The 57,714-nt window shown below is 44.6% G+C and overlaps 4 protein-coding genes across 5 annotated transcripts; 1 reads left to right on the top strand and 3 right to left on the bottom strand.

Moving 5' to 3' along the window:
• The first annotated feature begins 17,719 nt into the window (after positions 1-17,719).
• On the top strand, positions 17,720-26,641 carry LOC306745907 (uncharacterized protein). 2 transcript variants are annotated; one of them, XM_079228771.1, is made up of 6 exons: positions 17,720-17,858; positions 20,234-20,673; positions 24,255-24,372; positions 24,827-24,926; positions 25,056-25,281; positions 25,759-26,641. In XM_079228771.1, the coding sequence occupies exons 2-6, from the start codon at positions 20,490-20,492 to the stop codon at positions 25,893-25,895; spliced, it is 765 nt and encodes a 254-aa protein (XP_079084897.1). In that variant the 5' UTR covers positions 17,720-17,858; positions 20,234-20,489; the 3' UTR covers positions 25,896-26,641. The 2 variants fall into 2 exon arrangements, with proteins under 2 accessions (XP_079084897.1, XP_079084896.1); XM_079228770.1 differs by having other exon boundaries at positions 24,252-24,372.
• Positions 26,642-32,965: 6,324 nt separating this feature from the next.
• cxxc5b (CXXC finger protein 5b) lies at positions 32,966-35,582 on the bottom strand. Its single transcript, XM_079229029.1, has 2 exons — positions 35,450-35,582; positions 32,966-34,576 (listed from the first exon to the last, which is right to left on the bottom strand). The coding sequence occupies exon 2, from the start codon at positions 34,373-34,375 to the stop codon at positions 33,491-33,493; it is 885 nt and encodes a 294-aa protein (XP_079085155.1). The 5' UTR covers positions 34,376-34,576; positions 35,450-35,582; the 3' UTR covers positions 32,966-33,490.
• Positions 35,583-37,413: 1,831 nt separating this feature from the next.
• Positions 37,414-39,872, bottom strand: LOC306745529 (CDGSH iron-sulfur domain-containing protein 1). The gene is made up of 3 exons (XM_079228334.1): positions 39,761-39,872; positions 38,663-38,865; positions 37,414-38,306 (listed from the first exon to the last, which is right to left on the bottom strand). Exons 1-3 carry the CDS (start codon positions 39,822-39,824, stop codon positions 38,217-38,219), a joined length of 357 nt encoding a protein of 118 aa, XP_079084460.1. The 5' UTR covers positions 39,825-39,872; the 3' UTR covers positions 37,414-38,216.
• Positions 39,873-40,907: 1,035 nt separating this feature from the next.
• ube2d2 (ubiquitin-conjugating enzyme E2D 2) lies at positions 40,908-50,026 on the bottom strand. The gene is made up of 7 exons (XM_079229192.1): positions 49,807-50,026; positions 48,031-48,094; positions 45,491-45,522; positions 45,181-45,258; positions 44,916-45,021; positions 44,381-44,474; positions 40,908-42,342 (listed from the first exon to the last, which is right to left on the bottom strand). The coding sequence occupies exons 1-7, from the start codon at positions 49,828-49,830 to the stop codon at positions 42,297-42,299; spliced, it is 444 nt and encodes a 147-aa protein (XP_079085318.1). The 5' UTR covers positions 49,831-50,026; the 3' UTR covers positions 40,908-42,296.
• Positions 50,027-57,714: the final 7,688 nt, after the last annotated feature.

The raw sequence follows: 57,714 nt of genomic DNA, 5'->3' as shown, positions 1-57,714 counted from the left end.
CGACTCTGCAGAGAGCGACTAATGTTTGAATTAAGAAGGCTGATATATTATTATTTTTTCTGAAAAATTAGATTTTCTGTGGAAAAAAAAGATTAGAGTTCTTATTTTTTTATAGATATAATCTGATGAAGTGCATGGAGAATGGGATTTGTGCTAAAAACAATTAACTGATTAATCAACTGAAAGAAAATGGATTGCCATTTGGATAATAGATAGAAGTATGTGTCATCATTTGAATCACGTAATCTTCAAGGATGAACTTTCAATCTGTGAACATCTTGTGAGCCAACATGGACCAAAAGACGTTACGCTGCTCACGACTGAGAACAGTTTTTCTTCTGGTGGACCGAGATCATGGGATGGAAAGCTCCCGGACATTTATGACTGTGGTGCATTGTTTGGCCAAACTGCTGTTTCCAACGTCAAGAACAAACTTCCAATCTCAATCAATCAGAATATGTTCCTTTTGATTTTACACACACACTAACGCTATCATCAAAATAGTATTATGAACGTAAAGCCATTGATTTCCCAATTCCTAATTCAGAATTATAAGGTATATTGTTACATATTTCCACTGTCTTCACTTGCTTTTATGTTACGTAACTTTATGAAATAATGTTAAAACGCCAGGACAATTCTACCTCTTGAAATACATTTAAAAAAACTGTAATTCTGCAATAATCCAGATACAAATGACGCACATTTTGTCAGGCACAGCCCTGCACTGGCGGAGAAGCCGTTTTGATTGTGAGACTGTTGCAGAGTGCATCCTGTGTGCCTGATGCAGACGGTCCGTAGCCACATCAGATCTCTGCTCTGCTGAATCATCCCGAGCAGGGAGGACTCACGGCACAACTGCAGCGCCGTGTTTACGTGGATTCAAAGCTCTTCTGAAGGCATGCAAATGCAGGTGCCGGGCCTATAGTTATAGGCAGAAATGATCACACTGAACCCCGCAAAAACACACGACTCTGTGCGGTTTCTCTAGGGAAATTTATCGCATTGCCGCATTGTTATTTTGATCCCCAAAAAACAGCGGGATCATGATGGAGAGGAAAGATCTGCGGCAGCCGAGGATGTGAGCCAAATTTGGATGTATGATATTGCAAGTGCTTTGGCTCAGCCCCTGAGATGAGGACGCCACACTGAATGTTTCATCACAGCTGCAAAGAGATGATGCAAATTATGCAGAACCGAGGAAGTCAGGGTTGCTCTCTTGTTTCAAACTTGTCTCCCAATTACAGCAGATCTTTCCTTTTTCAGGACGTAACATTCTCGGCCCAAAATGCTATGGCGGCACTGAGCGCTCAGTCTCGATGCCCGCGGCAAAATGTTATTGTTGGAGCAATGAGAGGCACGAATAAGACAGCAGACGCTGCCGCTGTCGTCCTCCTTGTCACATGACAGCTTGAATAAGTCAAAACTGTCTTCAGTCCTGCTGAGAAGCGCAAGAAGTACGAAAAATACAGTATAACATCAGCAAATGTTTTTGTGTTTTCTCAGTGTGTTTTCTGCGATGGCGTCTGCTAATCCTTCACTCTGACTCCCGTTGGAAGGGTGATGATCTCAAAGGACACTCTGACTGATCCCCCAACAAATGATTTCTACATACACGATCCTCTTTCTTTTACTTTTCTTTTTGCATGAAGCAAAGGGAATGGTTTGCATTATACTGGGCAGTTTGTCTCTATCTGCAGAACCATCAATCACGTGGCACTCACCAGTATGGACCGCATATGATTTATAAACTTCATTATGACACACCTAGAAAGGTACATCACATAGGCTGATGAACAATCTGAGAGACTGTCATAACGTATTTCATGGATATGAGTATGTGCCTACTTCAATTGAACAACTGAATATTTGGAAAATTTCCATCCATGACTATTGGAGCTGATAGTCATACTCGTACTAGGCATATGCAGGCAAGCACAATTTGCATCCGTTTATGCAATTACACAAAGATGCATTTGCACATATTAGTGTGCACAGTCAAACACAAACAACACAGTGACACATCTCCATAAATGGAAAGAGTGAACAGTTATGAAACCAGACACGCAAAGTGGGAATTCTCTCCTTCTCCGTGAGTCTCCAGTGTCCTGTTTTTCTCCCACTCGCTCCTCTTCATCTGCTCGACATTATGTTTTTCTGCTATCTCACAGTCTAACTCTCCGCTCTCTCTTTTCTCCGTCTCCGCCTCTCATTTCGCAGTAATTGAGGCAAATGGGTCTGAGCCAGCAGGAATAAAAATTTAAAAAAAGACGACGACCGTGGTGTTGGAAGTGAGCAGCATGAAACACAGCTGCTGAGGAGGAAGTGAAGATGTGCTCAGACACTCCAAACAGGAGGATTGAGACAAACACAGCCAAGAAGAGGGGGCTCTGAGACTATGTGTGTCTCAGTCTTTGTGTCTCTATGTATACAATGGCTATCAGGAGAGACTTATTGCATTCCACTTCTGTCAGCAGAACACTGGGCCTCTTAAACCTTATCAATTTCCTATAATTGTGATCAGACCGTCTGCCAATCACGGGAACGGCACACAGACACACATCATGACAACACGCCCGTCCAGGCATATAAACCACCAATCCAGTGAGGACGACGCTGGATAAAAGGCAAAGTCGCCATTAAATAGCTCTCCTCTTGTCTCCTGAGCCTTTTATATCTCAGTATCTCTCTGCCTGTCTTCCTGTCTCACTCAGACATACGCACACATTCTTTGAGACACACACACACACACCACAATGCATACATATGGACACGCACCGTGGCAATACTTATTGATTTGAACTGAGACACAGAGCCGCAGTCCACTGGGACTCTGGGGCGATAAGCATGGCTGCTCTGTATACAGCAGAAAGATGCCACAGACAAGCGACTGAGGTAATCAGGCTGGGACATGGAAGCCCACCCAGCTGGGCCCTTGCGTCCTGAAGCTCAACATGATCCAACTTCAAATTGGGGCTTGAACCCCTAAAGCCTATACAATGAATGTTGCTACGCCATGGGTGTTAAAGGACTCTAAATACATTTGAGAGACGGATCGGCATGGCAATCAAAACAGCAGAGGTCAAGAAATCCTGACCACTTGACCCTGGTAAGTTTCAAAATGCTCACTCCTACATTTCCCATAATGCAACCAAGAGTGTAAGTGTTCCCCCAGACAACCATTTTGAGCAGGAATCGGAAAAGAATTTGAGAGTTAAGAATTTCTGACAATATCTCCATCACTCATGGTGTATAGAGGTGCAGAAGTCAACAAACTGTTCGCAAAATAGATACAAAGTCACCATTGCAGTTAAAATATATAATAATATATATATATAATATTAACATAAAACAATCGACTCAGCAGACTGAAAAAGAGCTAAACGGTGATTGAACAGGCAACCGATTGACCACTTTTAACTTGTCTGACCTCGTTACGTTTATAGTGCTGTGCCCGCATTCATTTGAAACAACAGCGAAAAAGAATAGTGCAGTTCTTTTGTTTGTGCTGTGTGCTCCAGGGTTTCTCCCTGAAAAGCACCACTCACGGTACTGACGAGTGGTGTGAAGGACTCAGTATTGGTGCTTCACATGCAGTCATTGACATGGAGTTGATTATCTCCAACTCGGAAATGTAAATAATGTCCACAAATTGAAAAAGTGGCCCACACAGAGATAGAAAACCAGTGCAGTGATGCATATAGTATATATATTGCACTATTTAAGCATTTGTTAGAAGAAAACAGCAGGGAAAGACAAGAATTCATCCAAAGATCTGAAACACAATGAACAAAAAGGTTCCAAACCCAACAAAAGAAATCTTAATAGACACCTTAACCACCAGGACAACCCTCTCACTACTTTTCATAAAGAGCTAATCAGCAATCAAAATTAATTTACAGAGCTATCACTGAATACTGATGGGTGCTAATCACATCTGAATACTAAGGACTTCCCTCCTCCTCTTTTCATTTTGTCTCTCAGAGAGACATGCTCAGATAAAAACACTGCGGTCTCATGCAATAAACGACCTACTGACCCTGTTCATGACATGCAGTGAGGCACTGCAGCCAACACACACACACACACACACACACACACACACACACACACACATGGTGCAAAGTTAGAGTCACCTTTTAAAAATGTTGTTGTGATGCAAGCGCAGATGCAGGCAGAGAGGAAGAAAAATCATTTCCTGGCTGTTAGCCTGGGACAGGAAAGCAGGAAAATACAGAGTTGGAAGTCGTCCAGGGTGTCTGCCTGCCTGCAACTCACGCCATTAGGACCACAGAGCCTCCAACTAGCTGCCCCATCAGCCTACTGGAGCGTAACAGTGAGCCAGCTCCCAAATCACCCTAATATGTCACTTCTGTGCTGTCAAGGTCAACCATCCCCTCACATTGTGTCACTCTAAACGCTTACATCTCAATACATGCTCACAGTAATGTGGTGATTTATCTTGTTTTTCCCTAGACATTTCCATTTTAACATGCAAATTCACTCTTTATTACACACACACACACACACACACACACACACACACACACACACACACACACACACACACACACACACACACACACACGCACACACACACACACACACAAAGCATGTCCATTCTGGCATCTGAATGATTTGTAAAATTGCCTGCTCCCTTTCTCATATTGGAATTTATGTTTTAATATAAAATAAGCATTAACGTTTTTTCACGTATTTGCAATGCAAAAAATGTGTTTACTAAACGCAGTTGGGAATATGTGTATCTCTAAATGGTGCGCCCTAAAGGGTTTTCAGTGCTGTTGTTTCTGATCCACCATTGTGTCAATAAAGTACATAAAGGAGTAAAACAAAGAGGAGAACAATGACAGAGAGAGTCGAGAGAAGAAGAGAGAAACAGTTTGGTGTGGAGCTGCTGCTGCTGTGTCTGGATGTCTGACACTTTGCGTTCAGATGAATGAATGAATATTATTAATCCCCAAGGGGAAATTTGTTGTCGGAGTAGCAGCGATTTACAGACTAAAAACAACATATTGAAAACAACAACAGGGATGAGCGATATATACACAAATAAAATAAAAATAGCTGGGATGAAAGATATGTACAGTGCAGAGAGTATTATTTAGGAAATGAAATGAAACTTAAACAATAGAGAACTGCAAAAATGCAAAGTAGGTATAGTGTATATAAAGTGTGTGAAGTGAAGTGTAAATAAACAAACAATAGAGAAATGCAAAAATGCAAAGTATGATTACATTGGAGAAAGCTGAGCTGCACTTTTGCCTGCAGCCCACGGTTGTAGAGGGGGAATGAATTGCAATGGCCCAAGACTAGACATGTAGATGTCTATAATTAAGATAATAGTGACTTTGCTTTGGGGATGAGAAATAAGCTGCCATCAAGCACCTGTTTTAAAGAAGCCACCCACATCCCGAGGCAAAGATACGTCTATAGTCTTGAACTAAAAATCACTGTATATGTTTCTATAATATTCTGTGACTGTGGAAGTCCATATTGGGCTCACAGTGATTTCATGGTTTATGATTTTATCTCATCTGTTATAACTCACACGTGGGGGCTTACATTGACCTTTAAAATGTGCACAGAATAATAGAATACCCTAAAAAATGTATAGTGAGGTTATATGTGCCTGGTTCTTTTCTCAAAGAGTCTCCCAATACACTTAAAAAGACATAAACAAACACCGGATAGACAAGGCTTATTGTCTCTCTCTCTCTCTCTCTCTCTCTCTCTCTCTCTCTCTCTCTCTCTCTCTCTCTCTCTCTCTCTCTCTCTCCTTCCCTGCGCATGAGTGTGAAAGAGAGAGTTAGAGACAGCACAGCGCGAGACAGCCATGTTCTCCCAGCCTCCTCGAGCCAGTAACCATGACAACAGGATGGCTGGGAGACACGGCTCAAGCTGAATTGAGGCCGGAGCCTTTCTGTTCCTCCAGAATGGAGCTGGTCGCGTTTCAAGACCGACTTGTCCTCCGAGAAGCGGAAGGGAAACGGTTTCTTTTTCTCTTCCCGGGGTTCAGAAGCACACACACACACACACACACACACACACACACACACACACACACACACACACACACACACACACACACACACACACACACACACACACACACACACACACACACCTCCATAGAAGCCCACGGCCCGCGCGCTGCCTGTGTCTTTCAGCCCGCATTTAGCTCCACGCGCACCGCTGTCCGGCGCGAGGAGGCTAAAGGCATGTTGGTCACATTAAGCAAGAAAAACAAGGACACGGAAAAAAAAAAAAAACTCCACGCAGCCTCCTTTGAGAAATGCTCGTCTCATAAACTAAATCGCAGGATAATGTGAGCATGTCTGCGTTATATCAGCGCTAACACGGGACTAGCTTAAAAAACGATACCACTTAAACACGTCCTGTGACGGACGCTTTCTTCACTCACCGGGAAAGTGCGTTCAGTCAGACGCAGAAAAGGAGACTTTTCTCGGTGGTCCTCTCTCTCCCTCTGTCTCTCTACATCCACACCGGGGAATAACACTGACAGACTCTCTCTCTCTCCCTCCCTCCCTCTCTCTCTCTCTCCTTCCCAACTGCCCTCCTCTCACCGGTATGCGCGTGCCGACCGTTGTTCGCGGCCGTTGCCGAAGCTGGTAGAGGTGTCTCGCGCCTCCGCGCAGGCTGCTGGTGGTTACGGGGCTCGCGGGAGGTCCGGCCGGCAGAGAGGGAGATTACTGCGCGGACTGACGAACGGATGGATGAATGGAGGCGTCCTCCCCGTCTCCTCCTCCTCCTCCTCCTCCTCTTCGCGGAGCCTCGGCGTGTTTGAATGGCAGCTGGGTTGTGTGTCCGCTCGCGAGCACCATCACTCTCCCGTGGTTACCGCGCGGTGTGAACGGGACGTGTCTCGTGGGCCTGTTGATATCAGACACTGGAGCCTGCAGTGAAGATTAGCACTGACAGTTGTGTTGACACAAGTCCTTCTCCTCTCTGGGTGATATAACTGCAGAGACCTACATACCATTACAAACAGGAGCTGATGCAGAGGGAGCAGGGGTGTAAAGTAGTTCCCAGACCGAGGTCCAGGGATGGCCAACGGGACCCTGGAGGGTTCCAGTATGTTCTCAAGAGAATGGCTTAGTCGACTTGGCATCTATTTATTTCATCAGACGGATTGGGAAAACATGTCAATTGGGGGAAAAGTTTGGGAATTGACCAGAAAAACAGTCCATGCTGATGATTTACAGACCGTCAAATAGTCCCGTCCAAGGTCTAAAGTCCTGCAGCTGTCATATCCAGGATGCAACATCGGTCATGCTGTAGTTTGATTCAGATAGGAATGTGATGCCTGCGAGGGAAAACATGACCCATGAAACGGTCAATATAGATTGTTAGATATGCTACTCAATAAACAAACTGATTATTGCCAAACAAATGAGGTCAATTCAACGTAAAATTGCAGAGGCTTAGTTAGTGCTTAAGTTATTTTCTGTGAGAAACATAATCCCAGACAGATGATGGAGAAGTCACATTTACTTACTTACGATATAGTGCCAAGTAAAATCAGTTTCATGTGATTTAGTATGCTGTAAAGCTGTTTCATTGTGATAACAATATAGCGCCTCTAACCTTTGACCTGCTGGGTACTGTTAGCCTGTGAAGGATGGTGGTCTAGGAACTAAAGGTTACTGTTCATTTGATTGTAATTACTGTTAGCCGGGATAGCATTAGAAATATATTTCAACAATGTCATGGTCTTAGTAAACAAATATTCCCATCCATCCCTTCAGTGCGGTCGTGGGATGGCATGGAGCCTAACCAGCACGCAAACTATTTTAACATCTGAAAGGCCATGACAGTTTGACCACACGCACTTATATTAACAGCAGCCTATTGTTTTTTCCCGCTGATCTTTGTCAATTCCTCTTTTTCCAAAAAGATGCCAGTCATTCTGGAGTTAACTGTCAATACTCTTTTCTTTGTGGTGGGACTATAATTACAGCCCACGCCAACGGAAAACGCCACGAATTCAACCACTGGAAAGATGATAATCAGTTATAGGCTGGAGAACAAAGACGGGAAGCTTTTGGTTTTAACGGACATTTTCTGAAAAACCTTGAGTGTGCATTCTTTTAATATACGTCAAGCTGTCTAAACCCCTTCAGGTATTCGATAGACAGAAAGACAGAGATAAACAAGACACGGTTTGAGATGTCTGATTGTGCTGTCAAACAGCAAACGCTGCCTGCTCTGAACCTGGAATGATGTTGCTATGTTGTTATTTTTTGCAGGATGGCAGAGGATCAAACACAAAATTGTAAAATTCTTGGCCCTGATGACGGACGAGCAGTTCTCGTTATCTGCCAACATACACTATATAAATTTGCCTGTGTCCACTCTGCCCTTGACAAAGCATAGAGGACATTTCCTTCCAGCACACCAGCACCCATTCCTCACTCCCTTTCAACCTGCTCTCTCACTCTCACTCATCTCAGCACGTGTAAAACCAGCACAGTTCAATCAAGCCAAGAGCCAAAGTGCAAACCATCTGTATTGTCTTTAAAATATACAGTATAGTGCTTTGAGGTTACCCTCTTTACTTGTGCACTTCAAGGTCATAAACAGAAGCACAGCAGCCGTATACAACCACACACACACGGCTCTGCATCGTCTACTGCCAAGTTTTTTTTAATGACGTTTTCTTCGGGGATCTGGGATGCAGCCTTTATAATGCAGAGCAGTGCCGCGCTTCAACGGGACACCTGCATGGATTGAGAACTTCAGCCTCCAATCCAGTTGATCTCCAGTGATCAATAGCGCATTAGAAGGAGACAGAAGAAGAGGGGAGTGGCTGAGAAGAGACGAGGAGAGGAGAGGAAGAGAGAGAAGGGAGGATAAGAAGAAGAAGAGAGAGATGCTGAAAGCAAGAGAGAGGATGTGGCCGGAACAAAAGAGTCTGGTGTGCGTTTGAAGACAAGGGGAAGAGAAGGTTAGAGAGGCGAGGCCCGAAGTGAGACAGGTAGAGGGGGGTGATGCAGGGAGCAGCGGGTTTGAAGATGACAAAGAGAGTTCAGAGGATGCACAGATGACCGGAGAGTTTGGGGGAAACCCTCTGCAGACGCAACGTCAATCCTAATTACTAATTCATTAACCTGCCCATCTCCCTTCCCCCGCTGTAACACACACACACACACACACACACACATACACACACACACACACACATACACCCACTGCTCCGTACCTCCTCCCTGTCCCAGGAGAGGCGGAGGGATGGATGGATGCAGAAATGAGGAGGTGGGTCTGCAGCTAAGTGACATCTGCAGGCCCGGGATGGCTGCAATGTGTTGGGGACACTGGAAATCCCTGGTGTGACAATGGGATGGGGGGGAGAAAAAAGCTAACAGCTTGCGTTTTGGTTTGCTGGGGTGGGTGGTCTCCTGTGATGGTGCACATGGTGCGTTAATGTGGCAGTGTCAGAGTGTGTATATGTGTGTGTGTGTGTGTGCCATCGTGCATGCATTTACCTGTGTGTGTGTGTGTGTGTGTGTGTGTGTGTGTGTGTGTGTGTGTGTGTGTGTGTGTGTGTGTGTGTGTGTGCAATCTCAAGATGAGCTTCCATGAGGAGTGTTTATGTGTGTTAGCATTTTAAATGAAAGCAGGTAGGGGAAGATAAATCAATATGCTGATGTTGGTGTGCTACGAAGTAATAGCATTGTGAGTGTAATCAAAGCGAGGGGGAGGGGCTAGACAACCCGATGGTGTGTGTCTTTGGCCTCTGCTGCGAGACTCCTACCTCTTTGTTTGTGTGTGTGTGTGTGTGTGTGTGTGTGTGTGTGTGGGCGACAGAAGTGCACACATAGATGTTTGCATCCACACAAACATCCTGCAGAATTCCTCTGCACATGCTCACACAGACAATTCAATATGAAGATAGAGATACAAATGTGCACAAACAAGGACACGCAGTCACGCACCCCAGTGTGCAGACATACACACACACACGTGAACACACACAGAAGGATGCTGACTGAGGTGGAATTAAATAGAGAAATCCTCCAAACGAGCATCGATCCACAGAGTTTACAGCGTTGGCTCCGTCTGCAACGGCAGGCCAAACAACAGGGAGCTCGGTGAGACAGCTGGTGCGTGCACACACACACACACACACACACACACACACACACACACACACACACACACACACATACAGGCAGAAAGCATTGCAGGCACAACTACAACACACACACACTGCTGCATGTGTGTGCACATGGAGTCTTTGATTTTGATCAGAGGACTTCACAGCAAAATGTGCTATAGAGTGAAAAGCATGCGTATGTCTCTGATATTTGATATTTCATTAATATGTGTGTGTGTGTGTGTGTATGTGTGTGTGTGTGTGTGTGTGCGTGTGTGTGTGTGTGTGCGTGAAGATGAGCACAAATGGCACACGTTGCTTCAGAATCTTTACAAGCTGGTTTCACTAATCCAATCAAACCTCCCATGACAACATTCAAGGAGTTGCCTCCTATAAGTTTTGCAGCAGCAATAAAAGATGTTTACCATTTCAATATTTAAAGACAACAAACAAGAGTCACAGAAAACTTGTTTTTTTTGCTAATATATGTATTAAGAGCAATATTTAGCAAAGATATTCAGAGGGAGTGAAGAAAAAACAAGTTGATTTCAACCTAAAGCCTCTATTTGTACCCCTACAATGAATCATGACTATTTTGTATTGAAGGATTCCCCGTGTAGTGACAAGTGTTATATCGCCTTTCAGCTGATTGTTTTGGTTTACTGGCCCGCAGTTTCACTGTTTTGGTTCACAGTGGGAAAAGCTCTAAAAACTCGCTTTACCCAATCGGCCCAGCAGCAAACGGTAGAATTACACAGTTAGCAACTAGCTCGTGGTGCTAGCATTTAGCATAGTGGAGCATTGGCTAAAGATACAGATATTTCTCCAGAAACAGGAAACTAGAAAAATGCATACTGCTGAATGTGTAAATGGGCAACTGTTTGCTAACACGTTGAACATATTACATGTGCTTACGTGTTGTCTCCAGTCTTCTTCAGAATGGCCTATCGCTCTCATCATTTTACGTATTTAAGTATGTAGCTATGAAGCTCTAGAGCCCGGAGGTGATGAGATTAGCCTCAGGAAACAGTTAGCCTGGCTCTGTTCATAATTCAACACTAGGTGCAACTATTTATTTGATATTACAATAAGCTAAGCTAACCACCTCCTGCTGTTAGCTCAGGGCTTAAGACACAGACATGACAGCGATGTCAATCTTCTCATAAAACTCCCAGAAGCAAAATATCAAATGTCAAAGATTGCTAAATGATTGCCTTTTTTACTATGATAGTCATATATTTTCTTGTTTATTAACATGGCAGGAATGATATATTTAGTTCTGAAGCATTTCAGTTATTTGTTTATTTAAATAACAGTCCTTTTATGAATGTCAATTATAGTGGACACCAGGACAAATAAAGGATAAAGAATGCTGTACCAGATAGTTGAGGGAAGAATCAGATTTGGAGCTTTCAGATGATGAGAGAGATGAGGATGAGTTTGAGCCTTGTGAGGAAGAAGAAGAGGAAGAAGATACAGGAGGCTCAGATGAGCAGACAGACTCAGAGACAGACAGGGATGAGCAGGAACGACCTCGTCCTCTGTGGGCCAGGAGCGGCACGTAGGCCGATGTTTTATCCCAATGATGCACTACGACCTGACTGCATTTAATCCAAATAGATTTGTTTGAGGTTTAATTATTATTCCTGTTATTACCTTTCATTTAATGTTGTATTTTCCATCATAATAGATTCACACCTGTGCTACCTGGACTTCCATACTGTCAAGATAACTATACAACGGTCAGACTGGAGTCCAATTCAATACTTCTTCAAGTACATTGACAACAAAGTATTTGAAGATTTAGCAGTATTCATTTAAAGATGAATAATTATTTTGTTTTATAATCAAGTTGAATGTATTATTGGTTTAATAGACATAATTTGTTAGTTTTTTTTATCTCTATATTTGGCTGTCTTTTCACATGAAAATTGTCCTGTGGTCTGCTACAGTGGACAAACTGTAAAATAAAAAATAAAAATAATTTTCAAAAAGTCTAAATTGTCAGATGTTTGTTTTTTACGAGGTAGGAAATCACAAAAATATGAATTTGGAAGACACTATTTCCCCTCAGTTCCCAGGAGGCTATGGATGTCACTAGTCACTATAGTGCCTTCAAATATAGACTGTCGAGGGAGATAATTGCTGCCCAAAAAAAAACAAAAGCATGTTTATTCTGTTAATTTATTACATTTGGATAAGGCGGAAGACATTGTAGCACCGGGGCATCATCGGTGACATAATGGCCTTGTTCTCCAACATTTATCTTTCTCTGGTCTCACCTGAAAGGAACACATTCAGTAAGACATCTTTTCTTACCTTCAGTATGGACATCATTGTTTAGCTGCTCGGCTTCGCGTTGGACTCCAGTGGTTCCCTTGACTACCTCATCAGCATTCATTACTACTGAAGAGGAGGGGAACACGACATGTCAGCACATGCGTGTGCATGTGTGTGCGTGTATATGTGTGTCTGTGTGTGTGGGTGTCTGCGTGTCTGTGTGTGTGTGTGTGAAGAAAACGTGTCAGTATGAGTGTGGCTCTCATCTGGGTCATTACATCCAGAGGCATGAAAAAGCGGGTTACAATGACACACATCCCTCTACATGACTGTGTGTGTGTGTGTGTGTGTGTGTGTGTGTGTGTGTGTGTGTGTGTGTGAGAGAGAGAAAGAGAGAGAGAGAGAGAAAGAGGGAGAGAGAGAGAGAGGGAGAGAGAGAGAGAGTGAGTGAGAGAAAGACAGCCAGGAAGAAAAAACAAGGAACACACTGGCAGCCTTGCCAACATGGTGACAGAATGTGCCATGTGTGTTTGAAACACTGTGTGTGTGTGTGTGTGTGTGTGTGTGTGTGTGTGTGTGTGTGTGTGTGTGTGTGTGTGGTGTGTGTGTTTGCCAACTATAAGTCTGCTGGCCAGCCGGGTCAACAGACAGGCCCGTCACCATAGCAACAGTGCCACATTCATCCCCTCTGTGCCAAGTTGTAAATATGGAAATTGTATAAAAACATGGACGTCTGTCTGACTGTTGAAAAGTTTCAGCACGGCAGCAGGTAGACACACAGGAGTCTCTTGTTCCATAGGTGGTCCATCTGATGCCCTCCGATGACCTATCGCACGCCATTTGAAGGATTATATGCAGCACGTGTTTTATCTGGTAGACAAGAAATATAAGGCCCCAAATACTTCTGCAAACTCAAAACTGGCTCAGTTTTAATTCAATTCAATTCAGTTTATTTTATATAGCCCAACATCACAAATACAAGTTTGCCTCGGAGGGCTTTACAATCTGTACACAGAACATCCCTGTCCCAGGACCTCACATCGGATCAGGAAAAAATAAAGATAGTAAAAACCTTTTCACAGGGAAAAAAAGGTTTTACAAGAGAGAAAAAACGACCGATTGTCTCTCACTCTCTGGTACTCGGCCCTCTGCGTGGCCCCAGAGTGCTCACCGTGTTACGTTGCGGAGACGACACTCCAAAAACAAGTCTGTCAAGTAACGCAACAGAGGCCTCTTCTGCGTACACAGTGTCGCAGTGACGTGTGCGTCGTGTATTTAAGTGTGCTTTTTAAATGTGACAGGTCTGACGGCGTTGTCTGCATTCCTCTTTGAGTCTGGGGGGGCAATTATCCCAGCTAACAAGCTAGCTTTGGGCTAGTTGTGCATACCAGCTTCGAAACAGAACATTCCTACTGATAGGAATGGCCTTTACAATTTATGTCAACGCTTTTGCGTCACTTGTTTTCTTTAAATCGTGCATCGGGAACACGCATCACAGACCAAACATGGCCTGTGTATCGAAGCTGCAACAATCCAGGTTTTTATTTGAACAATAGATCACATTACGGTTTATTTACAAAATGTTATCTGAATATAATTCAGAAACATTACATCACTACAACGCATGCTTGTATTGCATGCCTGAGGATAGCAGCCAACGTGGTGCAATGATGTTGAAGTCAGCCGAAAACTCTTTCAAACTCATTATGTAAATCATAAAAAAATAGTCAACATATGGTGGTAGCACGTTACATCAACCACCCAAGGGTGCATGCTCCCGCACAGCTTGTACTACCAGCGAAATTACTTTTGGGACCAAAGCAAAGCTTTGCAGTCTGTTTAACCGCATGCATCTCTCATGTGAATCCATGCTAATGCACATCCTCTTCACAGAGCCGGCTCCATATTAGCGGGGTCCATGCATTAAACATGGAGCTGTTAAGGGGGGACGTGTTGGAATTCCAATACTTTTGACATGCTAAACCTGCCTCGTCGTGTTTTCGATTTAGGCCCCCGAAAGCATGATGGGAAGTGCCAGCTTGTGGTTGAAAAATAAAACTGGCTTCCTCCTCCAAGCGTAATTCTAATCTTTGGGTAAATACACAATATAAAGGCACTTATAAAAAAAAAAAGATTATGCAGAGAACAGAGACTAATCGGACGCCTTTGATTTCTGTCTTATGATGCATGTTCAATAGTCGAGGTCAAAGGTCATTGGACATGTTGACTGTGTCTTTTTGGTGACCTGAAGAGCTGGGCCAAATTAACCTGCTAGGAACTAAAACGTTAACACAAGTAAAGGTAACAAAACAAGGGAGCTTTTGAAGGAATGTCACCCTGAACTGAAAATTCACAACTTCAATAATATTAATGAAATCACCATACGTAGTTTCATTTCAACCATCTTTCAAACTAAATTTGTTGGAGTTGACTTTAGAACAATAATATTAATATTATTGTTCTAAAGTATTAATTATATAATCATATTATTATTATTAATAATAATAGTAGACTTTTGGACTTAAAGAGCACTAATTGTTTTATATAACATGTGTTATTTAGAAAACTATTCACAAGACAAAAGTGCGAAAAGATGTTTACTTAAGATTGAATATTCTGATTTCAGACATGGTAATGAATACGTTAAAATTGTTTTACTGATTTATTTATGAGGACAAACATCCTCTCATTCGGCGATGAGTAATCAGGTTTTATTCATTGCTCTTCTGCCACAGAACCCGGGACCCTCGTTGACTTGCAATCTCCTCTTCCTCCAGCAGAGGGCGCTGTGCTTGTACATTACCACGTATGAATGTTACCACATGTCTCATCCGCTGCACGTGCATGCAGATAGAGTGACAAGGCCTTCATGGCTGCTGGGACTTTCCCAAGGTGTGTAGCGCTGTGGAAATATAAAGGTAAGACAGGAATTTGCCCTATTTAAAAAAGATTTCCTGGTACTTATCATCACCATGTAATTACGACTAATAGCAGGAATAATATGGTGTGGTTCAAAGTCTAATTAGAAAACATCCCTTTGTTCACAAACATGACACATGACCGACATAATTAAGCTAGGTACCAATGTGCAAAAACATACAGAAAGCTGACAATCTGATCTTAAGGAAAGTCTCATGCTGAAATATGATTCATGTGTTTATGTTTCACCCACATCCCTGTTGTTTCCCCTTGCGGATCTGCCCTTGACTCCAGAAGGAAATAGGATGTCCTTTTATCTTTTAGAGAGCCGCATGTCATCCGAAATATATTAAGGTAAGAAAATTGGAGGAAGTGAAAACTAACAGAGATGTCTTCACTTTGACCGACTTGTTGTGATTAGTTATGTTCTGAGCACAAGAGTTGTGCTTGGTGCACCTGGGGTTACATTCAGGTTCAGATTTTTGGGAACTTCCAGGATGTAAGCAGTGGAAACGTACTAAATACGTGTCCTCACAAGAGTAGCAGAACAGTGTGTATTCGTGTGTCTGAGTGAGAGACCTCGAGCCTTCTGCCCTGATACCAGAGACAAACTGAGGACAAGCAGACGGGTGTCTGCTTTCACTGAAACACCGGTTTTGGTGGAAATCCGGCGGGGCTGGTTCCATTTTGCATAATAAGGTCAATCTCACTGAACTGATGGCATCTTGTTGATTTCACTGCAACTGAAACAAACCAGAAGTCTTTCATGATGTTTCTTCTTTTTTTTATTTAAAAAGCTTTTCTTAATCATTCAATTGTTAGTTATCATTTCACAGCAGAAGTTATGCTTTTAAGACAATTTATTATTTTCATACTCACTCTTACACATTTCAAAATGTAGTTTTGCTCAACTCGCTCAGGGGTTTTCCTGCAACAGACGGGCCTATACTGTAGCCTGGCCCATGTTAGCTGACGTTATTGCTCAGTGACATTCCTGAATCAGTTTGTTGACTTCATAACTTGATAATGTTCCATTTCTCTGGTCTGGTATTTCCCCAAAAATGACTGTAAAATATAAATATGATAGATAGATGTACACTTTATTCATCCCCAAGGGGACATTTGTTTGTCACAGCAAGCAAGTTAAATAGAAGAAATATCAGGAATGAAAAATACTCAATATATACAACAAAACAGCAGAGCATATACATTTAGGAAATTAAAGAATAAATAAAGTGAAAAATTGCAAAGTATATGCAGTGTATATGAAGTGTATATAAGTATGTACAGTGACTAACAAACAACAGAAGCGATGCAATGGCTGTTGATGTTGATGTTGAACCAATTGACCAGAGTTGACTTATTATAAAGTCTAATGCAGAGGGTTCTCCTCGCATAAAATGTTTGGCTGAACATGAAGAATGCTAACTCTGTCTAAAGGCAAGCAATCAATCCGAAAAATAAGTAATATCTATGTTTTTGTAAAATGACAACGTTCTTTCTCGGAAATCATTATCAAATCCTTCATAGAAACACAAAACAAGCCTTTCCTCTATTTGTGTCACGTGTCTGTCCGTACACAGGAAACTCAGCGTAAGCCAATTGGAGAGGGAGCGCCTAATACTTACCGTAAAGGTAAACTATCACGTCACACCCAGACAGCCCTGACCGGTCGGTGACAAAGAGCCACGTTGAGTCATCTCCATATGAATTGAATACACTTCGCCATCACTCACAGGCATGTGACTGACATTAACACCATTCAGCTGATGGCCTCGTCTGATTTGGCAACCACAAAAACAATGAGCTGCTGGCATGATATGTGTGTCAACAACCTGTGGACGAAAACAGAAAAGTCAACAAACACATGGAATGAAATCCAGATTCCTTCCTGCATGTGGTGTTGTGATTAATTGTTTCATACGAAGAAGGCAGGACTTCCTGGAGTCTGAAACAAAATAAAGAAGGGGGGTAAACACACAGCTGTGCGGCGACTCAGTTAAATCAAGTTAAAACAGAAAGAGACTGAGAATAAATAATTTCCTGTGCCACTACATGTGGAAAGGTTATGCGCCTGTCAGGGGAAATTAAACGTCCTTGAACACAGCTAAAAGTCACGAGGGGGGCAAATAAGAAACATGAAGCTATCTCGCTTTTAATAGCAATTAATACAACGTATTAGGGGGAAACTTCTTTTTTCTGTTGTTACATGGTAATAGTTAACCAGCTGTTATGTTTATTTCCTCACAGCATCACAGCAGGAATGTAGAGGAGATAAGGAAAGAAAATGAAGGAAGGAGGAGATAAATGTGATGTCAGTCCGGCCCACTCCTTTTCAGTACAAAATGCAGCAGAGCACAGCTCAGCCTGCATACCACTGCTGCTGACGACTCTGATCCCACACACACACACACACACACACACATACACACTTTGCTCACGTCACACACTCATCATACTGCTCTCACAGAGGCGCCGGAGCTCAGAGCAGCGCTGGAAGATGCAACCGGCTGGCAGCAACTGAGTGAGTCCACTTTCCTCTCCTCCACTACTCGACCCCTCTCTCTCTCTCTCTCTCTCTCTTTCTCTGTCCCTCTCTCTCTTCCTCTCCTGTCTGTGTTGTGATTGCCATTCCACGGCCCGTCTGAGCTCATTTATCTCCGCACGTCTCTCCTCTTGTCGCTGTGAAAACGGCCAGTGTTTCCTCAGACTGAGAGACTTTTCAAACTTTTCTCTCAGTATGCCGCTCACACTCCTCGCTCTCTCCTCTCCCTTCTTCTTCTTTTTCTTTCTTTTCTTTCCCCCCTTTGCTCTGCATGTGAGTGGAGGCAGAGGCGAACCCGGGCCCAGAGCCAGACCTGCGTGCCTTTTTATATGTTTTGAACAACAAAATGTGGATGTTGATCCGCTGTATCCTCGTCTTGTGATTGTGGTGTTCCTGTGTGGGATGTTGCTGTCTGCGAATAGTTTGGCACAATGTGTCTGCAGTGCTGCCAGGCCATTGTTCAAACGTATACACAGTTAGTAACAGGAGCTGTTGTGCAGGTGCACTGCTCATTTTTATTTTTTTTAAACGGACAAATTTGTTTGCCTCTGTGGGCCGTTATCAGAATCAGAAATCAGAATCAGAAACCGTTCATTTGCCAGGAATGTTTACACAAAAAAGGATTTTTTTCTAGGCGGAAGGTGCATACATTAGACATGAGACCACCAACAATCAACAATCAACGACAACATCTTCAAGTCAGGTCCAGTTTCTTCGCATTGCTTTTAATCACACGGCCTTTAGGCCTCACAGCTCCATACATTGTGGGGGGATGAATGAAAACACAGACACAGACAATGAAGGAGCGCATCACAAAAGCCTCACTGGGGGGGGGGGTGCAGAAAGGTACAGTTGAAAGAGACTTGATAAGTGCTGGACAGAGTTAATGAATGGATGGATGCCGGTTCCAGGACTAATCGGGGGAGTTAAGCCGCCTGTGTATTGTGACGACCCTCCTCTCCATGGCCTGCGCTGGATGGGAGGGCATCAGCTGCGTTGGGCCGCAGCATGTTGTGTTGCACGTTGTGATCCGGGCTGACAGCATGCTTAAAAATAAGTGGATTTGAAAGTGCAGCAGGCTCAGAGTTTGGCTAAAGTTCCATTGGTTGGGTAAGAAGATTAGAAGAAGGAAACAAAAAAAAGAATATTGGTTTTACCACAGAATGAGTTAGGTGTTTGCGGCTTAGGGGAATGCCAGGGTTCAACTCCTGCCACACCTCAAAGCTGAAGCGGGTGATACTTCTCTCTTGTCGGCCTCTATTGATAACCCGTAACACTGGACCGCCCTCCGGTGCAGATTGGTGAACTGGTATCACAGACAGATCCTATTGGCTCTATCTCAGTGACTCACTGTGTCACATCTTTCAAACATGTGTACAGGGTGGAGGCTGCTTTACGCTGTGTGTTTACACACAGTTTAGGGTGAAGGTTGTTCAGGGGATTTATTTTTCTCTTGAGGACTGAACAGAGTGGTGTGTGTGAGAGAGAGAGAGAGAGAGAGAGAGAGAGAGAGAGAGAGAGGTTAGTGGCTGTCTTGTATTACTGTAACATCTCTTTAATTCACTTTAACATCTCTTATTTCATTTTATTATCAGTAGATTGTATTACCTATTAGAGTGTTAGATATCTTGTATTATCTCGACTAATATCTTTATCTGTATCATTACATTAGCACATTGTTTGTCCTGCATTGTTTGAGTTTAGTCACATTGAAATGTATGTACAGTATCTATATATATAGATATATATATCTATATATATAGATATATATGTCTATATATATATATCTATATCTATCTATCTATATATATATATATATATATATATATATATATATATATATATAGCTTTTTTAGCTCTCTATCCGTGTCTGTTACCCCCAGATAGCATGCAAGTCATTAACGCCCAATGTGTGCTTGTTTGTGTGTGTGTGTGTGTGTGTGTGTGTGTGTGTGTGTGTGTGTGTGTGTGTGTGGGCACACTGAACCTGCCCCTGTTTGCTTTTCAGTATTTGAAAGCACAGAGGTATTCTCTCTGCCTACTGTATGCAGAGTGAACACTGCACTCACACACACACACACACACACACACACACACACACACACACACACACACACACACACACACACACACACACACACACACTACATTTGGTATTGGGGCTTATTTGCTTCAGGACTTTTGTGATGTGCCAGCCAGAACAGGATTGAATGGAGGGTAACTAAACAATACTGTAGATATAATCTCTCTCTCCCTCCCTCCCTCTCTCTCTCCCTCTCTCTCTCTCTCTCTCTCCCTCTCTTTCTCTCTCTCTCTCTCTCTCTCTCTCTCTCTCTGTGGGAACAATACAACAGCAACCTCCAGAGCTCAGTCAATCCGGACACACTGTGCCTTCACCTCCTCCAGCGCAGAGGAAGAGGACTTGACAAAAGGACACCAGTGACCTCCAGCAGTTAGACCGCACCCGATCCCACATCCTTCAGAGAAAGGGGAACCTGACTCTGGGACAGGAAAAAGGAGCGATCGTACCCCACCGCTGAAACTCGACCCGCCGGACAGAGAGACAGAGGGGTGACCGCCGTCTTTGACAGCTGGGGACGAGGAGGCGAGATGTTGGCTAAAATCCTTGAGGACATGTGGGTGGAGCCCGAGGTGCTGGAGGCCCTCAGTGAGGAGCAGAAGAGGATCCTCTTCTTGAAGATGAGAGAGGAGCAGGTACGCCGCTGGAAAGAGCGCGAGGAGAAGGAGAAGGAGGAGAGGGAAGGAAGCGACACCAGCGACAGGCCAAAGAAAGGTACAGTGACACACTGAAGTACACAGAGAACACACACATCTCATTCCACTACACTACAGTGTGATTCCTACAGAGCAGAAGAGGAAACCTCTGACTGAAGTAGCAGGAAGGATCAGGGTTTCTGGGAAATGTGGTGTTCAGTTTTGACGAGCAGTAACAAAACTCTGACAGGAGATTAAAGCTGATGGCTTCTCTTACTTGTTCTCATTTCTTGACGGTAAAACAGGCGTCACAACTAATTTAGCAGCGATGAACTGACAAAATTACAGTGTCATAACGATTATCTGTACCGTGAATCAGACATTTGGTCAACATGCAAATATTTACCTTCGCAGCAAATATTGGGAAACATGACTCTGATTTTTTTGCTGAGATTTAGATTGTAAGAATCTCCAGTGGGCTAGCTTAGCTTTAGCATAAATACTGGACACAGCTAACTATTAGCTCTGTTTGAGGGTAACCAGCGCCTCTAAAGCTCACTAATCAATATGATTTATTTGTTTAGTGTAAAAACAATAAGTTGCTGTTTTACAGGGATTGTTTTCCAGGCCGTATTTACTTTGGGTGGCCGCTGACTTCCTGGAGTCTCTGTGACAAAGCCAGGCTAGCTTTTACTCCGTTTCCAGTCTGTTTGCTAAGCTAAGCTAAGTAGCTGCTGGCTGTAGCTTCATATTTAACAGATATTTCCAAAAATGTTAAACTTTAACCTTTTTTGTTTTCAAGTATCAGTATCAGCGCTGTATCTAGCATTGAATCAGACATATTCAGATCAAAGATCTTTAAAATGTATTGCTTTGAGACAACAAATACATGTTTTGTCCCCCTGAGAATTACATACTCAAAGCGGTCCCCAACCTTTTTTGCGCCAGCGACCGGTTTTGTCTAAGATCATATTTTCACAAACCGGCCTTCACGGTGTGGGCGATAAATATGACACGTAATAAATATGACGTAATAAATATGACACGTAATGAAATGATACGTCCGGCATTAAGACAATTATAAAGTGCATAAAAATACAACTCACCATTACGGCGAATCAGTGGGAGCCCTCATTTTTGGGGTAACGTATCAGACGGATGTATCCGGTCATTTTTCTAAATAAAACATCTTTCCGACATTTTTTTCATAAATTCTTTCTGTGCGGCCCCCATCCACCGGGCCGAAGTGGACCGCTGATTTAAAGGACCAGTGAGGAGGATGTAGTGCCATCTAGTGGTTAGGTTTGAGAATGCGACTATCTGAATACCCCTCTGCTCACCTCTCTCTTCCAAGCATGACGGAGAGCTACAAAGGCCTTCAGGCAACGTAAAAAAGCAAAAAGGCTCTCGCTCTTGAACCAGTGTTTGGCTTGTCTGCTCAGGGCTACTGTAACATGACAGAATCAACCAATTATTTTGTTTTAGGTGATATTACACAAATGAAAACACCTTTGTGAATATTACATTCCATTTCAGCCATCAGATCCTCTGTAATCCTAGTCCTGTTTAATCCATATACAAGTACCACACACATTTAAATAAGTCTGCATGAAGAGTAGCTGCTCTGTAACTACAATCAATCCCTATTACTACTATTTCTCTCTATCGATGGCTAACGTTGAGGGGTCTGCATACACACACTCATTTATTTGAGCTATGTATTTCAGATGTCGTAAGATCGTGCACTCAAGCCCTTTCACAACTAATTCATGAGTAGAAATCTTCTCGACTCCGAGTGCACACGACACACAAGCGGTGTAGTAACACCCTCTCCTGTTTCCAATATGATTAACGTGTTTAAATTACACACGAAGTGATCGAGTCCCTACCTTCCAGTCTCACCCATTTCACCAACCTTTCCTCCATTTCAGGTGTTTCTCTGACTCACTGAGACCCTATCTGTGTGTGTGTGTGTGTGTGTGTGTGTGTGTGTGTGTGTGTGTGTGTGTGTGTGTGTGTGTGTGTGACAGACAGCCTCTATCCCCGCCTGTCGAAACGTTCTCCCGGCTGAATAAGATAGAGTAAGCCCTGCGGTTTGGGGCGTCGCCGCGCTTTAAATTGCATATTAGGTTACCGTCTTTGTTGACTCAATCTGTGCCCCATGTCACCTGAGAGTGTGTGGTGTCTACACAACATACAATCCAGTTAGTCCTCTTTCAGTGTTTTTCCTCAATGCCGGTGTCGGGAAATGACAATCGTTGTGTGTGCTTGCAGCCCCATAAATGTCACACAACTATTAAACAGGACTGTTTGGTGCTGCCTGTCTGACTCTTGTAGGTGCGGTGTAGTCACAAAGACAGACGCCGCAAAATAAAGGTGTGTTGCGCAGGCAGACTGTGACTGATTGCAGAGATGGTCTTTGGTCAGGTGACATCAGACTGAGACGTCCACACAATGTCCCCTTATGTGCTGCGTGACTGTGGGCAAACACGAGTCATTCCCCAAAATACGGAGAGGAAACAGAGCGACCTTTGTTCGCATGGCTTCTTAGAAGTCTGTGTAGTCAGTTCACTGTCGGGAGCTGATCGTGCCCATGGACTCCTACGGCATCTGTTGCCGACTGCGTCTTTTAAAGGGCAAATCTGCATCGTGGTCCTATTGGCGGAAAAGTGCTGCTGTAAAGCTCTCTGAGGATTTGAACTTCCAGGCCACACCCCGATCAGTGATGTCATGGCAGGTGTTTTCACCTCTTTTTTCCTAGCAGGTGTCATGAAAAAAACACCCTGAGGTGTTGGTGGGTTATTTCTAACGACCGCATCGAGGTCACAACTGCAAGACGCACCGTGGGTGTGGGTGTACGGGAAAAAAGTTAAGGAATGGATTTCTGATCATTCTGATCTGAAGATAAGACAACAAAAGCAAGAAACAATGAATTGCATTGTTACACAAGTTGTACATTTACAATGCACTGTGAATTTTAAGAGCGAGTGAAAGAGAAGATGCGGTGTGTAGCTAAAAAATAAACAAGATTTTGGTTGTTTCCGAATCCAACTTTCGAGGGAGTTTCTGTGAACCGCGTAACCCTGTTATTAACCATGTTCCTTTCCTTCTTTAATGATCCCAAATGATTTAAACATGGTTTATCAATAGTCAACATGTGAATTATGTTTTGCAGCGAGACACAAAGAATTTACTCCAATTGAAAGATTGAAGGAATAAGAGAGAGAGAGAGAGAGAGAGAGAGAGATAGAGAGAGAGAGAGAGAGATAGAGAGAGAGAGAGAGAGCACAAATGGGGAACAGTTAAGCCCACTGCTGATGTGTGAGCGTTTCTCAAGCTCAACACTGATAGGACAGCACCACCTTCTGGATGAAAGCCAGAACAACAGTTCATGAGACAGAATCTTACTGAGAGACAGACAGCTGACCCGTTTCCTTCTTCTTCTTCTTCTTCTTCTTCTTCTTCTTCTTCTTCTTCTTCTTCTTCTTCTTCTTCTTCTTCTTCTCTTCTTCTTCTTCTTCTTCTTCTTCTTCTTCTTCTTCTTCTTCTTCTTCTTCTTCTTCTTCTTCTTCTTCTTCTTCTTCTTCTTCTTCTTCTTCTTCTTCTTCTTCTTCTTCTTCTTCTTCTTCTTCTTCTTCTTCTCTTTTCTCTCTGCAGCAGCCGACAACAAACATGTGAGGTGGCTGCTGGGTCGGGACGGAGACGTGAGCGTCATTGTGATCGGAGAGGTGGACGAGTTCAGGTCCTCCAAACTCCTCCAGAGCCTCATGAACAACAGGTAAAACAAAATCAACAAAACTGATTGACTCATTTTGGGGTTGTTGTTTTTGTCATCGATGTAGAAGATAAAGTATACAGACGCAGGCGCAGTATGGCAATCTGCTGCCACTTCTTTCTACAGCAGTATTGATTAATTAACAAGTTATTAGTGAGTAATAATGAGAATCAACTACTTGTGTCAAGCAACACAATCCAGAATGTGCAAATAAAATGCTAAGCTCATGTCTGTTTGTTCGATTTTCTTTATTTAAATTTGAATGTGAAGTCAAAGTGTCTTTCATAAGAGCCTTAATTCCTGTCAGTAATGGACTTTATCTCAGTGTTTCTAAACCACACACACGTCTCCACGTCCTGATTGGATTATAGAAGTTATCTGCCATATGACTAGCTGGCGGGGGTTTGATTCAAAGGTTAGGACGGCTGACTGAAAATGGTCGTCTTTGTCTTCCCAGAGTCCACACTCATACACGTATCCAGACGGTGGACTTGCTGTCAGGAAGAGAGGACCAGCAGCTGGGCTTTAAAGAAGAGGTGTCCCTCACAGTTGTCGGGGTGAGTGCACGTGTGTGTGTGTTTGTGTGTGTGTGTGTGTGTGTGTGTGTGTGAGGGTTTGGAGCCAGACGGGTGAGACGAGCCGCGCCTCAGAGTCTCACTGTCAAATTGTGTCCCGCTTGCGTTCAGGACGACACGGCTTCCCCGCGCGACCACTGGTCCGAGGACGACTCCTGCAGCGCCGACGACGACCCGAAGGACCCCGCCGAGGACAGCGACTGCGAGTCAGGCGGCAGCTCGGACAACCACGGCGACTGGACGCCTCTCAGCGAGCCCCATCTGAGTAGCCCTGTCGACCGGCCGCCACTCAAGGCCCAGCTGTCAGAGACAGAGAGGGCCGACCCACAGGACGCAGGTAACACAAAGACTCATGTACTGACTCTAGTTAGGTGGAAGTAAAGATGCAATTGTAGAATACACCATGCATTGCAATGAAAAATGTAATTAATAGCTACGACATACAATGCACACCAACAGTAGTAAATGTTTCCCTTTTATAGTGTTATAATCTACATGTTATGATTGGATTATTATCACTAATGCATCAACATCTATACATGTTGGAATATTGCTGCCACGTCGAAGTGAAACTTGTTTCATAAACTGATCATATGTTGTGTTTGTGAAGTTACTCGTCAGCTGTCAAATAAATGTAGTGGAGTGCAATATTTCCCTCTGAACGCAACGGAGCACAGAGTACAGTTACACCGAACACAGATGATTTGTGTTGGAAGAGCAGGGCTGTCCACAGGAGGGGTATTAATACAGTATTGTTACGATATCAGCTCACCGAACACATCCCGCTGAACTCACCCTGCCTTCCTCTCCTCAGAGAGCTCGCACTACGGCGGCCGCGTGGCGCAGCTCAGGAAGGCGTTCGCAGAGGATGCTCGCAGCGGCAAACCTCCTGTCCCCATCAAGCCTGCCCACCTACAGAAGAGCAGCGCGCCCTTGATCCACTCAAACTGAAGGTGTCGAGGCCGCATGCGACGCAGAGGCAGAGCGGTACCGACTGCAACACGCCTGTGCAGAACGTAACGGCTCAGACAGACACTGATGGACCTGAACCAGGCCACAAAGAGAGAAGGATCCTTCCTGGAACCTGAGCGGTGACCTGAGATACACTTTTGTAAGGCCACGATGCACAGACCGGCCCGCAGACGGAGAAACGTCTGATGGAGGGCAGGGGGGGGGTGGCGGGAGAAAGACTTGAAAGCTTTTTTCAACCGAAGTCAACCTGAATGAGAAAATGAAGCAGCTTTGATGTTGCCGAGTTCAAATGCACTCACATGGTTTGTGTGATTGACAGGCAGACACAGAGATGTCCAGAGACACACACACACACACACACACACACACACACACACACACACACACACACACACACACACACACACACACACACACACACACACACACACACAAAGACTGTTGAATACAGGTGGAAATACACTGTGATAAATGAGTGTTCATGGTAAGTTTTCCTCCTCAGAAGTCATAAGCAGAGGTAATCGGGAACGGAAACATGTGTTTGATAAAAATCATTTCCTTCTGTGCTGTTCAAAAGCTTTGAAACTGTTTTAAATGTTACTTGCCTACTGTGCTGTTTTAACGCCAGTGACCGATCCAGTTCATCAATCACAACTAGGGTGCAGGGTTTTTGTGGGGGGTCAAATTAAAGGACTGAATTCATGGTAAATAATAAACTGACTGGTTTCCAAAAACAGTTTGCAATCCCTCATCTTCACCTATGAATACACACACACACACACACACACACACACACACACACACACACACACACACACACACATGCCTCCTGACACCTGAACCATCGCTTTCACTGTCTTTTTTTAACGTGAATGAGTGAACAGGGTGTAAAAGTGCAATGGTGAATTTAGAAAGAAACAATAACTATGAGGTCAATTAGCTGACTCGTGCTTTAAAATGGAGCTCACTTTTTCACTCTCTATCATATTCATACTTTGGCCCAGACTGAAATATCTCAACTATGACTATGAATCCTATACTGACTTTAGTGATCTATTTACTTGTCCTCTAGCGCCAACATGTGGCCCAATATTGTGGTTTATGGCCAAATAACTGTTGGCAGTCCCATCTGTACTTTGTGTTCAGGGCTAATGAGCAAATATTACCATTCCAACATGTTGAGCTATGATGGTGAAAGTAGTCAAAATGACACCTGCTAAATGTGTTAGCGTCGTCATTGTGAGCATGCTACCACGCTGACCTTAGCATTTAACTCAAAGCATGACGGTAGACTCTCAGAGGGCAGACCAAAAGTAATTTGGACAGATTAAAACGAGCTTTGATAAAGTTATACAACTTAATTGACCCTGAAGGTTAATTCCTGACCTTGGAACTAGCCATTTGAGACTAAATTCTCGTCACAAGGTCCACTTACTTGGCTTTTCCACAGCTATCAGCCGCATCACACCGCCGCTACCATGTGACGGAAAATCCATACTGATGTCCCACGATAACAACTCAATCATCTCCACGACAACGGAAACAAGAGACGCCACAATTTGTGGCCGATAGCTTTGGAAACCAAGTAAGGTGACGCTGTATTGAGAATATCTTTTTGGTCAAGCATCATATTTAATATTTGTTAACCGTCTGACGTTCTCCGACACACAGACATCAACAGACACGTCCATTGTGAGCGTCCTCTGCTTGTTTTTGTGGCCTATTCCCTTTCAGTCAGGTCTCCAGTTAGTGAAACACATGACCAGTTGGACTAAGTCAGCGGACAGGCTGGTCACGGTCACGTGATTGACTTGGCTGGGGAAGAAAATTCACTTTTTTTGGCCCGTAAAAAGCTAACATGTTTTGGCTGACCGACCTGCATTGTCATGAATTTGGAATGGGCCGTGTACACAAAGAGCTATACGCTGATCAACCAACAGGGATCTGAACGCCCTCACACACTCCTCCAGCTTCCTCGAGTCAGCGCTCTAACCTCGTGGCTAATGTCTCAATCCGACTCCGGCGTCCCGGACTGCAGACCTCAAAGAATGGCAACGTGTCCCTGCAATCCACCGACTGCACTGCAGCACGAAAGGGACATCAGATGCGAGGAAAACAGCAAATCCTTATTGTAAGGACACGTGATATCGTGAGAGATGTAGCAGTACTTCATCTTAAAGGCTAGGAGTGTTTGAGCTGAGGTTACTCCCTAACTATGGGTCACATGTTCCCTTTACTTGGTCACTAATTCCCTGCTTACGCTGTGCTCCTGCTGACACCTTTAACTTTTCTAATATACCTTTTATTTATATTTGTGTTGGGTGTTTTCCCTAATGACTTTCTATGTATTTTGTAGCTGTGAAAAAGAACAAATTAATGTAACTGAGCGACCGATTTGATCTCTCTCTCTTTTTTTATTTTTTTCAACACAGTTGAGTCTGTTCATATGGTTATAGCGTGCATTCAGCACGGGGGGGTTTCTGATAGGGGAAAACAGAGGAGCGGCTGATGGCGGTCACTTACACAATGATTATCTATTCAGTGGGATGCGTCAGAAAACAGCCCAGCGGAGATCAAACAGGCGCACAGAGAGCTGATTAGCATGTGGTCTGGAGCGAGACAGAGCGCGAGACGCTCGGGGAGACAGAGCAAATGGGAGTCAGGTCACGGGAAGCAACACGTCACAGCCAACTCAATAAAACTTCTCATTCCCTCACCATCTCCACACCCGCAGCCTCCGCGCACGTACGTGGGCGAAGAGCGTATACGTGACCGCGCGTTTGTGTGTGTGCGTGCGTGAGTGTGTGTTTGAGTGTGTGAGTGTGAGTGTGTGTGTCCACCCCATATTTCTTGAATCATGTGACTCGACACGAGCAGTCATGCACAGTGCGAAAGGCCCCGCTATATATAGTAGGCCAGTGTTGGGTTTCCCAGCAGAGCATTGTAGGAGCCGCTCATCTTTGTCCCATAAGAAAGTGCATGCCGTTGACTTGTGATGTTTCTATTTGCTGTAGGTGTTAAGAGTCTGGAGGGGAAGTTAGGACACGAGAAGCAGTTGTGTTTGGTGCTCTTCCTTTTTTTCTGTGTGTGTGTGCATGATAGTAAACTTCAAAGATCATAACAACAAGGATTAGATACCATGCGTCTGAGACCAATAAAGCGTGTTTTATCTCATCTTCTGAATGAAGTCATTGTGGAGAGGAATAGTGAGTCAGGAGATCAGTTAGTTAGCAGTTCTGTTCTTAATGAATAGCAACACCTAAGTGGTGATGTCATTAGATTTGGCACTCAAGTTGCAACGGTGCGTAAAACCTCAGGCTGAATCAAGGTGAACAGTTTTCCAGCCCTAATCTTAACAAATAACCGAACATTCACCTGAAGGGATTCGGCATAAAGGCTTGTGAAAGACAGATTACGTAGAGGGAAAAAAGAAAGAGAAATGGTCAAAATCAAACTAGTGACTATATGGGTCAAGCTAGGAAAACACTCCATTTCCCAGAATGCAACACACAGGATTGCCCAACCTCTTTTAAAACCCATGCCCCTCAGGCTGGACTCAGCTCCCCCCAGAGACACAGAGGACATGCAAATGTTTCCGGGCTTTCATGCGTAAAATTGGTGGAAATCCCCTTTAAACAAATACAAAATAAAAATAAACCTCATTAGATGAAATAAAATGCATTTCAATAGTCACAAAATAACGGACAGACACTTTTTTTGCAGTTTAAAACAACTGTCTACGTGTGTTTATTCTGCTCATCTCCAGACCAGTTCAAAGTGAGCCAAGACATTTTGAGCTAACAATGAGGCGCTATTGATGACAATGACTCTCTGATGACCCACTTGATGACCAAACAGTATGTAGTTTAGCATGCTAGCATGCTAACATGCTAAACTTCATAATATCCCTGCTAAGTGTCAGCGCACTAGCTTTGTGACTGTGAGCATATTAGCATGCGGACGTTAGCATTCAGCTAAAAGCTAACGATGCTAGCATGTTTAATTTACACACAGTTAAAACTGAAGTGTGAATGGTCTGAAGCATAGGAGATTAAATATAAAAAATAGATAAGTTAGCTCAGTGTACCTACATTTTCTTTCAGGGCACCCGACATTTGAGTCTGATATGATTTAGGTATTGCGAAAATGTCATGTCAATGTTTTCTCATTAGCCTGCATTATTTGAGATTATGAGGCAAATCAATACTGGCTGATATTTTTTTTGCCAAATGGTTAGTTATTGCTGCAATTCAATGCCATTGATTATTATCTATTTGAGTCATTAATGATTCACTCAAACACCATACAAATCAAAGTGAAATGCCTCGTGTAACTGACATTACTGCTCTGGTCTTGATGAGCTAAAATATTGCTAATTAAATGTTGCAAGCATTTTTTTTTACTCGATACTCAACGACAACAATCAATTCCACATCATCAGGTGGCATGAAAAGAAGCCATTATGAAATATCACTGCAGGCAGACGTTATCGGCGTGCTTTGCCTGACTTCCTGGAACCACTGTGCCTTTCTTAAAATCAGCAGCAGGCTAAAGATTAACAGAATTTTGTGTAAACGTTACCTCCGAAACGAGCACTGTGTGAACCCGCCTGGGGTTCATGATGTCAGAATATCCAGACAGCTAAATCTCTTCTCCTTCTGTCTTTGGGTTTTGACCGATAGAAAGTATCTTTTTAATTTTGCAAGGACTGAAACTTTTTTAACAGTAAGTTACATTTCAAAGCCATTGAATTGTCTTTGTGCTTGTTTTTCAGAGGTAGCATGACGCCAAACCAGAAGTAGATGGTGCCGGGTTCGGTCTATTCTGAATCCACCTTTAACAGCTTTAAGGGTCAAAGGTCAAGAGTCCCCTTTGACCCCAGTGTCACCAAAATATAACCAGAGGGCAGATGAGCCTGAGCTTTTCAGGGATGTAAGAAACCATTGTGTGTCCGCTTGGGGTTACCGTGTTTCCCACGTGCAAAAAAAGTGAACGCAAATGGATTACAGAGGGCGTAATGAGGAATGATCTCAGAAAGATGCTGTTTCTGCAAAGCTGTTACACATTTTCTAACACTGGGGACACAGCCAGTGGAGGGGAAGGAGGAAAGAAAAAGAAAAAATTCACAATGAGACACAGTGTCTCTAAGCAGACGCAGTGGCCAAAATTTCAAAGGTCTGGCTCGTGAGTGAGGGTCCGCCCAGCTCCAGCGCAGGTTGCCTTTGGGCTGGCAGGTTGTTCCACTGCAGTGTGTGTGAGAGGAGTTTTTTTCTTCTTTCTTTCTCCCTCTGGAGTGGGCAGGGCCGCTGGTGCTAACATATGTAAGCTCCACAGGGGTCTGTGACGGCACACACGGCTATCTGGACAATGCATCCGTCATTAACCTCTCGCCTCCCTGCGTCTCCGTCTCACTGCGTTTCGTTCGGCCTCCGCCGCCGCTCTCCCTCTCGCCTCTCCTTCCCTCTTTGTCTGGCCCACGCTATCTTCATCCCCTGCTGTCCATCTCCCCGTCCTCCTCCCTGCGTATCTCTCTCTCTCTCTCTTTTCTCTCCCCCTGTGGCCTGCTTTTCATCTCTCCCAGTTTTTCACTCCCTCTCCCTCACCCCCCTCTCCCTTCTCCTCCCTTCTCCCTCTCTGCCCTTCACCACGTCTCTTTTCTCCCCCACCTCCCTTCACCCTCTCCCTAGATCCGCTTTCCACCCTCCTCCTCCTCCTCCCCCCCCCACACTCCCACAACTCTCCCTCTCAAACCTCCCTCCCCCCACCCCTCCTCTTCTCTGTCCTCCGTTCAATCCCTCCTTCTGCCCCCCTCCTCCCTTTCTCTCCTGCCATCTTGCAGGCCAGTGGAGCCAGACTGCAGGCGTTCAGGGAGTCACTGGACCTGCTGGGCAGCGGGTGACACAGATTTCCGGTGTGTGTGTTTGTGTGTGCTAGCGTGTGTGTCTGTGTGTGTGAGTGTGTGTGTGTGCATGCGTGACGAGAACAGGGAGGGGGGATTAAGCTCCAAATCACTAGAAAGGCACCGAAGAGAGAGGGGGAGTGAGGAAAAAAAAAAAAAAAGCTGCAGATCCAAGAATTTGAAATTCCCCCTTTGTCTGGGAGATGAAGAAACACTAGACTGTGGACTTTGAGTAAAAGACTGTGTTCCTCATTCAGTGGGAGCGTTGCGTTCGCATGATGCTGGAGCTCGCTGCTTTTCTCCATGAGTTGGCAGTGTCCTGCGTTGGCTGGCGTGCTGTGCTTTCTCTCTCTCTCTCTCTCTCTCTCTCTCTCCCTCTCCCTGCCTGACAAACACACACACACACACACACACACACACACACACACGCGCACGCATACTCAACCCCCACAGATGCACACACACACACACACACACACACACACACACACACACACACACACACACACACACACACACACAGTCCCTCTGCGATCCCCCTGACTGAAGGCACACAGGAAGTGCAGCCGTGGCCCAATTATAGCGTGACACCTCGGGCCGGCCGTTGCCATGGTTACGTCTTCCCTGCGGTCCCCTGGAGTGTGGCGCCGAGGAAGAAGGTCTTATCACATCAGCCATCGTTACGGCAACAAGCAAAAACCCACCCTGTAGCCTCAGTGCAGCTGCCGGTGTATTTTGTTTATAACGTGGTAGTGTGTGTGTGTGTGTGTGTGTGTCTACATGTGATCTACACTTGTGAATAAAAAGGGAAATTGCGTCAGTGTGTGAATAGAGGAGAGTGTTTGTTGTTGCGTGTGCGTGTCAGGTTTGGTGTGTTTGAGCGCATGCACCGGACTTGCCAAGGCAGCGTGTAGGTGCGCTTGTGTGTGTGTGTGTGTCTGTGGGGTTGCGATAAGGCTCTCAGCCACACCATTAGGTGACTCATAATCCACACAACCTCACACACAAACACACACACACATATGAACACACGTGTGCATGTGTACAACCAGGGACACGGAGGCTAACGGACACATACACCCAATTAAATACACACACACACACACACACACACACACAAGTATAAACCCAGCCTGTAGACAATTACACATGGCCAATTTATTTTATTTCAAAAGGGCAAACAGAGCTATACAGTACAAGTTGCACATGAAATAATTTAGCCTCGGCTGAACTCATTCATTTCTTACTGATGCAGTGACGTCAGAACAACAGAAACAAAACTCCCTATTAGAAACAAAACATTTGGCTCCTTTTTCTTTCTTTTTTTAAGTTGAAACACAATACATCCAAACTGGAAAGGGATGTAAAAAAGACATAATGTTTTCCAGATATTTACAGTCTATTTACAGCATTTTTGTCGTCATCTAAATATTGACACACATTGGTATCCTTCTTTCTCTCCTCTCCAATTCACTGATTGTCAAAAGAAAGGATGGGAAACGAGTGTGGACATTCTCAAACGGAGCTGCAGCTCCTCGTTGAACGCGAGATCCCAAGATCTCCGAACCACAGTCCGAGTGTGTTAACATGGTGTCCTGTGTGTTTGTGTCAGCTGCAGCTCCTCAACAATCATCCAACCGGGATCCTCTGACAAATGCTGCCCCCACGTACATTACTATCCATCCAAGGCGCCGTTGCTTCTCTCCTGTGCTAGACCCAAAGTAAAGTCGGAGCCCCTTAGATCAAACCCAGACACTCTGTTCTCAAACCCAGGACCTCCTGGCTTCCTCTTCAGCTCCTCGCACTTCCTGTATTTACAGATCTGGTGTCCCCTCTTGCGATTGCGGCAGCTGCTGCACTGGTCGCAGTTCGTCTGACGCCGACAAGGTACGCACTCCCCGCACCTCTTCCTCTTCCTCCTCCCGGCGCTGCTGCCGCCCAGAGAGCCGGGCGAGTAGCCCTCGGCCACCAGCCCCTCGATGCCCTCGGCTCCCATGGCCGCGCTTCTCCAGTGGCCTCCCCCCATCTGGAAGCCGGCCAGGGGGAACAGAGTGGGGCTGAAGGGGAACCAGGCGCCCAGGAAGGGTTGGAAGTCAGTGCCGCATCCAGAGGAGTCCTCCTCCTCCTCCTCGGGCCCCGATGCGCCGCCCTCCCCGTCCCCCTTTGCCTCGACAGCCTCCCGTTTCACCGGCTGGCTGCTCTGCGCACCTAGGCCGGCCTGCTCCGTGGCGGCGGGGGTCAGAGCCAGCAGTCCGGCTCGCATCAGCAGCTCGGCGGCGTGGGCCAGGTGGAGCCCGCTGGGCGACTCCCACATGTCGGGCCAGGAGGGGGCCCGGCGGGGCTTGGCGTGCGCGGGCTGCGCCGCCCGCTGCTGCACCGGGGAGGGCTGGATCAGGCTTTTGACGTCCACGGCCGGAGAAGGGGTGGAGATGTAATGGGAGAGGCTGTAGGGGTGGTTGGAGCGCTTAAGGCTGGGTCTCAGCGGCGCATTGGGGATTTTAGCGCTGCTGTGAGCCTGATCTGGGGAGGAAGGGCCAGCGATGTCTACGGCAGTGGACATAGCAGTGGCTGTGTGTGGGGGGTGTCTGTCCGTGTGTGTGTGCGTGTGTGTGTGTGTGTGTGTGGGAAGAGAGGTGAGGGAGAAGGGGATTGAAGCCGATGCGGGGTTGACAACCGTCCTGCTGTTACTTCAGCCAAAATGGCAAGCCTTGGCCTGTGTCCCTATTCCCATTCTCTGCAGCAGCCTCAGAGTCCTGGAGAGCTAGAAATGAATGGGGGATGAAGAGAGGAAGGTTAAGAATAGAAATGTTGGAGGGACGAATACAGAAAGAAGAGTAAACAGAAGAGATTGGGACTCTGGGATATTTCTCAGCCGGAGCCACTAAAACACCGTCAGAGAATCAGAGTGTGGAGAATCCGCGTTTAAAGAGAAAAACAAACATAATACCTATGTACATTTTTTTTTTAAACAAACTGCTCGAATAGAGACGAACGGGGCCATGTATCAGACAGTGCATTGGCTCTGCTCGTGATTTCCGCATACAGGAGGCAGTATCCCTTTAAGAATTTCACGGTATATCAATGCAATCAATAACAGAGCGACAACAATATGCAAAGATATGCGCATATGCGCAGGTCAAATGTGGAGCGCGCTTTTCAAATACATTTTGACGACTGCTGTTATGTGTGCCAGCCAAAGCTTAAGCCGAGCAGAGAAGGACTAAATAGAGGACCGTCAGAAAAAAACAGGCTGTCTTTTGTCTGGTATCGACGACGAGTGAGCGAGGTGCGCAACGATGCGGTTGCTGTGGATAAAAAAAGACCAGGCTATGTTCCGTGTCCACATTTGTAGCAAATCTACCCCGGCGATTTCAACGCGGGGCATATATGCGGTTACGCGTCAACGGCGCGGACCCTTTTTTGCGGGTCGATCGAGGCAACCCGATCGATCGTTTTCGCCGCGATTATGGTTACCTAAGAAAGACGGCGCTCGACCGACGCCACGACGGGGCTGACCACAGTCCGAGTGGTCGCTGCGACACGGCGCCGCGCGCAGCACAAAAAAAAAGGCGACAAAAAAAACCCAAACGGCGCAAATCAACAGGGGAAGTGTCGGCAAAGCGTCTCGGCTTACCTTCAGAATTGCGGGCCGAACTCTCCTGTCAAACATAGGATGAAGTCATGAACTAATGGCGTGGTGATTGTAGCGTCTATGGACGGCGGAGCTGCCGATTCCTCCTCCACCTCTCCGTCCCGGAGGGTCTGCAAACACTCTGCACGGAATTTGGGGGCGTCGCTCAAAATGCGAAGTGGACTCTGCAGCCGAGACCGACGTGGTCAGAGCGACCCCATGGTATCCGAGGAGCGCTAATGCACACGGGCAGGCTGCCGGTGCGAGGAGGAGGGGGGTGTGGGGGTCTGCCATAGGGACACACACACATTACGCACACATTACACACACATTAAACACACATTAAACACAGCTTTCATATGCATCCCGGAGCCCACTCGACTAAACACACACACACCCAAGCGTGTTCACGGGCGTCACTGCTCCAGGAACAGTTGTCGTGCAAATAATATGCAATAATGCTTATGATTGCAGTGTCATGATTAGAAGTGGCCAACATGTTAAACAGCTACACTTAAAACTTATTTATGCATGTACACAAATACACATAATTACATAATCAAATCCACTTTTCTTTTCTTTTTTTAATCAGTCCATGGACATTGTTTATGTATTTATAATATAGTAATAATTAAAGCTGCATCTAAATAAATGGTCCATGACCACTTCAATTCATTCATAAGCCTTGTTCGGTCCACGTGATGGAGAAACACTGGTGTCTATGTGCAGTCAGTTAGCACAACCACACTAATGTATAATTAACTTAATTAAAAACACCTGTCTGGGCTCGGTAGCACGTCGGTGACGGCGAGACTAAGAATTGCATTAAAAGAGAGAGAGAGAGAGAGAGAGAGAGAGAGAGAGAGAGAGAGAGAGAGAGATGTAAATACAGCGGCCCTGTGTGTGTTCATCCGGAACAACAACGCACGTGCGTCCACGTCACTGTGAGTGATGTTATAGATGCCTTGCTGCTCAAACAGTTTGGGGACGGAGGCTTCTGGAAGAAGTAAACGCGACATTATTTTTCCAAAATAATATAGATTATCAACCACATCCAGACCGGAAGCCAGTGTCATAACACGAGAGGGGAAGCTCTTATTCTGATGTTATGACGGCTTCTGTTCCAACATGAGGTCGACATTATGAAGTATAAATATCTAAAACGGAACAACTTAACACACACTTTGTAAACTAATAAACTACGTTAATTTTCACCAAACCTACTCAGAGTTGTTGCTAATTAGCAGTCAAAGTGTGTGGCGACATGGTAATATGACCCTAAAAGCTCGTAATAGGCAGATATTCTTCGCACAGTAAATATATATATTTAAATAAATATATGTATTTATTACGTCCCCCTCTCTCTCGCTGTGGAGCTGTCTGTTAAAGGTGACTCCTCACGCGGGGACGGCGGAGTCCACTCCACCTCTTGTGAGAGCCCTCCGCTGCATCTGGCACGCAGCCAGATACCTCGTGCGTGAGTGCGTGAGTCAGCGTGTGTGTGTGCGCGCGTGACGTGCGCGAGCGTGTCACTATGGGAGCAGGGGCCCACCGTACTCGCGTACACTGTCTGGCCCGGACTATCCGTGTAAACACAGCGTCTTCTAGTGGTCACCGCAAATACTGCCACATCTTAAAATGGCCACTGGTGCTGGTGGACACTGCAGCACGGCAGCCCGCTCCTCCCTCCTCCTCCTCCCTCACCTCCAGCCAAGGCCCCTCTGACACACACATATACACGCACGCGCGCACACACACACAGGGTCCCACTGCAGTCGCCACACGGGGCTGTTTACTCATTATCCCTGTCCACCGTTAATCCACCCACCCACACACACTGCTCTGCGTCTGCTAACAGAGGTGAAGTTGTTCAGCAAAGTGCATTTGATCCTGTGGTTCAAAACAAACAAATGTAAGCAAGAGACGCCCCTCCGGATAAATAAAATAAAGACGAGAAAGCCTACGAATCAGATCACTCGATGAGTTTTATTAACAATTTACAGAACAACGAATCAAGTCAGACACACCGCAGCCAGTAGAAAACAACTAACTTTGAAAAAAGCAAAATATATCATTCATATGCATTGTTTAACATTAAATACAAGTTTCCTCAGATAGCAGACAGTTACTGGTTAGGAACAGCAAGATAGTGTTTCAACTCGTCCTAGTTTTGAAGAGAATTATTTAATTGAAAGAAAAAAAAACACAGCTTCTTTAATCTAACTAAGCAGCTCTTAGTGCAAAAATCATATCACTTGACATTCATATGGGTTGTTGTGCGTTCAGACTTTGGGGCACAGGCTGTAGATTTAAATATAAGGCCTTCGTTGAATTCCAATTTAAATATTGGGCCGGCCGAGGCAACGAGGTGCCAGTAATCACTTCAACCACCTGCTCCACACCCGTGGGAGTGGAGAAGGAAGGAAGGAAGGGAGAGACACAATGCCTGTACGGGGAAACATTTCACTTCAATCAAGTCCGGGGAGAATTTGATCTAAACGCTTCACATCGAGTTGGTGAAAAAGCAAACTGACGATTGTCAAAGTCCCTTCCTTATCACTCCTCAAATTACCTTTGATTGCAAAGTCACGTTGGTGTGAAATCAAAATTCGCTAAAATGTCAGCGCTCTCTGGATTTTTGTTCTGGGCTATGAATAATATCTACAGATTGATATGATGCGACAACGTCAAATGACTGGACAAACAGGGGCCAGCAACACTAGAGAAGAGAGAGAAGTCAAGGAGGGTTGAGGTTCCCGGCCCTGGTGGCTTAAGGGTCCTTGTGTTTGATGATGAGCGGTCCCACGTTGTCCCCAGTTTCATCGTTGTGCTTGGTGTGGGATCCGTCGCAGAAAGGGAACTGTTAGAGGGAAACAATGAGTTGCTTAACACGCTTTGTAGTTTACAATGCAAGTGAACACTCATCTCCCAGAAGGCACCTAAGAACTATGACGGAGAAACAGAGTTCCATACATTTTTGATCAGGCACGTTAGCAGCGTCACCCTCAAGTCCACGAATCCCAAGAGGTTATAAATGAGCTACATATTCAACTGTGCAGATTTAAGTTATGTGTATACATTTCAGTATATGGAGGTCTGTCATTTTAAGATCCCTCTACACAAAACAATAGCTTCCCACTCTGTTAAATTCAGATTCTTACAAAAGGAAAATCATTTGACATTTAAGAGCAACAGGTACAGCTACCGAGGCCACACCTTCTTTGACTTCCAGCAGCGGCAGTACACAGCCTTGGTGGCGATGTCCTCTATGTCGAAGCTGTGGACCACTTTGGGGCTATCTTTACAGATGGACGTGTTCACCATGCCCTTTTTACAGCTCGGCCCTCTCAGGTAATGGCTGACCAGGAAACCTCCGACGGCTGCAACCACCGCGACCGGCACCGCGACCACCAAGTGCTCTGGAGAGAGACAGTGTGCATAAAGAAGAGGATAAAGAAGTGTATCTATTGTATACTCATAACTGTATAGACAACATAATCTGACCACAGATGACTCAACCCCTCGTGACTAACTTGCATGGGTTCATGGTATCCAACTGCCAATTTAAGTACCATTGGAGTGTTACGTTTGTCGCCAAGTCTACTAAGTCTGTTCACCTGTTCAGAAGTAACAAAGAAACACCCAAGGTTTTGGATGACTCGTGGTCTAGTTCAGATAAAGATATGACTGCCTGGGTATAAAAGAAATCGGTACTCCTACAGGTTCGCCATGTTGCATCATCAGAGGAGAAACTGAACGCGTTAGGAGGAATGTGTACTGATCTATGTGCAGAGATATGTGCAGTGGTCTGTCGTCTTGGCTTTGTTTTAGCGAGGCAACAGAGAGGCGTATCCAGCATCACATGCTGCAGCGGAACAGGGGCCATGCTGTCAGTCTGGATCAGCCAGTTCAGTGATTAGCTGCTTTGCTGGAGGCCATGATACATGAAGATATTCCTGTCCTGGAAGGAGACGCTGGGATCGCCTCCAAGTGAGGCCTTCGCAGACGGGCCAGAACTATCAAAGTGACCGTCAACTGAGTCAACACAGGCCAACAGAGTTCACTTCGCTAGCTAACGGGCTGGCAGTCAGCTAACGGAGGGGCGGTTCTTAGAAATTGGATAGTCATTAAAATATATGTGCACTTCACGTACTAGTCGCCAGACAGCCGTTACGTTGTGTAGTAGGCACGTTAGCCTACTAACCGTCAGTTGGTTTGGGTAACGTTAGGTCACAGACGTTAAGTTTACGTTGAGCGGCAATAGAAAACACTAAATGAATGCTAGCTTGCTGTTAGATAGAATGAATACTTTACCTTTGGATAACGTGAATCCCGGTCTGGGCAATGCGGGCATCACTGATAAACATGGGGTTGTCATATTTCCCCTGGACGGTGTTTTGTTTGTGCTCGGCGCTCAACAGCAAGGTCATCCGGGGAGTCTAACTGAACTCTGTCAAGCTCCACAAGCACTGTGCTCGGCCTCTGACGTCATTGCGTAGCAACCAATCAGGTCTGAGGAGGCGGAGAGGGGGATAATCAAAGATAATACACTATCTTCACCGCACTTCCGTCTTCGCTTTACTGCTGTTTGAGGGACCGAACTGCATTTGAGCCATTCATTTTTTTTAAAAATATATTTAACATATAAGGAGTTTCACGTTAACCCGTACAAATATATCATGTATATGTTATTGTTTAACAATTGATTTAATTTAATTGTTGACAGTAATTTGACAAGATAATCTCAAAACCCGCTCTGACGTTGTCCGGAGCCACATTTTCCAATATGATACGACTTAACTGATTCTAACTCACTGCTGTATGTAACCACTGTTACTGTGTTGCCCCGATAGCTATTTATCGTTTATCTAATCATATTGCACTTCGGAGCACGACAGTTGATGCCGAAGATTTTCACTGAAGAATAAATCATCTTGATGGCTGCGAGCTTTGGCGAGTTCCATTTCCCTTTCGAGAAGTACTTTCTCTTGTACCGTGTTTATGTAAAGAAAAGCCACAGAAGTGGTTTCTGGTTTGATTTGATAAACCCGTCTACTTGTTTAACAGAAAAAAAGCCACAGTGTCCATCTTGAGCAACGATTTGTTGGTATATGAACAGGGTCGCCACAGAGTGAAATGTAATGCTCTCCAATTACTTTACATAAAATCACCACCAGAGGGCAACAAAACAATCTACCATCTTGAATAAGCAATTTGGTAACATTTAGAGGAAAAAAACAAAACAATCACGTGACTTTTAAGTGCCATATAAACTAGGTATGCTGCAATATATTCATGTGATTGTTATTATTATGTAAATGCATTCTTTAAAACCACATATTGAGTTTAACTTCACTCAAATGAGAGCACACTCATCATACAGACACTTCTAATGAATTCAGAACAATTTCAAAACTCTTTACGTTTTAGTGAAGTTTTTTTTATTTACCAGACATTCCCCAATACCCACAAAGAATGCAACCATCTATCAGTAATACCGTGTGGGAAAGGCAGGTATTATGTATCCTGTCATCCATGGTTGTGACCTGTGCAACATTTCCCTTTCCTACCTCTGCATGTCCTGCAAAAGGGCCCGAGAATGAGTCAACACAGGAATAATGGGTTTTTATTACACAGTTTAATCAACACACAAAGCTCAACGAGCCTCTCAGGTAATTCAATATACAGAGGTTTTGTGCAAGAAGAGTGGGTTCTCCTCGCACCCAGAGCCCAAGCCAGTCCCATAGCCATTTAAGATGTTAGCCTCTAATTGAACAATAGCAAAAACAAACAAAAAAAAAAAAAAGAAAAGAGAAACCAAATAAGAAAAGGAGAAAAAAAAAGCAACCTAAAAGAGTTATGGGAGAGAGGAAGGGGAGATAAAAAAAACACAGGTTAAACTAAGAAAAATAAATTGCTTAAATACCTGGTCCAGAACCTCCACTTTGTGAGTAAAGAAAAGTTGGCGGTAGTGGTGGGGGTGACATGGGGGTTACAATTGTGCGTGCATGTGTGTCTATGTGTGTGTGTACAAAGGGGTCAACTTAGTTGGGGCGGGAGGAAGGGAGGGAGTTAGGAGCAAGAGGTGTGGGGATAAATCCTTTCATAGAATCCAACAGAACACCAAATTAGGCCATTTTCCACAGCCTGCAATGATTTCTTTTAAGTATTCATAATATAAAATACAGAGTGCCCTTCGACTCGTGCCAAAACAAACCTCTTTCTTGAATTGTCACCTCTACAGATGGGACATATAAAAAGGTGATAAGACAAGAAAGGATGCAGAGTGTAAAAATCCTACTGTCCCCCACTCCCCTAAATAATTAGGGGGAAAAAGAGGAAAAAAGGGTGCCCTCCAAGTTTTACAGAAAGGAATGCTTTTAAGGATTAACGTCTGGGGAAGAGGATACAGGTGAGTGGGAGAAATAAAGAGGAGGGGCGACCTGTGTGGTGACAGCATGTAACGCAATACAGGAGTCAGGGCCAGAGGTCACAAGGGAGGGAGGAGGTGGAAAAGGAGCAGGGAGAGAGGGGTGTTACCATTGCAAGCAGACAATATGTACACTGGAGGGAGGGCAAGTGAGCTGAGAGGCGGGAGGGCAGGGGAGACAGAGTCAAACAGAGGGGGGAGGAGAGAGAGAGAGAGAGAGAGAGAGGGGGGGGGGGGAGTTGTACAGGTACTCTGGTGAAGGGGAGGCGTGGCTCAAAGAAAGCACTCCAACGGAAACCAACAAGATCTTGTTTTAAACTTTTCATTTGTTTGAATGGTTTTTTGTTTGTTTTCTCTTTACGTCTGAAGCTCCCCTAACCTTATGTCGTAGAGGTGGTTGGCCATGATTCTAACCCAACACTACATTGCATACTTTTGTGTCCATTCCCGAGCTATTCTGTTGTACCTGTGAACAAGCAGAGAGAGAGAAGGGATGTTAGTTGTTTAGCAACATTACGATTTTGCTACATCTTTTTACAAATCAAAAAATCTTTTCTGCGACATTGTCAAATCCATCCTTGCATCAGCAGCAGCGATGCCAGCTGGCCGCTGCTCTACAAGGGCGCAGAGTTCTGAAATATCTTGCAGCGATTTTTTTCAGCAGGTTTGTTTTTATTTCCCTCTCCCCGCTGCAGCAAACGGCCAGTCGGTAACAGGGAGAATAGTTTAAGCACAGCTCAACCAAAACGACCGTCTCACTGAGCTGATTATTGGTGATACTTTGTACCAGAGGAGAGCAAACGGGACAAAAAGGCAGAAGAGCTACTGACGAATGGGATTTCCTCTAATTTCTGTTCATCATGCCCCACCAGCTGAGAGGCGTCTTTAGAGACTGATGAGCAGCCTCATGATGTCGCTGAGGACACAGTCAAACAGGTTGTTATAAAAAATCTGAGACTTTTTCAACCAAAAATAAACTTTCAAAAGGCCCATTATATTATTTAGGGCTGCCCCCGAAGATCGGTGAGTCTTGAAGCTCCCAATTTGCATTTTTGCCAGCGAATACATAACTGATGGAAACCGAGGATGGCACTATGAACAGGATGCACGCTTTTTATTCCTCTGACCGCGTGGGAAAGTGATGTGTTCATATCATCGGTGAACATGAGCATTAAAACAGAGTTTATCGTGGAGCAGCGGTTCTGCAGATGAACCAGACTGTACTGGGACTGAGTGTTGAATGATGCGTTCTCTCATAACAGTAGGCAAATATCAGAAATAATGTTGAGTATTTCTAAAAAAATAAAATTAAAAAAAAAATATGAACCACAGACATGACAAATTGAAGAGCTTTTTAGAGGATTATTTTATCCATGCATCACATTTTTGTATATTCCCATTTTTAGACAAGCACGTTAATCCCATTTCACGCAGCCACGACTTGTTAGCAAGTCGTTTCGTCTGTATAAATAACACCCTGACGCGCATATTGAGCTGCAGCAACTGAGCGGCTGTGTTACTCCCAAAAAGCCAGATGGATTAATGACGTCACAAGCAAAGTCATTTCCTGGGAAGAAATGTTTCTTAGAAAAAAGAAAAAAAAGTGTTTCAAATGGTAAAGCTCTGCAGACACTCTGCATTTGTATTAATCTTGCATACATAAGTTTTGTGTGAACGCCCACTACACGTTTTGAATCATCCTTCCTGAACGGCCACAACCTGCGACTCTTCTGCTCACGCTGTACGGAGCCGATGACCGGCCACTAGTGCCCACTCCCTAGTCGCTTCTGCTCACTGACAATTTCAATAATGTTTATTCAAACAAGACGGCCGATTCCTCAATGTTGAGGATGAACGGCACGGAACTATGATCGCAAAGTAAGAAGAAAGCAAGAGAAATATGGAGCCACAGATGTCTGGAAGATCTGAAGTTTCTGTTTCATCAAGTTCTGTTTCATCATGTGCAACATGTGTAAAATATTCCTCCAGTAATAAGAAAACCAGCCCAACACAGCTGATTGCAGATCTTTTGACTTGTGGGAAACCGGACCTTAGTTTTGCTGCAAGATGGCCGACCAAAGTTTCTGACCTGGCAGAAATAAATCCTCTCAGCGTCTGCAGCGTCTTAAGAGACTTATTACTTTTGAATGGTAAGCATCTGTTCATCTTTAAAGACAGTTCCCATAATTTAACCAGGGAAGACGCATGCTTAAAAAAAAATCTGTTGGCAGGAAAACAACTGGAAAGCTTAAAAATCGTTGTCTTTCAAACTTTTGTTACATCCCTTGCGATTGCTGCACACTCTATACCCCGAACGATGGCTTGAAAATCAATAATCATTAGCGAGACGGAGCTTCTGTCCTCCAGTTTGCGACGCTAACTTTGATCAGAACTTTGATAAGAAGAGACTTTAGCACGTCTGCACCCGAGTCGGAGGAGAATTGACTTATTGCACATCAATAAATCCAAATACATGAGAATGGAAACACAAACCGAGAACTTACTTTTCCCTGTCCGTCTTGTAGATGCGGGCGATCTCGGGTACTAAGGGGTCGTCCGGGTTTGGGTCACACAGCAGAGAGCAGATGGACAGGAGGACTGGAAGGGACCAGTTAACCAATCAGTACTCAAATAAAAAAAACTAGAATTTTAACAATTTATGCCAATTTCCTTCAGATGACCCTCAGATGCAAGTCAGGCAGAGTATGTGTCACAGCTATTGTTAATAATACATGCCACTGAGATTGAAAAGCTCTGTGCATGACACCATTTACAGCCGGCCCAGTAGTGAGCACTGCATGGAAAGGTCTAAAGCTGACATTTACGGAGAGAGCACTCCAGTTTGATACAAGGACCTCTGCGGGAGAAAAGCTGTAAACGATCATTTGTGGGAAGCAGTTTCATATAAAAAGGAAACCAACGCGTTCCCCGGGTTCCCTTATTCTTAACACACCGTTAATAAAAGACAATAGCACCTGTCATTTATCTGCAACAGCATGAGCAAAGGCTAGTTAAAACTACATAAATAAAAGAGTCTACCTTTGGAGATGGTGAGAGCCGGAGACCACTGTGATCGCAGAATGTCAAGACAAATGCTGCCGTTGCTGTTGATATTTGGGTGGTAGATTCTTGTGGTAAATGCAACCTGGAAACAAGCGGAGAGAGAAGAAATGTGAGGGGGAGGGGGAGACCGGGGGCAGGTGAGAGCAACAGGAAACTTAATGATGTAAAGCCACGGCGTGTTTTAGCAGGCAAGAGGCACGCTGTGTCCTCGCTGTTGCTTTGTCTATGTACGCCCGCTCACCTTTGGCGGTTTGAAGGGGTAGTCTGTGGGGAAGTGTATGGTCAAGAAGAAAACCCCGCTCTGGTAAGGACTGTCATTCTAAAGCAGGGAGAGAGGAGCCCATTCATCTCATTACGGACTCAAGTGCAGGAAGGGGAAAGTTATTTGGAAAATCACAGAAACTCAAAGTCAAGAGTTCCGGTTCTGAGAGTAAAAAAAATAAAAAGAACATTCTTTCACCATTTGTGTGAATGTTAATTCAAAGTTAAAACCAAAGCAGTATCACTAAGATTGTGGCTAAATCAGTAATATGCAGGGAGTGAGTACTTACAGGTCCCATTATTGTGGCTTGCCAGTGAAACACTGAAATGAAAAACAGACATTGTTTAGGAAACACCAAGAACACAACGCATGGCTGAGAAGTGTTTGTGTAAATATCGCCTCATCAAGTGAGCGTGTGTATTTCGGACAGTTGAGTAACCGGCTCTTACATAAAGAGGTATTTTTAAACCGTAAAGGGTAAGGGGTCACATCATGGCAGGGGACTCGCATTTAGATTCAGAAACGGCTCCTTATTGGTTTAACATCCAAATTGCTGCTTCAGAGGAAATTGTTATCCTGACATGAAGTATAATTTTTTTAAAAGGCGTGGACATCACTAACAGGGACAACAAATGCAATCAGAATCTGATTTGGTAGCATTTAAAGCGGTCAAGCCTCCTGCTGAGGGTCTGAGAGCAGATGTCACGTTGACAAAGGAAAGTAAACCACAGTAAATATGTCACAAGAAGCACTTTCTTGTGCTTTATAGCAGAGCAGTTTATTTGATGTTGAATGGCAGGAAGTGACATGTTCAGAGCGACTCTGCTGTTGAAAACATGTCAGTTGATGTCACTGGAATGAGCTTCTGCTAACTACACGGGCAATGTTGTTCACACTTATAGCAACAAGTCATAATAATGGAGCATCATATGTTTTGTAAAGCGCTCTTTCTGTGGCTAGTTACAGTTAGAGAATAGAATGAACCCTTAAATGGGAGAAAATATATATTTCTTAATGAATGAAACAAACTTCAAAAAGTACTCATTCCAGCGGTGTCACCACAGACGAAGAAGCAATCCCATCATGTCTAACACAATACAAGACCGGGACGTCATCAAATAAAATTATAATAAATAACAGATTGAGCCAATGTTAATGAAATGTCATGATGAAAAGGCAGTTGTGATTCTGATATGTAATCATTGTGGCAACGCTGTGCAAGTGGTCATCTGTGTTTCCTTCGCGCCGACTACGTTAAGAGCAGATTTCTTTCCTCAGACAGAAGAGATGTGGCTCTCAGTGACAAAGTCACTACCAAAGGTTCACGTTTAGATTACTTACAGTGAAAAGTAAAAGTTTTATTATATTCATTTGGTTGCTCAAATCAAATAATGTTGGTTTAACAAGTGGCGGCTCGCTCTGCGTGTGCATTGTACGACCCCCAGCCTACGCTTTATGGTGATAGGGAAGCATGCCAATATGTGTGTGTGCATCAGGCCCGCCTCACGTGCTCTGTATGAATGTGTGTGTGCACTTGGCTGAGAAGTCCTGCCGAGCAGAGAGTCGCCGTCAATTATTTTCGCACCGACGGCAAAACACATTACAAATTGCATTGAATGCACAAACGGAGGAATTCCTGATCAGACGGGCTACTTCGGAAAAAACAGGTGGCAACTTGATAAACACTCACATTTATTGGCTCAATGAAAGAGTTCCCTTTTTTTTTTTTTTTTTTTACAGCAGAGCCACCTCTAAGATGCATTGCAAACAAACTATAACGTCAAAATAACTGGCCCATATGAGGAAAATGAAGGCCATTCCTCAGACTCACATTATTAATGTCTTTACGTTTTTTTTCTGGCAATTTTGCAAACTAATGTCATGTGTCCCAAATTCTGTTTCATTTTATTTAACATTAATCAATCCAGGATAATCCCATTTGAGATTTTTAAAATCTAATTTACAAGGGGGTTCTGCAAGAAGGTTGCAAAAAAATAAAATGATGTGGAATTACTTGCTTTAACTGTGAAAAATGTTCTCCCAACAAAATCAAAAGATTCACAAAGGTGGTTGTATTCATTTCTGTATTATATGACAGCTGTTGACGGGAGCAGTTGAGACTAGTCAGATAAAGTTGCTTCCCATCATAGTCTACTTTTTACTGAACCTATTAATATCTTTAAGGTTTCAAAGGAAATATCTACAGTGTGTATGAAATGTATTAAATCCTATGTACTGAAACTAACAGAAAAACATTGAGTTCATGAATGCCTAAGTGTTATTTTGGGGTCAATCTTTTTGGGATAAAAAAGTATATATATTGTACATTGATAATGAAGTAAAAAAACAGTCTGCAATTTACTCCTACACTATAAAACAATGACATCATTGCTCGAGTATAATTCCCCATATACTCGTCCTGAAAGTAGAAGTAAAACAGGCATGTAGCAATAGAGTTGGAATGTAGCAATAGAGTTCACAAGAGGCAGTCCAGGTATTTCCTGCTTCCACTTGCTCAAAAACAAGATATTTCCTTGAATTAGTTTAATGCTCAGAACTCCTCACATACATGTTTTTTTTTCCTTCGCAAGCTACAAGACTGTGGCATACACAATATTGCTTACATTTTTTCAGATCCACACTAAACACTTTAACCATAAAAGATTTGGAGACCATTCATATTTATCATAATCATCCACATCCTGTAATAAATTAAAATAGGCTATATGGCACTCCTTTTGGTTTAATGTGTGAGTAGTAGTTGTTGGTTGAGCCCCACTCACACACAGCTACCAAGTTAATGTTGGTTTGGTTAGATGATGGACTTACTGTCATCTCCTACTGGTCCTGCAGAACACTGGGCCGGTGGGTCCCGTGCCAAGTCGTTCAACTCCTGAGACAAACAAATGACACGTCATTCGATCGCGTCCTTGCAAAGCATTTTCACAAACAATGACGTACATTACAGAACTGGGAATGGAAACAACACAAATATCACAAACACAGAAGTCCCAGACAAAAGGATGGTCAATAACCAGATTTGTTAAACTACCACCTAATTGTGGGCCTTCTATTTAGTTGACTAATTCCCTGTTTGTAAACACATCTTAAGGCCAGCGCCACTGCAATTGCAACACAGTCTCCGTGCCATAGTAACAACTCCCAAAACAGGTCCTACTGACACACAACTACAATAGCACCGTGTGCTATGAATGCCGGCGTGGCCGCTGTTATATAACAGTATTTCTCCAGGTAGAGCAGGTACAGCGCGTGGCAGCCAACCTGAGACATGTCCACAGACACAAGAGTGTAAACAAGAGTCTGTTCGTCGTGTGTAGCCCCGCGTAGCCTCACGGTGCCAGCGTTAGCTAGCTAGCTAGCTAGCCGGGGCGCTCGGGTTCGACAGCAGCACCGGGGTGTAAAGTGGTAGTTTAGTTAGCTGGCTGGTTAGCCACATTGGGACATGGCCTCTCGTTGCTGTGGAGGGGATTCACAACAACAGTGTTCAGCGAGTTCAACCTAACACACGACATAATCTCGATCTGCTGCTCGCCTGCTGTCAGCAACATGGCATCAAAGGCGAACAACGCGTGGGGCCTGTTTTCACCACAGCGACACTTCTAACACCACTAGGGTTTCCTGCATATCGCCGTGTCGAAAACAAGCATAATGTCGAATACGAGCAAAAACACCACTATTTTTCCACGACAGCTTGATGTGTATGACTACGGATAATATCATTAACAATGTCACGTTAATTACACACAAAAAACAGGGATACGGTATACGGAAGCGTAACGTTTGGTAACGTCCATCCCGATCTGTTGGATGTTACCGTTCTACTTACATCCAAGCATTAAACCACCAAAATGCAAGTTAACTGCAATAAAGTGAGTTAAATGGCAAATCGGTTGGTAAAATAAGCGCGAGTGTCCTGTCGCTAGCAAGTGTTCTGTCGCTAGCGTCGCCGCTAGCCGCTAGCCGGACAACTTATCTGTCAAATCAAGGAGCGAGTCCAGCTTAAACGACTCTAATAGTCCACATGAGCCACCTTGACGACAGTCCGGGGTGACCAAGGAGAAACCCGGCAGCACAAACGCGTACGAATGTAAACTACAGTCCCGTTTACTGGACAGATGCATCGTTAACGACTGGCGTCACTGTAACGTTATTAAGCTAGCTCGGGCAGAAGCTTATCGGAGCTAGCCAACCACCGGGACATAATGGCAGCCGGAGACAGCTCGCAGCTGATATCACGTCCACTAGAAACGGCATCGCTAAAACAGACAGCACGTCGATGGTGTACCCGTGTGACATAACCACGAGCAGCCATCACAGGGGCTACTTGTAGCGTACGGAGTGTAACGGTTCAGCTGGCCTGTTTGTAGTGGCATTAGACAGGCGGCGCGTTGCTGCTCTCACTGGCGTCACTCGCTATTTAGAGACCGTTAGCTGGTTGTTCAAACCAATTTTGACTTATTTAGTCAAAATTGTAGTGTTATTTTCAATGTATTAAACCCAACAGACGAGCTTTAGATGGGCAACCTCGCAATTAAATCCCCGGCGAAACTGCGAAATCCTGGGCCTCGTCGTTCACTTCCTTACCTTGTGAATTCTTTTCAGAGCCATTGTTGTGCTAGCGCTTCTGTCAGGGGAAACGTGCGATTAAAATGGCGATTGATATCACTGTCCGTTGGTATAACTATAACTTGTTTAATCGCAGAGCTCCGTTACTGTACACGCAATGTACCAATCGTTACCAGAGGGAAGCACCGATAAAATTTCGAGACGAAACTGAAAGATAGAAGGGGTAGAACCGCGGTCCTTCCTCCTACTGCAGCGGCTACCAAATCACTGCGGCCTGCGCTCTGCCAGCAGCAACGACGACAACGCTTCCGAAACTAGCCCTTCACAATAAAAGCCCCGTCGCCTTGCGTCCAAGCTGACTAAAACATTTAGTGTACCCAAAACGTTACTAAATATATAATATAATATATATAATAATATAACAAATCATGATCATGATGGCTGTATGTTATTCTCACACAATGCACATCCCTCCACGCCTCATATGTAAATGCACTTGCCACTTTACTTTACACTTGTCACTTTCACATAATCACTTCATTCCGTGCACTTTATTTTAATTTTAACTTTTATATTCTGTAGATCCAATTGTAAATATTCAGTAGACCCACTTGTAAATATGCATGCTCCCTTTTTATTGCACTCTGTTTTATGTTTATCATTAGATGTGTATTGTTAAATGTTAAATGTTGAGCATCTCCCGCCAGGACAAATGCAATAAATGGTTCTGATTCTGATTAATCTGCATTATTTAAAATAAACAAAATGCCAGGCCCATTAACAGTGTAAAAGTCCTCTTCTCGGTACTATGTGCACCCAAAGAAGAATGTACAGTCAATAGACTACTTTGTCAGCTGCTTATGTGTCGTCTCTTATAAGAAAAGTCCATATTATTGGGCTACAAGTATGTATTATTTTCTTTATTGATTAATTTGTATTGTATTGTCTCAATTCATTTGTTTATAAATTGTCAGAACTGGTGAAAAATACACAATATTTTGCATTGTTTTGTGAACCCAAAGTTATGTCTTCTTGCTGAGTGTGCCCAACCAAGAATCCAAAACCGAAAACAGCAGATAATGACAACATAAAAGAAAAAAAGAATGAATTATATTAAGAGTTGCTGAATAATTTTAAGTTGACCAATTGTCTCACCTCTACATATTACAATATTTGTATTCATTAGTTCAGAGACCAATAGATTCTGTGTTATTTATTTAATGTGTATGACGAAAATACGAAATGACTGTATTAAAAAAAAAAAAAAAAAAACGTCACCCTTTTATGCTGTAAACCAGCCGGATAAGCCGGAAGTCGCAGTTGGAGCGCATCGCTCACTGCGCTACTGCTCCAAAGCCTTCCGCCGACACGAGCACGTAAAGGGATCACAGTTGCAGTGCAGGCTGGAGACGTAGTGCTGCAACTGGCACCATTGTGGCTCCATGCATGCGACTGCTAGGCTGTGTTCACATGGCCCGGACGGACCCAAAATGTCTACCTAGCACGCATTTTGCATGAGGTAAACTCCGGCGAACCTCTGCTAAGGCAGTTTCCCTCCACAGTAACTGCCTTTACATATCTGCAGACAGTGACACGTTGCACATTTTACCGTTATTTGGCGGTACTAACCAATACACACGTTTAGGGGTAGTGTCATACAACAGATTAATTACACCCGGGGTTTGCTCAGCGCGGAGTGATACGGTCAGCAAAACGTGTGATCGCGAGATCTTCGGCACAAGGCACATTTCAGGCATTTTTTTTTGTGTGTGGAGGATTCAAGCAGGAGCAACTGTTACTATAAATTACACGTTTTATTTAGAGAGAACACTTGTACGTTTAGAATATGTTGAAAAGCATTTTCGTAACTATTTTTTATAGCGTATGCCACCGGGTGTTATAACCGTGTAGCAAAAGAGGCTCTGCTTTTCTAATTGGCATATTTGGAGCGAGGGCCAGCGAAGTGTTTCAGGTAACCTTAAGGTGTACGTCAACACGTTGGGCGGGGCCATATTAACTGGAAACTGCTGCATCTACCCCCAACCTCGACCTCTAATAACCTCTGCACGTCTCCCCGAGGGTGAAGACACAACGTTTGGACTTGTTTGTATTTCCATAACTGTAATACTCAAAGGTAGTAGCTTAAAACACCCCCACGTGGTCACCTGCAGCTCTCCCTGGCACGTGCCTCAACCGCAGTGGTGTTCTGACAAATACACAATAAGTAAACATTACACATTTTCCATATGTGGAATACATAGAAACACAGATTACACCAATATTCATACCCATTGGAATGTTAACTCATGATAATACACTGTTAGTGTACGCTTGTCAAATAAGATATAAGTTAATAAACACTGCTAACGTCATGTTAACACCACATAACAGTATGTTACATTTCATTGTGAATTTATTCAAAGAACACATTTACGTTTGAAATGCAACAGACAATCATGTCCCTATATTTTCGAGCGAATGGTTGATCCACTTGTAATAACAAGACAAGTATACCATCCCTCGTGAATAGAAGTATTACTTTAGATAATCACCATCTATAATGTTTAATTAGTTCTATGGAGCACTGTTGGCTGCAGAAACTCCACACAAAGGGATCAATTGACTAATTTCAGAGCATATTCTGCAGTTTTTTAGGCTTGCAGTGAGGCATTTGTCACTGCCTATTAAACTACAATAGGCATACTGTACATGTGAATGTTTTCATCCCATTCATAATGGTTCTTCTGCTCTTATGTAATTGGTGGACAGCCGTCAGATGAAGCAAAAGCTGTGTGAAACGGCAGAAGGCCAATTAAATAAATATCAGATTTGACATTTTAGAAAATTTGCAGCGTGGGAAACCGTCACATGTTATGTACTAGACTCTATTTACACATTATTAGCACTACCACACTATTCTAGTAATGGTAGCAGTAGTATGAGTATCAATAGGAGACATTGAATATATATGTATAGAGAGAGAGAGAGCGAGAGAGAGGTCAGGCCCTTATGTCACCCTCAGGGAGTTTGTTTCTGACAGTTTGCTCAGAAACATGCACACGAGTAGCCCGCTGGAGGTCATGTTGTAGGGCTCCGGCTCCTCCTGTTCCTCCTGTCACAAAGGAGCAGGTACCGGCCCTGCTGCTGGGTTGTTGCCCTGCCAAGGCCCTGTCCAGCTCTCCTCGTGTAGTGGCCCGTCTCCTGGTATCTCCTCCACACTGTTGAGACTGTGCTGGGAGACATTGTTTTAAATGTTTTTAAAACTGTAACGGGCGGCCTAAGGTCTCTGTTCCATGTACAGGCGGATCAGTAAGTCACACCAGGGACGGACACAAAAACACATTGCTACTTCATGTTCTTAATCACACGTGTGCTGCTCCTGCTGGGCTATGTCAGACTGAATATCTGCTGTTAAAAACTTGTATTACAGACCGCAGAGACGCAATGGCTGAACCCAAAATGAGGACCTTGCGGTTCACGGTTGGCGTCCGCACTGTTCTTTTTGACACTCCTTGTAAAAGTGATCAAATCTTACAGAGCTCAAAGGGCAGCTTGAGTCCCTACAGGTGCAGCTGATGCTCACAATGCTCACAAACCAAACGGACATATCTATAGGCGACTCTGAAACGGACAAAAGCAGCGGGTCATGCAGCTGTGCAGATGTGAGCTATAATTTGCTCCTCCAGACTAATGCTGGTTGATCCACTCTGACCGTGTAAAGCTGAGCCTGACACACTGACTCAGAGGTGCAGCCTAGCTGACCGCTGTACAGGCGCCCTCTGATGTATAACAACATGGCCGGTTGTTTGGGGCCACCTTCTGGCCAGGCTTCACATTTTTTGCCTCAATGCTTCTCCAACCAACAGTTGTGTGTTCTGGTGTGCTGATCGTAACTGTTAACGATGTGTGTGTGCCTTTTTTTAGAAACACAATTTGTTTGTATTACTATTATATGTTGACAACATATTTTTTGCAGCGATCTGCATTATATCACTCAGATGTCTAATAGACAGAGAATACATTTGATCAGCTCCTACATCACCTTTATTTCGTTTATTTAACTTGAATCTTGTAAATTAAAAAAATAAATAAAACACTATCCTATAGGCCCACGTGACCTTCTGTCAAATAGCCTACTGTAGCTACAGTTCCTTGGGCACGTACGCACAAACACACTCCACAGAGCTGTTGTTCAAGGGGGTGAGGGGAAGCCCTGTAATGAATACCTCCACAGGATGGCGGTATAGTTAGTCTGAGTGCGCCTCTTTTAAATGGGTGTGCGTGAATCTGCGTGGGAGTTCCTTCTTTCGCCATTCCGGGGTGTTACCAGCCTCACGGCACCTGGAGAGGTAGAGCCTCTCCTCTCTCTCTCTTCGACCTCTAACCCTCCAGAGTCCTTCCACACCTTTCTATTCCACCACCAGCCCCAGACACACACACACACACACACACACACACACACACACACACACACACACACACACACACACACCGCCCACCCACCTTAAATAACACAATTCGGGGACACAAACATGCCACAGCGGCAGCGGGGTGTCCGCCTGTCCTCCCCCAAAGTCCCCGCGGCAGGACTCCCCCTGCCGAGAGAGCTGCCGAGTGATGCCACTGCTGCAGCAGCAGCCAGCTGGAGGAGCCGACACCATAGTTCCGGCCCTTGACAGAAGAGTGTGTGAGAGAGACAGACCCCCACCCCCTCCCAAAACCCCCCCATCGTCTCCGGTCCCGTCCCAGGACGCCAGGATGTCCGACTGCAACGCAGATGATGGTGATCAAATGTCCGCATGCAGGATCCTGCACGGCCAGTGAGAGCTCCATCTGTGCCTAGAACCCCTACTCATCTTTTGGTTTTTATGTTTGCATCTCTGACGTTGCACCGGTGTCTCTTATTCTTGTTTTGTTTTGAGTCCATCCATTTGTTTTACTATGAGTATTATTATAGCACCATAATACAACATAAAATAAGCCAATTTGGCTGTTGAGTCACCATGCATGTGCCTCTAAAGCTGATCGGGGAAGGGAGGGGGTGATGGTCGGGAAGGGGTATCCAGTGCAAGACGCCAGGATCAGGGTCTTCCCTTATTCCATTAGAATTCACCCTCACCGAGGCATTGCCCCATTTCCTAACGGGGAGGAGGGGGTGTCTCTCCCTCTATATAGGCTAGCCAAAGCCATTATGTGCGACACCCTCCGTGCTGCTGCATGAGCTCCGTTTACGCGCTCCTCTCCTAGCGGTGGTTTCGTGTTACTGAATAATACCCTACAGAGACACAGCCGAGAGAGCGATAGAGGGAGGAAAGAGCAGGGAGGGAGAGAGGGAGATGAGCATCTTGTTCCAATGAAACATCAAGCAGTGTGACGATGACAGCGAAAGGCAGACATAAAGGTAAATAAACGTTACGCATAACCTGCGATCTTTGGTGTTGTGGTGCTGCTGTGGATGGGGGACGGTGTCACGGGACGATGATGGAAGCAGCGACGTAAGGGAGGGCAAGATGCTATGGGGGACTTGTCACTCGGGGACTCAAATGGTTATAGTTTTGGTTTAGCTTTCTGTCTTTGTGTTAATTTACTATCTCTAGTACCACCTTGTAGTGGCGCCCCGTGTTGGATGTACGAGCCACCTTTAGAGGGAGGGATGGAGGGAGGGGGTTAATGTGTTTACCCAATTTCAGTCAGGTAATCGATTTGTTGAAATGGCAGGTAGTCTGACAACTTTGCCAGGCCGAGTGCGCACCTCCGGACCCATGAGTTTGGTTTTGACTGTAGGCCCATTAGATGGAAACAGCTTGATGTTCGCTGATGTGCCATTTAAAAAACAAAAAACAGAAAAAAACCACGAGTGCACGTGACGGATTTACCAGTGGTTTGGAGTCGACGTTTTTCTCATTAAGGCCTGAATGTCAGCGGGTGATTGTGCTTCGCCCCCGCGCATCGCTCCTCCACGGCCGTCTCCTGAAGGTCTTCCCCCTCTCGTCTCCCCGAGAGACAACATTGTTTTTTTGGGGGGGATTCTGCGCAGCGCATCCGAGCGCTTTTGCCCGACGATGATTATGCAGACCGCACTAATGGTGTTAGTGCATCAGTGAATTATGGAATATTTAATGTGTTTATGAAAGTGCCTGCTTCTTGTTTACGCGTGGGCAGCTATAAATAAATATATATATATATATATATATATATATATATATATATATATATATATATATATATATATATATATATATATATATATATATATATATATATATATATATATATATGCATATACAGTATACGTGTATACATATAGGGGAGGAGAGGAGAGGAGGGGCTGCGCTCGGGTGGTGATCCGCGGAGCTTGCACAGATTGTCGTGCTTATCGGGTCACACAACGATGCTGGCATGGCTTCCACGCACGCAGACTGTCACATGCGACGATGCCTGGCTGGCTGGCTCCCCTTAATAAACTCGTAAAGGTCTCTCTACCGGAAGAAGCGGAGCTGACAGTTGGATGCGTCGCTCGGGCATGCCCCGGTATTCCGTGCGTGCGTCGCGCTGGAGGAGAGGAGGGGGGGGGGGCTTTTGCAGCTCTTGCACGTAGGACTTCAGGACTGCATGTGCAAAAGCCTTCAGAGAGGCTGTGCTGTGTGTGTGTGTGTGTGTGTGTGTGTGTGTGTGTGTGTGTGTGTGTGTGTGTGTGTGTGTGTGTGTGTGGAACAAGGCTACATGGATGCTGTTGTACAGGGGCGGTGCTGCCAAATCTGGATTCCCTTAAAAAACACACACACACAAAACAGAGTGCAACCAAATGAACACTGACCCCCTAACCGTTCATCAGTTATCTGCCCTTACCCCCCAAATCCCCTTCACATGTGTACTTTTACATCTTCATTTCTGTTTGCATGTGTGTTGTAATGCAGCTGGGCCACCGGAGCTCAGCTGCCTCAACATTGGAGCAAACTAAACGGCCTATATGCTCATGCATCATCCATCCATCACACACAACGCACACACGCACACACACAGACGCACACACACAAATGCACTTTCCATAGTAAATATTCAGCAACAGCACACAGCCATTCATCCGTCAGGTGAGGATGATTGAGTGTGTGTGGAGCTGGAGGGAGATGAGGCAACATCAGTCAAAGAGACGTCACTGCTGGCGGATGGACTGTGGCCCGGTAGTTCCCCACATTATGGATTTTAGTGGTATTCAGCGGGGAGGAGTGCACGGCCAACGGAGCCAAAAGGACAACGCATACCGAGAGGAATGGACGGAGAGGCAGAGAGTGTGGGGGCGAGGTGAGGGAGAGAGGGAAGGAGAGAATGTGACAAGGCCACGGAGGAGGTGAAGGAGCTGGAGCGAGGGAGAGGAGCAGAGGGAACGGAGGAAGAGACAAGGAGAGAGAGAGAGAGAGAGAGAGAGAGAGAGAGAGCGGTAGCAGTGTTTCACACTGCTGTGTGGCAGGACAGCCTCCTCTGACTTAATGGACTTCTCACACCCGTCTTGATTCACTTACCATGCGAACCCGTCTGTGTGTGTGTGAAAAACAAGCAGCGACGGAGGCCAACTGTGAGAATGTGACTCTTGCATAGAAGTTTAGTGAAATAACTTTGAAGTAGTCTCGGGCGGCTTTAGTAGAACAGAATTTTTATGAGATTTTGTAGAATACAATAAATTCTGTTTCTGCAATCTCATGCCAGGCCCATAAAAGTATCTACAATAGGGCAACGAGGAACTCCATTTATCATCGAAAAGAGACATCATGCTCCTAAAGGGCAAATCTGCACCCATGAGTCATCAGCAAGGAGTCTTGAGTGAGCAAAACGTGGTCTTGATGTTGCTAATAGGCCAGCGCTGGTATCGGTGACGCAGCGATTATGAACACATACATAAAATGCAAGCTTGAGCTCGGCAGGATCTCC

Source organism: Taurulus bubalis, assembly GCF_910589615.1.
Source record: "Taurulus bubalis genome assembly, chromosome: 13".
NCBI classification, from domain to species: domain Eukaryota; kingdom Metazoa; phylum Chordata; class Actinopteri; order Perciformes; family Cottidae; genus Taurulus; species Taurulus bubalis.
Note: the sequence above shows the minus strand (reverse complement) of the source record. Positions and strands in the feature narration are given on the sequence as shown.

What these genes read in the sequence shown, in the direction of transcription:
- LOC306745907 (XM_079228770.1), top strand. Translation starts at nt 20,490, where the DNA reads ATGTTGGCTAAAATCCTTGAGGACATGTGGGTGGAGCCCGAGGTGCTG. An exon ending in CAGAGCCTCATGAACAACAG is followed by an intron (nt 24,373 to 24,826) that starts GTAAAACAAAAT and finishes TTGTCTTCCCAG; the next exon opens with AGTCCACACTCATACACGTA. An exon ending in TGTCCCTCACAGTTGTCGGG is followed by an intron (nt 24,927 to 25,055) that starts GTGAGTGCACGT and finishes GCTTGCGTTCAG; the next exon opens with GACGACACGGCTTCCCCGCG.
- cxxc5b (XM_079229029.1), bottom strand. Translation starts at nt 34,375, where the DNA reads ATGTCCACTGCCGTAGACATCGCTGGCCCTTCCTCCCCAGATCAGGCT.
- LOC306745529 (XM_079228334.1), bottom strand. Translation starts at nt 39,824, where the DNA reads ATGACAACCCCATGTTTATCAGTGATGCCCGCATTGCCCAGACCGGGA. An exon ending in GGGATTCACGTTATCCAAAG is followed by an intron (nt 38,866 to 39,760) that starts GTAAAGTATTCA and finishes GTCTCTCTCCAG; the next exon opens with AGCACTTGGTGGTCGCGGTG. An exon ending in GCTGCTGGAAGTCAAAGAAG is followed by an intron (nt 38,307 to 38,662) that starts GTGTGGCCTCGG and finishes TCCCTCTAACAG; the next exon opens with TTCCCTTTCTGCGACGGATC.
- ube2d2 (XM_079229192.1), bottom strand. Translation starts at nt 49,830, where the DNA reads ATGGCTCTGAAAAGAATTCACAAG. An exon ending in CTCTGAAAAGAATTCACAAG is followed by an intron (nt 48,095 to 49,806) that starts GTAAGGAAGTGA and finishes TGTTTGTCTCAG; the next exon opens with GAGTTGAACGACTTGGCACG. An exon ending in AAGCCACAATAATGGGACCT is followed by an intron (nt 45,259 to 45,490) that starts GTAAGTACTCAC and finishes TCCCTGCTTTAG; the next exon opens with AATGACAGTCCTTACCAGAG.